Raw genomic sequence first — 72,089 nt, 5'->3', positions numbered from 1 at the left:
AGAACTTTGCCAATGTGGTACTCACTGGTACCTACAAAATCTATTCTTGGCACACTGTTTTTACTTTTCAAGACACGAGGCACTTAGTTTGCATATCAATACTATTAAATACTATGTTACTCATCACAAATCACTATCCTAAATGGTATGTTTCATAAATAAGCTTTGTTATAGGTTGAATATTAGAATGTTAGGGCTGGGGAAGCAGCACAGTGGTAGTGCACTGGATTTGCATTTGAGAGGTACCAAGTTTGATTCCTATCACCAACAATAATCAGAGTTGAGTGGTGCTCCAGTTTAAAAAAAAAAAAAAGGTTGCATTTAGAATTCTAATTTAAATGTTTATTCCTGAGCTGGGGAATACAACAGAAAGACTTTCATGCCAGGTTCCAAATTCAGTCTGCAGCATCATCATAAGCCAGAATAGAGCAGTTCTTGGGGGGGGGGGGTTAATTTCCATTTCTATGACTTATGAATTCCATTGTCTTTAAACTTTCTTATCAGTTTCATACAGATGAAATTGGGCACACTGAGGGTGGTATGGTGTGATCATAGACTCATTGGTTTTTATGCAAACCTGAGTATCAACAGCTCCTCAGAGGTTGCCTTTTATTTTAGAGAGGGAACTGCTCTCACTCCAGTTACCAGTCTTTTATTTTATACTTTAGATATTTATTTTATTTTTATTACTATTATTTGATAGGACAGAGAGAAAGTAAGAGGGAAGGAAAGAAAGAGAGAACAAAAGACCTGCAGCACTTGTGAAGCTTCCTCCCTGCAGGTGAGCACTGGGAACTTGAACCCAGGCTTACCCATGTATGCCACCACCTGGCCCCTTTATGACTATTTTACATGTATCTACTTATACTATGTATGAACAAAGTATTTGCCTAAAAACAGTAAAAAGGCAAGTTCCTAAAACCCTATGGAATCCAAGACTTTGGGTTGGGGCTTTTTAGATGATTTTCTACATATTTTACAGGAGAAAGGGTTCAATAAAAGAAAAGTAACTGGCTTTAGATCACAAGTGAGGCTAAGTTTGTGACTAAGTTTGTCTGGCTTTAATGTTACAGCTTGATGGTGCCTTCAGTTAAGTACTGTATTATCTTTTACAGTGTGACTACTGATGTGCAGTAGGGGATCCTCTTTTTTAAATTTTTTAATTATCTGTATTTTATTTATTGGATAGAGACAGCCAGAAATCAAGAGGGGAGGGAGTGATAGAGAGGGAGAGACAGAGAAACATCTGCAACACTGCTTCACCACTTGCAAAGCTTTCCCCCTGCAGGTGGGGACTGGGGGCTCAAACCCTGCTCCTTGAGCGTGGTAACATGTGGGCTCAACCAGATGTGCCACCACCCAGACCCCCAGGGTATCTTTACTGAAGGGTAGAGATCTAGTTGGGGCATTACTAGAACTTAAGAGTGTATCTTTTTACTTTTGCTCCTTCTCTAGAGTGTAAACTGGCCAACAACTATCCTGTCATATGTGGTTTCTTATTCCTGATTTTAAATTAAAAAAAAAAAAGTTTAAAAACAACAAAAACTCCTCTTTACCTGACCCTGAAACTTCTCAAATGCATCCAGCTCTTCTCGCTCTCCCAGAGGTTTCCCAATCTCTTCAGTGTTAACTGAGTCAGCCCTTCTCTAAAGTAACTTGCAATTCCCCATCCATCTTCCCAGGAAACTTTGAGCTGCCCCAAATTCCAGACCAGGGTGGAGCAGGCAAGCGACAGCCAGGCAAATGAACGAGTGAGCCAGCAGGATGGAGCAGCCTGCATCCCCCCGCCCACTTTGGGGGATCAGTCACCCACCAGGGACAGGAGAGTAGACTTACATGGGAGAGGAAGAGCACAGCGGTGGCAGATGCTTGCTAAAATCGGGGAGGGAGGTCGGGCGGTTATATTACCAAGAGCAAGGACCCTGGTTTGAGCCCCCGCTCCCGGCCTGCAGCGGGAACACTTCACGAGAGGTGAAGCTGGTCTGCATGTGTCTTTCTCTCCCTCTCTCTATCTCCCCTCCTCAGTTTCTCTCTGTCCTATACAATTAAAAAAAGGGGGGGGGGAGAATGGCCGCTGGGAGTGCCAGCAGATATAACCCCTAGTGACAATTTAAAAAATGATAAAAATAAAATAGTTTCATGAGTAATTCATTTTAAAAAAAGACCAAGGATTAGGAAGACAGACCTCGCCCTTGGAGAAGAAGAGAGGGTGTCTCACATTCCCAGGGACCATATCAGTCAGTCAGCTGTTCTTGAAAAGTCGCCGGCTACAGTACGCGGAAACTCACCTTCATCTTTTGCTGCTCCGGCTCCAGGGTGGACTGAGCTAAGCCCGCCAGGAACAGCGGGAAGAGACCGGAGACCCAGAACTGCTTGATCATGGTTCTTATTGGAGAGATCACTGTGAGTCTGAGGGCACAAGGGACTTAAATTTTGTTTTGAGTTTCTGACTGTAAGCAGTTTAGAGACAGTCCTCCAATTGCAGAGCTGCATTCACACCCCTCCCCACCACACCCCCATGACACCCCACCCCACTCTTATGTCTCTTTTCCTCTTCCATCCTTGTCTTCCTTTTTCACTCCACTTCAATCTCTAAATATCCACACCTCCAGCCCCCAGCACAATTATGTTTCTTGAACCAGTCTGGCAGGCTCAGAGCTTGCCAACCATCCTTACTGTCGACTTCAAGTGTTCCCTCTGGAGAAGGTGATACTTCTTTGCTCTTTGGATTCTGGGTACTATCTCTACCGCCTCCAGGTAACTGACAGTTTCTAAGTGTTGACTTTGCTTCCAAGAAATAAAACTACTGCAGAATCTGCCATTAAAACAAAATCAGGCAGCTCCTATGGAAAACAGTACAGAGATTTCTCAAAATATGATCCAACAACCTCACTCGTGGGTATCTATCTGAGAAACACAGAATCATTAATCCACAAAGATGTGTGCACTCACATCTTAGCTTCAACAGCCAAGGGATGGAAACAGCCATCAGTGAATGAGTTAGGATGTGGTGGTGGAGACGAGAGATTGTACCCATGTGTCAGCAACTGTACTGTAAGCCATTAACCTCTCAATAAAATGATTTTAAAAAGAAGAAAAAGGGAATCGGGCAGTAGCACAGCGGGTTAAGCGCTGCTTCACAGGCGGTGAAGCAGGTCTGCAGGTGTCTGTCTTTCTCTCCTCCTCTCTGTCTTCCCCCTCCTCTTTCCATTTCTCTCTGTCCTATCCAGCAACAGTGACATCAACAATAATAACTACAACAATAAAACAACAAGAGCAACAAAAAGGAATAAATAAAATATAAAAAAGAGAAAAATGGTGGTATATATACAAAATGGCATGCTATATAGCTATAAGGAGAGACAAAATTTTGTCATTTGCTGTAACATAGATGGCACTGGAGTGGGTCATGCTATGAGAAATATGTAAGGAAAAAGACAAATACCAGGTGATCTCACTCACAAGAAGGATATAAAGAAGAAAATGAGGGAACTGGCAAAGTCAAAAGCAAAAATTAAATTTCCACTACAGAACGGAATTTACCTAAAGGAGAGGGCAAGGGATTCAAAGTGGGTCTGTGATGTATGACTGTGGTGGAGAGATATTTGGCACTTTGATGGAAGTAGGCAGTAGTATAATAACATACATATTGAAAAGGGATGAAATTGTACTCCTACAATATCTACAGTCTTGTAAACAAGGTTATATCAATAAAAAGGGGAAACCTCACAAAACTCTGTCCACTATTGATTTCCCCCCAAAAAACAAAACATGTTACATTTTTTTGTAGAGATTTTTCAAGTAAATTACATGGCTTCTTTTATAAATGATAATTTCAAAACTCATGGTCAGACTATGATTTATATGCCAACTAAAGTTTGATGATTGTACTTTTCTATTAACCTCTTGTCCTGTTGCCTTAACTTTCATTCCTTAGTAAATAGAACACAATACTTTTTAATTATGAAGTTCAACTTTGGGGATACTGTGAGTCTCAGACACTTTGTCTATTAATCAGCTCTCTGGAAAAGGGCCAAATAATATAGGAGTGGCACAAATGATCAGTGCACATTTGCAGGTGGAAGTTATTTGGGAGAAAGCTACTTCAAATGGGGAAACCTTCCTGAGTCATAGTTTCATTCTGTGAATGGCTGTATTCATCCCTGTGCACTTACTCTCTCAACCTATTGATATTTGTTGTGATACCCTAATAAGATGCTAACCAATCCCACCTGCAGAAGAGTTGCTTCATAAGCGGTGCATCAGGCCTGCTGATGTCTATCTTTCTCTCTCCCTCTCTATCGTCCCCTCCCCTCTCAATTTCTCTGTCCTATCTATAAAATGAAAAAAAAAAATGGATACCAGGAGCAGTGGATTCATAGTGTTGTAGGCACTGAGCCCCAGAGATAACCCTGGTGGGAAAAAAAAAAAAAAAAAAAAACGCTAACCAACAAGTTGCTGGAAAGTATTTGGATAGAAACAGAAGCACAGAATTTCCACATGAGTATGTGCATGCACACAGTATTCTTTTCTACCTGCTTAAATCTGGCTTTAATAACTTCCTTGTTACTTGAAGTGATAACCTCTTCCCCTTTAGTTCTAGTCTCCTTTCTATTCAGTCCCCTCCACCTACGCAGTCTCTTCCAGGTTCACACAAAAGTTTTCTCTGCTCCTAGGACTGAAATCTGGATGGGATTGAATTATCATGAATGCTCTTGAAAAACAAGTTTTTGTTATCATATTTCTGAGTTTGTCTCAAAACTCTGGTCACTGATATCCCATGCAGCCAGGCAAATCCCCTAGGTATTTAGAGCAACCATGATTTTTGGCACAGACCCACATACATTCCAATTGTTCAGTCTCTCCTCTTTCTCAGTTCAAAACGTGGTGGAAGAGCTAGGAAATAGCTCATCTGGTAGAGTGCACACATTGTCATGCTCAAGACTCTAAGTTTAAGATGCCAGCAAACACAGTAATACCATGCAAAGGGGAAGCTTCACAAGTGCAGTGCTGTGGTACCTCTCTTTTTTTCCTTATCTGTCTACCTCCCACCCCCTAGCTAAAAAGAAAGAAAGGACAAAAGGAAGAGAAGAGAAGAGAAGAGAAGAGAAGAGAAGAGAAGAGAAGAGAAGGGAAGGGAAGGGAAGGGAAGGGAAAGGAAGAGAAGAGAAGAGAAGAGAAGAGAAGAGAAGAGAAGAGAAGAGAAGAGAAGAGAAGAGAAGAGAATCTACAGGAGCACTGGAATCATGAAGTCCTGGAGCCCTGTTAGAGACTGTTAAATTCAATTTTCCATATGTGTCACTGTCTAATTCCTTGACTCTAGAAAGTCAGTATCTCTTTACCTTAGTTCTCTTTTTTTATTTATAAAAAGGAAACACTGACAAAACCATAAAATAAAATGGGTACAACTCCACACAACTCCCACCACCAGAACCCTCCCCTGATAGCTTTCCTTTTCTTTATCCCTCTGGGAGTATGGACCCAAGGTCATTATGAGTTGCAGAAGGTAGAAGGTCAGGCTTCTGTAATTGCTTCCCCACTGAACATGGGAGTTGACAGCTTGATCCATACTCCCAGCCTGTCTCTCTCTTTCCCTTCTTTTAGTGGGGCAGGGGTCTGGAGAAGTGGGGCTCCAGGTCACATTGGTGGGGTCTTCTGCCCAGAGAAGTCTGGTTGGCATCATGGTAGCATCTGGAACCTGGTGGCTGAAAAAGAGTTAAGATATAAAGCAGGACAAATTGTTGACTAATCATGAACCTAAAGGCAAGAATATTCCAGATGAAGAGTTGGAGTCTCTGTTTTGCAGATAGCTAGTAGGCCTATTTTAGATATATTCCAAAGGGCTCATGACTATACTAGTTTTTTCCTGAGCCTGACATCTGATATGCAGGTGGACCCAAGTTGTCTGTACCTTAGTTTCCTAATCTGTAAATTTGGTATAATTATAGTGTCTTTCTCTTCAATATGCTGAGAGGATACTATATGATAATCTCTCAAGGAGTTATGTGCTGACTAATGCTCTCCAGAAAAGATAGGTCAATAAATGTCCCCTTCCAGTTCCTCAGAATATAAATTTACTTGTATATATGATAATTGCTGATGTTATCAGTTAAGATTACATCATGCTAAAGTAGGGTGGGTTCCTAATTCAATGACTACCTTGATTTTATGAGAGATTCTATATGATTGAGACAGGTTATAATTAGGCTGGGGCTGCCTAGTGTCCCCTGTGTCAAAGAACATCTAAAGCTACGTGAAATTGGAAGAGGTAATGAAATAACCTTCCTTCTAAGTTTCAGAGGGGGCATGGCTCTGGTGACTCCTTGATTTTCTACATCTAATCTCCTGAACTGTAAAATAATACATACCTATACTTCTTAGCTCTTAGTTTGTGACACTTTGTCTTTGCAGCCCTAGGAAGATTCATACTAATTAAGGGCTAGGTGGTGGTGCACCTGCTTAAGCATACATGTTACAACATGCAAGGACCCCAGGGTTCAAACCCCCAGCCCCCACCAGTAGGGAGAAAGCTTTGCAAGTGACGAAGCAGTGCTGCAGTTGACTATCTCTCTTCTCTATCTCCCTCTTCCCTCTCGATTTCTGGTTATCTCTATTCAATAATTAAAGGAAGAAAGAAAGGAAGGAAGGAAGAAAGAAAGAGAGAAAAAACTTAGTAGGAGCTATTTTATTTATTTTATTTTTATTTAATATTTATTTTCTATTAAAATGTTTATATTTATTTATTTATTCCCTTTTGTTGTCCTTGTTGTTTTATTGTTGTAGTTATTATTGATGTCATCATTGTTGGATAGGACAGAGAGAAATGGAGAGAGGAGGGGAAGACAGAGAGGGGGAGTGAAAGACAGACACCTGCAGACCTGCTTCACGGCCTTGAAGGGACTCCCCTGCAGGTGGGGAGCCAGGGGCTCAAACCGGGATCCTTCCATCCTTCTCCGGTCCTTGTGCTAGCCACCTGCGGTCCTTGTGCTAGCCACCTGCGCTTAACCCGCTGCGCTACCGCCCGACTCCCAGTAGGAGCTATTTTAATTAGCAGCCAGGTCCTTAAACTTTCCTTAGGGATTCTTGAAGGATAATAAAAGATCTGTATGGAAACAGTTTCCCCTAGGAAGAAGCTCCAACAGAAAGACGTCATCAAATTAGAAAGTCAAGGATCTGGACGGTACCAAATACCAGAAAGACGAAATCAGTTTTCAGAAGGAAAAAGGAAAATCCACAGGGCTGCAAATCAATGAAGCATTAACCAGGTAATCTGTCGGCTAGCAGAGAAAGTAACTAGATGCAAAGCCAGAATTGGAAACCAGGTCTTTCTGATTTTGTGTCTAGTGATCACTTATTATATTAAGTTCATTGAGGACCAAAACCCAGTTTGTTTTACACCATTAAAATCTCAGTGCCGGGAGTCGGGCGGTGGCGCAGTGGGTTAAGCGCACGTAGCGCAAAGCGCAGGGACCAGCATAAGAATCCCGGTTCGAGCCCCCGGCTCCCCACCTGCAGGGGAGTCGCTTCACAGGCGGTGAAGCAGGTCTGCAGATGTCTATCATTCTCTCCCCTCTCTCTCTGTCTTCCCCTCCTCTCTCCATTTCTCTCTGTCCTATCCAACAATAAAGCAACGTCAACAATGGCAATAATAACTGCAACGAGGCTGCAACAACTAGGGCAACAAAAAGGGGGAAAAAAAAAAAAGGCCTCCAGGAGCGGTGGATTCATGGTGCAGGCTCCGAGCCCAACAATAACCCTGGAGGGGAAAAAAAAAAAAAAAAATCTCAGTGCCTTGCCCTGTGTCTGACACACACATATCAATATCTGTTGTGTTATTCAACAAACATGTTCATGCTGCCATCACTCTTCATTTTTAGATCTTCCTATTAATCTTTCTCTATCACTTTCTCTGATTCCAACCTGCCTAGAAGCAAAAGGTCTTCGGCAATTAGCACTGATGTATCACAAGCAAATAATTAATGATTCATTCTTGGAAATGGTGTTCAGACCACTAAAGGCAAAAGTGGCATTAAAACTCAGACAGAGGGAGTCGGGCTGTAGCGCAGGTGGCTCAAAGCACAAGGATCGGCATAAGGATCCCGGTTCGAACCCGGCTCCCTTCCTGAAGGGGAGTCGCTTCACAGGCGGTTGAAGCAGGTCTGCAGGTGTCTATCTTTCTCTCCTCCTCTCTGTCTTCCCCTCCTCTCTCCATTTCTCTCTGTCCTATCCAACAACGACAACAACAATAATAACTACAACAATAAAACAACAAGGGCAACAAAAGGGAATAAATAAATAAAATAAATATTTAAAAAAAAACAAACTCAGAGCCATTACTGTTTGCTCAAAATTTTTGCCCTTATTTGGATTTGACTTTGTGACAGTTCTAAGAATATGAGTTTACATTCAGTAAAAGAGGGTTCTAGAAAACTTAGTTTATGAATGTGAAGAACCTAGCCAATAGGAAGCTTCACATACAGCAAAAGAGTGGATGCTTAGCAAATAAATACTTCATTTCCTCATCTGGGAAATAGCAAGGTATTCACACCACAAGGGTCTGATTCATCCATCTCCTAGAGAGAAGATGTTAATGTGAATTAACATCCAGTAGATGTTAATGTGAATGGGTTACATATTAGAAAAGGTGATAGAAAGGGACCATGAAGACTCAGTCTACTCTCAAGTGAGTCTTTCAACTATACCAATACTTGATTCTATTGTTAACTAGCATTATAATATTAGTGGAAGTCCCTCACATATCTCTAACTAAAACTGAAAAGTCCAGTGAGGACTCCAAATTTTCTACAGTGGAAGGGCTTGTCGGAAACAATGTTTCTAAGTGTTAGAAAAATTGCACAATAAACACAGTAAAAAAAAATAATAAAATAAAAAAATAAAAATAAAAAAGAGTCATACTGGTAATGTTTCACTTCAGAACTAAGAACTGAATTTTCTCTGCTTTCCCTTAGGGTTCTTCTGCTATATGATTTCTACCTCCACAATCAACACAAAATTCTTTCATTCTCAAATTTCTTCGATCAGAATAGAAATATGGAGTTAGCAAGAGAATCCACTTGGATAGTGCACTGGCTCTGCTATATGTATAACTCAATGTTGAGTGAGTCCCCACTGCACTGAAGGAAAACTTGGAGCTGTGGTGTCTTTCTTTCAATCTCTATTTCTATCCATCTAGAAAAAAAAAAATTGGCCTGGTGTGGAGAAGCCCCAGAGATGACCAGGGATGCAGAGGTCACATAGCCTCCTAAACTGAATATGGGCCCCAGATCAGATTAAATCGATGTGGTTTACAAACAACAATATTTATACATCTTTCCCATATTAGCTACTCTCTTCCCTGCCAACTTTCTGGTCCTTTTTCCAGCCATGATATCATCTCCTCAGACAATAACTAGGATCCACCTGCATATCAGATCTCAGGCTCGAGGGAAAAAAAAAAAACACTAGTATAGCCACAGGCCCTTTGGAATATAACTAAAATATGCCTACTAGCTATCTAAAAAATGGAGGGACCCCACCCCAACTCTTTATCTGCACTACTCCAGCCTTTAGATTCATGATTAGTCAACAACTTGTTTGGCTTTATATGTTAACTCTCTTTTCAGCCACCAGGTTCCAGATGCTACCATGATGCCAACCAGACTTCCCTGGGCAGACAACCCCACCAATGTGTCCTGGAGCTCTGCTTCCCCAGAACCCCGTCCCACTAGGGAAAAAGAGAGGCAGATTGGGAGTATGGATCGACCTGTCAACACCCCTGTTCATCGGGGAAGCAATTACAGAAGCCAGACCTTCCACCCTCTACACCCCACAATGACCTTGGGTCCATACTCCCAGAGGGTTAAAGAATAGGAAAGTTATCAAGGGAGGGGATGGGATACAGAGTTCCAGTGGTAGGAATTATGTGGAGTTGTAACCCTCTTATCCTATGGTTTTGTCAATGTTTCTGTTTTATAAATAAAAATTTTTTTTAAAGAAGAGAAAGAAAAAGGAAAAATGACTCTCCACCACATTCATCCTCTTTTTTTGTTTGTTTGTTAGTTTGTTTGTTTATTAATGAGAGGGATAGGAGGAGAAAGAACCAGACGTCACTCTGGCACATGTGCTGCCAGGGATTGAACTCAGGACCTCACACTTGATAATCCAGTGTTTTATCCACTGTACCACCTCACAGACCACTTTTTTTTGTCTTTAGTGAATTATTTATCAGGTTTATAAGAAAAGTCATAGTGGACTTGGGGAGATGGCATAATTGTTATGTGAAAGACTTTGTGGTCAAGCCCCAGTCCCACCATAAGCCAGAGCTGTGCAATTCTCTGATATCTTTCTCTCCCTCTCTCTCTCTTTTTCTGTATGTGTGTAATTCTGTGTATATCTTTCTTATTAAAATAAATAATAAATAAAATATTAGGGGAAAGTTATGGTGTGTTTTTCTATTTTTCTATACAAATTTTCACTATGACTTTTCCAACAAACCAATAATTATCGATTTTTGTAATATTTATTTATTCATTTTCCCTTTTTGTTGCCCTTGTTGTTTTATTGTTGTGGTTATTGTTGTTGTTGTTGTTGTTATTAATGTCTTCGTTGTTGGATAGGACAGAGAGAAATGGAGAGAGGAGGGGGAGACAAAGGGGAAGAGAAGGATAGACACCTGAAGATCTGCTTCACCGCTTGTGAAGTGACTCCTCTGCAGGTGGGGAGCCAGGGGCTTGAACCGGGATCCTCACGCTGGTCCTTGTGCTTTGAGCCACCTGCACTTAACCACTGTGCTACCACCTGACTACCAATTATCAATTTATTTTATCAGAGCACTGCTTAGTTCAAGTTTATGGGAGTGCCTGGGACTGAATCTGGCACTTTGGAGCCTAAGGCATGAAAGTCATTTACATAATCATTACGCTATTTCTCCAACCCACTTTCACAGACAGAGACCAGATCACTACTCAGCTGGTTTGTAGTTGTGAGGAGGATTGAACCTGGAAATTTGGAGCCTCAGGCATGAAAGCCCTTTTGATAACCATTATGCAGTCATCCCCGCCCTTACAGATATTTTTAAAATTTCTTATTATAATGGAAATTTCCAAACAAGCATATACAAAACTAGAGAAAATAGAATAGTGAATCTGTTTCTGTTGTCCAGATTTAAGTTTTTCCTTTTTATATATTTATTTATTTATTCCCTTTTGTTGCCCTTGTTTTTTTTTTATTATTGTAGTTATTATTGTTGTTATTGACGTCATTGTTGTTGGATAGGACAGAGAAAAATGGAGAGAGGAGGGAAGACAGAGAGAGTGAGAGAAAGAGAGACACTTGCAGACCTGCTTGACCGCTTGTGAATCAACTCCCCTGCAGGTGGGGAGCCGGGGCTTGAACCGGTATCCTTATGCCAGTACTTCTGCTTTGAGCCACCAGCACTTAAACTGCTGCACTACCTCCCAACTTTCAAGTTTTTTTCTTCTTAATGCAGTAACGGGAAATGTACTCGGAACGTCATGCTTGCATAATACTGATGCGCGGTCTACTAGGTCCAACTTTTTCACTTTCCAATAGCAATAGAATAGATACACGGAGAAGAAAGACACCATAGCACAGCTCTATCAGTTTTACTCTTTGGCCAAGGAAGTAGCACAGCAACAAAGCACACACCTTATATATGTTAGATCCCCAGCACCACATAAAAATAAGGCAGAAATATAGAACACTGTATTTAAATATGTTTCTCTTTCTCTCCCTCTCTCTCTCCTCCTCTCTCTCTCACTTTTTTTTTTTCAAAGAACAATTTTACCATAGAGCTAAGATATGAGGATACACTATTCTATACAATAAGATACTGACAGTTTTAAAATCCTTTTGAGGGATTAAATCAGGAAATTTAATTACTAAAAAGTATCTTCATATAATCTAGAATTCATATCCAAAGTTTTTTTACAATGTAATTATCTACCTTATACCTTCTCCCAGGCCTCTACTTTGTAGTTTAAGACCTCACCTTACATTTAGTTGTTATGTCTCCTTAATTCAGAATAGCCCTTTAACTTTCCTTTGTCATTTGTGAGCTTGACATTTTGCTTATAGATAGTTTGGTTTTCAAGTAGAATGTCCCTCCATTTGGGTTTGACTGATGTTTCCTCACCATCAAATTCAGATTATGTAACTTTGACAGAAAAACCACAGAAAGAATATTGTATTCTTTTCAAAGCACATACTGACCTGGTCTGATTATGAAAGGTATTACTCCTAATCACCTAGTGTACTTTTAAAGGTACATGATGACCTGGAGATGGTGCCAGGTCCACCTTCTTAATAACTAAAGGGTTTCAGGGAGGAAAACCTCAATTTCCCAAAGCCTCACTGTCCTACAGGTGGGGAGTGTGGGGTGGGGGCTGGGGACAGGAGTGGGCAGCTTCTCTGCTGAATGTGGATGTAGATACACATGCCACATTACAGACAGCACTGGCAGAAGTCAGAGGAAACATGAGATAACTCAAATGCCACAATGACACTCGAAGAAGAATTTTATATTTTTATTTATCTAATATTTTATTAATTTTTAATTTTTAGATGAAAACAAAGCAATTGAGGAAGGGAGTAGGGAGAGAGAGAGAGAGAGAGAGAGGAATAGAGAGAGGTGGATCTGTATTTTACCACTTACGAAGCTTCCCCCCTGCAAGTGGAAACCAGGGGCTTAAACCCAGGCCCTGTAATGTGTACATGCAACCAGGTGGGCCACCACCCAGCCCCCTATTTATTTTTTAAATATTTATTTATTTATGTATTCCCTTTTGTTGCCCTTGTTGTTTTGTTGTTGTTGTTATTGATGTCATTGTTGTTGGATAGTTCAGAGAGAAATGGAAAGAGGAAGGGAAGATAGAGAGGGGGAGAGAAAGACACCTGCAAACCTACTTCACCACTTCTCCCTTGCAGACTGGGAAGCCGGGGGTGGAGGGGCGGGAATCTAACCGGGATCAAACTGTATTTATTGATTATTTATGAGAGACATATAAAGCAAGAAAAACCAGAGCACTGCTTAGTGCTTATGGCTTATGGTGGTGCTAAGGTTTTTTGGGAACTCAGAGCCTCAGGCATGAAAGGAAAATTTTTTATTTCAATATTGTTTTAATTTCCTTTTTTTTTTTCTTAGAGATTTTACTTATTCATTAATGAGAAAGATAGGAGAAAGGAAGAAGCAGACATCACTCTGGTACATGTGCTGCTGGGGACTGAATTCAGAACACTGCTCTAACATGTGTAGATACAAGGGTTCTAACCTAGCTCCTCATAGATGCAAGCCCTGAGGTCTTTTGATGAGCCACCTCTCTAGTCTCCAATTTGAGAATATTGAGGATTAAAATTATTTACCTAGGAAACTAAAAAAAAAAGGTATCCATCTATTTCGGTTTCTTTATTTCATACATGGAAAAACAGAGGCCAAGAAGGTGGAGTGACTTACCCTTCTAATCTTCCTGAAAATCAAAACTCTGTCACTGTAGCCACAAAGTTAAATTTGGGTCAACATTAAAAACTAGAAAAGCTTGGCATTTGATTCTTAGTGTCAAAGATTCAATACCAGGTTCTAGTCTGGTAGGTCCATGTAGCACCACAGCTGTCTCAAGACTAACTCTACCTACTTGCCCACTTCTTAAACCATGACCCATAGATGGAAAGGTCAATAGGAACAAATGAGTCCAGGAGAAATTTGGTCCAAGAGATAAAATGGGAGAAAATAGGGAAGAAATAAGGCAGTGACAAAGGGAGAGAGGAGATAAATAGAGAAAACAAAAGAAGTATGAAGAACAAAACAATTAAGAGAATTAGCATCCTTTTGGCTATATACCAGACACACTGAGAAAGATTTTCTTCTTTGGCGCCAGGCTATGATCCAGCTAGGTTGAGCACAGACCTCCCATGTGGGAGGACCCAGGTTCAAGTCCCAGTCCCCATATGCAGGAGACTGAGGGAAAGATTTATGAACTATTAAACAGTGTTATACATATCTCTTTTTCTCCCACTCTTCCCTCTCTGCTTCCCTATGTCTCTGTTAAATAAAAAAGAAAGAAAAACAAAGGTAAGAATTGCCACTGGAAGCACTGAATTTTTCAGGTAGGTACCAAACCCCAGTAATACCCTAGAAGCAAAAAAAGAAAAAAGAAAAAAAAAAGACTTTCTCATTTAAAAATAACCGTAAGGTTATATATGGGTCCTGAAATTGGTGCAACCTGGAATGTTCCTACTTGTGACCACAGAATGCAAACTCAGACCTACAGGGATGCAGTGGTTACATAGGCTCCTATGCTGAATATGGGCCCAGGTCAAATCGATGGGATTTACAGTCAACAATATTTATACAATTTTCCCATATTGGGGAGCTACTCTCTTCCCTGTTCTAGCTTTCTAGCCCTTTTTCCAGCCATGACATCATCTCCCTAGACAATAACGTGGGTCCATCTGCATATCAGATGTTAGGTTCAGGCAAAAGCTAGTAAAGTCATAGGTCCTTTGGAATATACCTAGAATAGTCCTACTAGCTTTTTCCAAAATGGATACCCCAAATCTTCATCTGCAATATTCTTGTCTTTAGGTTCATGATTAGTCAACAGTTTTTTCTGCTTTATATCTTAACTCTTTTTCAATCACCAGGTTCCAGATGCTACCATGATGCCAATCAGACTTCCCTGGGCAGACAACCCCACCAATGAGACCTGGAGCCCTGCTTTCCCAGAGGTCTGCCCCACTACAGAAAGAAAGACAGGCTGGGAGTATGAATCAATCTGCAAATGCCCATCTTCAGTAGAGAAGCAATTACACAAGCCAAACCTTCTACCTTCTGCACCCCATAATGATCTTGGATCCATACTCCCAGGGGAGAGGATGAGATACGGAGTTCTGGTGGTGGGAATTGTACCCCTCTTACTCTATGTCTTGTCAGTGTTTCCATTTTATAAATAAAAAATAATTTTTAAAAATAACCAGTGGTCTGGGAGGTGGCGCAGTGGATATAAAGTCTTGGGCTCTCAATCTATGAGGTTCCAAGTTCAATCCCCAGCAGCACATGTACCAGAGTGGTGTCTGGTTCTTTCTCTCTCTACTCCTATTCCTCTCATTAATAAATATAAAGTATTTAAAAATAACCATAAGGTTAATAAATAATCCATTTTATAGATAGATGTAAGAATGTAGAACGAAAATAGATAATGTCCCAAAGGTACAGACCTAGTAATATGTCTGAGACACACACTTGAGTTAAAACTTAACTTGATCCCAGGTTAACTAGGAATACCAAAGAAGACCACTTGGGACTGCAACAAGACAGGACTAACTTCAGGAGCCCACCAAATTACCGGTGAGTGCAAACACATGTGGCTTGTGTACAGAGAGGAACCTAGGGAGAGATTAAGTGACTGCTAACAGTCTGGCAATTTACCAGCTGAGACACCACCTCCAGTCTGTTTGACCAACAAGGGGACAACTGAAGGGAGGAGAGAACTCCCCTGAGACTCACGAAATGCAACTGTGAGTCTCCATTGCTACTGCAGAATCTGAAGCAGTGTCAGGGAGGCCCTGGGCTGACACCAGGGGACAGAGAACTAACCAGGAAACTCAGGAGAAGATCTACACCTCGTTGGCCTAGCAGTGGGGCTGTGAAAGTCTCTTTGCATAACCACTGAATTATCTCTGCCCCACCCTGCTTTATCTCTGGTCAGGAGTCAGTGATTAAGCTAAGAAGCCTACTTAAAATTTAAAAGCCCTCAGGCTCCCATAGCCTACAGGGAAGAAAAAGAAAAAAAAAAAAAAAGAGGCTTTTAAACCACTGATCTCCAACTCAGGGAATAAAATATTGTTGAAACAACTGTCAACTTCCACAACTGTGAAGCCCTTAATTACCTTACTTAGACACAAGTCAATCCAGGCAAGAGTGATCAGTAATTTGAAAAGTACAGAGAGAGGGAACTCATAACATAATATATAAAATGGGTAAACCAACAAGAAGAAATATTGGAGAAATGAACCAGGACAAGAGTTCAGCTAAAAGCCCCCCAAAGGGTGAAGCACAAAATAGCGAGTTCAACATCCAAACATTAGCTAAGGAAATAATCACAGGAGTGAGTAAAGAGTTTGAAAGAATTGTAATCAGAAATACAGGAACAACAAATGAGACTCTGGAAGAAAACACTAATTATCTCAAGGTTATTAGAGAGCTGAAAGCTGAAATTGCTGAGTTAAGAACACAACTGAACAAGCTAAAACAGTATCAGAACAGGTTAACAAAATAGATGAACTCCAGAAAACAATACAGGGGAGAGAGAATAAAATAAATGAGGCTGAAGACAGAATTAGCAAGATCAAGGAAAATAAGAAACAACTAAAAAATAAGAGATCTCAAAAAGAGATTAAGAGATACTGAAAACAACAACAGAGACCTATGGGATGACTTCAAAAGAAATAATATACGCATTATTGGCTTACCAGAGAAAGAAAGGAATGAAGGGGAAGAAAGCATTCTTCAGGACATAATAGCTGAGAACCTCTCTAGTCTATACAACATTAAAGACATATAGGTTCAAGAAGCCCAGAGGGTCCAAAACAAAATTAACCCAGACTTAAAGACATCATATTTAGAATGGGAAAGAATAAAGATAAAGAAAGGATCCTGAAGGCTGCAAGAGAAAAACAAAGAGTCACCTACAGAGGAAAACCAAATAAGATTAGCAGCAGACTTCTCCACACAAACACTACAGGCCAGAAGATAATGGCAAGATATCGAGTGCTCAATGAGAAAACCTTTCAACCAAGACTACTGTATCTTGCTAGACTGTCATTCAGACTAGATGGAGGCATAAAATAAGCAACAGTTGAAAGAATCAACTATCACTAAGCCTGCCTTGAAAGAAGTTTTGAAAGTTCTCCTATAAACAGTCAGACCACCATAAATAGGCCATCTATCAGAACACTTTAAAACTCTACAGAATGGCATTAAGATATCTTCAGTCTTTGATGTCAATAAATGTCAATGGCCTGAATTCATCTACTAAAAGGCACAGAGTGAACGGTCGACTTCCGGAGGCGGAGCTACGAGCAGCAGATCGCTTTCTCTCCTCTCCTCTCCTCTCCTGGATCAACCAGGAATACCAAAGGAGAACACCCGGACCGAAACAAGACAGGACTAGAATGACCACAGAAACCCAGTAAATCACCCGTGAGTACAAACACGTGTGGCTGGTGACAGAGAGGAGAGAGGGGCCTAAGGAGAGATTAAGTGACTGCTAACAGTTCGACAGTTTGTCAGTGGAGACACCACCTCCAGTCTGCTCCACCAACAAGGGGACAGCTGAAGGGAGGAAAGGACTCCCCAGAGACTCACCAAGTACAACTCTGAGTCTCCATTGCTACTACCCTCAGAATCTGGAGCAGCAACAGGGAGGGACACCAGGGCACAGAGATCTAACCGGGAAACTCAGGAGAAGACCTATACCTCGGTGGCATAGCTGAAGGGCTGTGAAAGTCTCTTTGCATAACCACTGGATTATCTCTGCCACACCCTGCTTTATCTCTTGGTCAGGAGTCAGTGATTAAGCCAAGAAGCCTATTGATAGTTTAAAAGCCCTCAGGCTACCATAGCCTACAGGGGAAAAAAAAAAAAGGCTTTTACACCACTGAACTCCAACTCAGGGATTGAAAAAACTGTTAACTTATATAAAATGGTTAAAACAACAAGAAAAAATAATGGAGACTCGAACCAGGACAAGAGTCCAGCTAAAAGTCCTCCAGAGGGTGAAGCACAAAACAACGAGTTCAACATCCAAACATTAGCCAAGGAAATAATAACAGGAGTGAGTAAAGAATTTGAAAAAATTGTAATCAGAACTGCAGGAACAACAAATGAGAATATGGAAGAAAATTCTAATAATCTCATAGTTATTAGAGAGCTGAAAGCTGAAATTGCTGAGCTAAGAAGGCAACTAGCTGAACAAGCTAAAACAGTATCAGAGCAGGGCAACAAAATAGATGAACTCCAGAAAGCAGTAGAGGGCAGAGAGAATAGAATCAATGAGGCTGAAGACAGAATTAGCAAGATTGAGGATGAATTAGAGACAACTAAAAAAGAAGTAAGAGATCTCAAAAAGAGATTAAGAGATGCTGAAAACAACAACAGAGTCCTATGGGATGACTTCAAAAGAAACAATATACGCATTATTGGCTTACCAGAGGAAGAAAGAGAAGGGGAGGAAGAAAGCGTTCTCCAGGCCATAATAGCTGAAAATTTCTCTAGTCTAGACAACACCAAAGACATAAAGATTCAAGAAGCCCAGAGGGTCCCAAACAGAATTAACCCAGACCTAAAGACACCAAGACATGTCATACTTAGATTGGAAAGGAATAAGGATAAAGAAAGGATCCTCAAGGCTGCAAGAGAAAAACAAAGAGTCACCTACAAAGGAAAACCCATAAGATTAGCAGCAGACTTCTCCATACAAACACTACAGGCCAGAAGAGAATGGCAAGATATCTATCGAGTGCTCAATGAGAAAGGCTTTCAGCCAAGAATACTATATCCTGCTAGATTGTCATTCAGACTAGATGGAAGCATCAAAACCTTCTCAGACAAGCAACAGTTAAAGGAAGCAACCATCACCAAGCCTGCCTTGAAAGAAGTTCTGAAAGGTTTCCTATAAACAACCAGACCACCACAAATAGAACATATATCAAAACACTCTAAAACTCTACAAGAATGGCGTTAAAATATCTTCAATCTTTGATATCAATAAATGTGAATGGCCTGAATTCACCTATTAAAAGACACAGAGTAGGAAGATGGATCAGAAAACACAACCCAACAATATGTTGTCTACAGGAAACTCACCTAACTCAACAAGACAAACACAGACTTAAAGTGAAAGGATGGAAAACTATCATTCAAGCCAATGGCCCACCAAAAAGGGCAGGAACAGCTATTCTCATATCTGACATGATAGACTTTAAAATAGATAAGATTTAAAAAGATAGGAATGGACACTACTTAATGCTCAGAGGATCAGTCAATCAAGAGGACTTAACAATTATTAACATCTATGCACCCAATGAGAAGCCATCTAAATACATCAAACTTCTACTGAAAGAGCTACAGCAATATATTAACAGTAACACAATCATAGTAGGGGACTTCAACACCCCACTCTCTCAACTTGACAGATCATCCAGGAAGAAAATCAGTAAAGACATAAGGGAGCTAAATGAAGAGATAGATAAACTAGAACTATTGGACATTTTCAGAGTCATTCATCCCAAGAAACTGGAATACACATTTTACTCAAATCCACATGGATCATTCTCAAGGATAGACCATATGTTAGGCCACAAAGACAGCATCAGCCTATTCAAGAGCACTGAAATCATCCCAAGCATCTTCTCAGACCACAGTGGAATTAAACTAACACTTAACAATCAACAAAAGATTAGTAACAGTACCAAAATGTGGAAGCTCAACAGTACACTTCTTAACAACTTCTGGGTCAAAGAGGAAATCAAGGAAGAAATCAAAATGTTTCGAGAGTTCAATGAAAATGAAGACACAAGCTATCAAAATATTTGGGACACAGCTAAGGCAGTACTGAGAGGGAAGTTCATAGCTATACAAGCACACATTAGGAAACAAGAAAAGGCACAAATAAACAGCCTGATTGCACATCTTAAAGACCTAGAAGAAGAACAACAAAGGAACCCTAAAGCAACCAGAAGGACAGAAATTACTAAAGTTAGGGCAGAAATAAATAACATTGAGAATAGGAAAACCATACAAAAGATCAATGAAAGTAAATGTTGGTTCTTCGAAAGAGTAAACAAAATCGACAAACCTTTAGCCAGACTTACAAAACAAAAAAGGGAGAAGACCCAAATAAATCGGATAGTAAATGAAAGAGGAGATATCACAACAGACACTGCAGAAATTCAACATATCATGCGAGGCTTCTATGAACAACTATATGCCACCAAGTTAGAGAACCTGGAAGAAATGAATGATTTCCTAGATACCTACCAACTTCCAAAACTAAGTAAAGAGGAAGTGGATAACATGAACAGGCCCATCACAGCTAATGAAATTGAAACAGTTATCAAAAATCTTCCCAAAAATAAAAGTCCTGGACCAGATGGTTTTACAAATGAATTCTACAAAACTTTCAAAGAAGAACTAATACCTCTACTTTTAAAAGTCTTCCAGAAGATTGAAGACACTGGAATACTCCCTGCCAGCTTCTATGAAGCCAACATCACCCTGATACCAAAAGCAGACAGGGACACAACCAAAAAAGAAAACTACAGACCAATATCTCTGATGAACATAGATGCGAAAATATTGAACAAAATTCTAGCCAACCGGATACAGCAGTATATCAAAAAGATTGTTCATCATGACCAAGTGGGGTTTATCCCAGGCATGCAAGGTTGGTTTAATATACGTAAATCAATCAATGTGATCCACCACATCAACAAAAGCAAGACCAAAAACTACATGGTCATATCAATAGATGCAGAGAAAGCCTTTGACAAAATCCAACATCCCTTTATGATCAAAACACTACAAAAAATAGGAATAGATGGAAAATTCCTGAAGATAGTGGAGTCTATATATAGCAAACCTACAGCCAACATCATACTCAATGGTGAAAAACTGGAAGCATTTCCCCTCAGATCAGGTACTAGACAGGGCTGCCCACTATCACCATTACTATTCAACATAGTGTTGGAAGTTCTTGCCATAGCAATCAGGCAGGAGCAAGGAATTCAAGGGATACAGATTGGAAGAGAAGCAGTCAAACTCTCTCTATTTGCAGATGACATGATAGTATACATGGAAAAACCTAAGGAATCTAGCAAGAAGCTTTTGGAAATCATCAGGCAATACAGTAATGTATCAGGCTATAAAATTAACATTCAAAAGTCAGTGGCATTCCTCTATGCAAACACTAAGTTAGAAGAAATTGAAATCCAGAAATCAGTTCCTTTTTCTATAGCAACAAAAACAATAAAATATCTAGGAATAAACCTAACCAAAGAAGTGAAAGACTTGTATACTGAAAATTATGAGTCACTACTCAAAGAAATTGAAAAAGACACAAAGAAGTGGAAAGATATTCCATGCTCATGGGTTGGAAGAATTAACATCATCAAAATGAATATATTACCCAGAGCCATCTACAAATTTAATGCTATCCCCATCAAGATCCCAAGCACATTTTTTAGGATAATAGAACAAATGCTACAAATGTTTATCTGGAACCAGAAAAGACCTAGAATTGCCAAAACAATCTTGAGAAAAAAGAACAGAACCGGAGGCATCACACTGCCAGATCTCAAACTATATTATAGGGCCATTGTCATCAAAACTGCTTGGTACTGGAACATGAACAGACACACTGACCAGTGGAATAGAATTGAGAGCCCAGAAATGAGGCCCCACACCTATGGACATCTAATCTTTGACAAAGGCACCCAGACTATTCAATGGGGAAAGCAGAGTCTCTTCAACAAATGGTGTTGGAAACAATGGGTTGAAACATGCAGAAGAATGAAGCTGAATCACTGTATTTCACCAAATACAAAAGTAAATTCCAAGTGGATCAAGGACTTGGATGTTAGACCAGAAACTATCAGATACTTAGAGGAAAATATTGGAAGAACTTTTTTCCGCATAAATTTTAAAGACATTTTCAATGAAACGAATCCAATTACAAGGAAGACTAAGGCAAGTATAAACCTATGGGACTACATCAAATTAAAAAGCTTCTTCACAGCAAAAGAAACCACTACCCAAATCAAGAGACCCCTCACAGAATGGGAGAAGATCTTTACATGCCATACATCAGATAAGAGTTTAATAACCAACATATATAAAGAGCTTACCAGACTCAACAACAAGACAACAAATAACCCCATACAAAAATGGGGGGAGGAATTGGACAGAATATTCACCACAGAAGAGATCCAAAAGGCCGAGAAACACATGAAAAAATGCTCCAAGTCTCTGATTGTCAGAGAAATGCAAATCAAGACAACAATGAGATATCACTTCACTCCTGTGAGAATGTCACACATCAGAAAAGGTAACAGCAGCAAATGCTGGAGAAGGTGTGGGGTCAAAGGAACCCTCCTGCACTGCTGGTGGGAATGTAAATTGGTCCAACCTCTGTGGAGAACAGTCTGGAGAACTCTCAGAAGGCTAGAAATGGACCTACCCTATGACCCTGCAATTCCCCTCCTGGGGATATATCCTAAGGAATCCAACACATCCATCCAAAAAGATCTGTGTACACATATGTTCTTGGCAGCACAATTTGTAATAGCCAAAACCTGGAAGCAACCCAGGTGTCCAACAACAGATGAGTGGCTGAGCAAGTTGTGGTATATATACACAATGGAATACTACTCAGCTGTAAAAAATGGTGACTTTACCGTTTTCAGCCGATCTTGGATGGACCTTGAAAAAATCATGTTGAGTGAAATAAGTCAGAAACAGAAGGATGAATATGGGATGATCTCACTCTCAGGCCGAAGTTGAAAAACAAGATTAGAAAAGAAAACACAAGTCGAACCTGAAATGGAATTGGAGTATTACACCAAAGTAAAAGACTCTGGGGTGGGTGGGTGGGTGGGGAGAATACAGGTCCATGAAAAATGATGAATGAAATAGTGGGGGTTGTATTGCTAAATGGGAATCTGGGGAATGTTATGCATGTAAAAAAAAAAAAAAAAAAAAAAGAAGAAGTAGAAACGCAAAGCAGAAATTGACTGAGTTTGGAGTATGGCACCAAAGTAAGAAAGCAGAAGTATACTAGAGTTTGCAGTGAGTACCTCCCTAATACTTCCTCTCCACTTTTCCAAGCTTTGGGGTCCATGATTGCTCAACAATTTGTTTGGCTTTGTATGTTAACTCTCTTTTCAGTCACCAGGTTCCAGGTGTCATCAGGATGCCGGCCAGACTTCCCTGGATTGAAGACACCACCAATGTGTCCTGGAGCTCAGCTTCCCCAGAGACCCATCCTACTAGGGAAAGAGAGAGGCAGCCTGGGAGTATGGACCGACCAGTCAACGCCCATGTTCAGCGAGGAAGCAATTACAGAAGCCAGACCTTCTACCTTCTGCAACCCTCAATGACCCTGGGTCCATGCTCCCAGAGAGATAGAGAATGGGAAAGCTATCAGGGGAGGGGGTGGGTTATGGAGATTGGGTGGCGGGAATTCTGTGGAGTTGTACCCCTCCTACCCTATGGTTTTGTTAATTAATCCTTTCTTTAATAAAAAAAAAAAAAAGGAAAAAAAAATAAAAAAAATAAAAGGCACAGAGTAGGAAGATGGATCAGAAAACAAAACAATATGCTCTCTACAGGAAACCTGCCTAATTCAAGAAGACAAACACAAATTCAAAGTGAAAGGATAGAAAACTATCATACAGGCCAATGACCCACAAAAAAGTGCAGGAACAGCTGTTCTCATATCTGACATGATAGACTTTAAAATAAATAAAATTTAAAAAGATAGGGATGGACACTACTTAATGCTCAGTGGATCAGTCAGTCAAGAGGACTTAACAATTATTACCATCTATGGACCCAATGAGGAGCCATCTAAACACATCATGCATCTACCAAAGAGCTATAGCAATATATTAACAGCAACACAGTAATAGTAGGGGACTTCAGCACCCCACCCACTCAACTTGACATATCATCCAGGCAGAAATCAATAAAAACAGGGTGGAGCTAAATGAGGAGATACTATTGGACATTTTCAGAGTCATTCAGCCCATGAAACTGGAATACATATTTAACTCAAGTCCACATGGGTATCCTTGTGAATACAAGGATAGACCATATGTTAGGCCACAAAGACAGCATCAGCAAATTCAAGAGCATTGAAATCATCCCAAGCATCTTCTCAGACCACAGTGGAATTAAACTAACACTTAACAATCAACAAAATATTAGTAATAGTCCCAAAATGTGGAAGCTCAACAGTACACTACTTAACAACTACTGGGTAAAAGAGGAAATAAAGGAAGAAGTCAAAATGTTTCCAGAGTTCAATGAAAATGAAGATACATGCTATCAAAATATTTGGGACACAGCTAAAGCAGTACTGAGAGGGAAGTTCATAGCCATACAAACACACATTAGGAAATAAGACAAAGCACAAATAAACAGCCTGATTGCACATCTTAATGACCTAGAAAAAGAAGAACAAGGGAATCCTAAAGCAACCAGAAGGACAGAAATCACTAGTTACGGCACAAATCAGTAACATTGAAAATAAGAAAACTATACAATAGAACAATGAAAGTAAATGTTAGTTCTTCTAAAGAGTGAACAAAATTGACAAACCTTTAGCCAGACTAACAAAACAAAAAACGGAGAAGACCCAAATAAATAGGATAATAAATTAAAGAGGAGATATCACAACAGACACTGCAGAAATTCAACATATCATGCGAGGCTTCTATGAACAACTATATGCCACCAAGCTAGAGAACCTGGAAGAAATGGATACCTACCAACTTCCAAAACTAAGTAAAGAGGAACTAGATAGCATGAACAGGCCCATCACAGCTAATGAAATTTAAACAGTTATCAAAAATCTTCCCAAAAATAAAAATTCTGGACCAGATGGTTTTACAAATGAATTCTACAAAACCTTCAAAGAAGAACTAATGCCTCTACTTTTAAATGTCTTCCAGAAGATTGAAGACAATGGAATACTCCCTTCCAATTTCTATGAAGGCAACATCACTTTGATACCAAAAGCAGAGAGGGACACAACTAAAAAAGAAAACTACAGACCAATATCTCTGATGAACATAGATGCTAAAATATTGAACAAAATTCTAGCCAACCAGATATAGCAGTATATTAAAAAGATTGTTCATCATAACCAAGTGGGGTTTATCCCAGGCATGCAAGGTTGGTTTAATATATACAAATCAATCAATGTGGACCACCACATCAACAAAAGCAAGACCAAAAACCACATGGTCATGTCAATAGATGCAGAGAAAGCCTTTGACAAAATACAACATCCTTTTATGATCAAAACAATACAAATAAATGGGAATAGATGGAAAATTCCTGAAGATAGTGGAGTCTATCTATAGCAAACCTACAGCCAATATCATACTCAATGGTGAAAACTGGAAGCATTTCCCCTCAGACCAGGTACTAGACAGGGCTGCCAACTATCACCATTACTATTCAACATAGTGCTGGAAGTTCTTGCAATAGCCATCAGTCAGGAGCAAGGAATTAAAGGCATACAGATTGGAAGAGAAGAAGTCAAACTCTCTCTATTTGCAGATGACATGATAGAATACATATAAAAACCTAAGGAAACCATCAAGAATATTTTGGATATCATCAGACAATACAGTAAGGTGTCAGGCTATAAAATTAACATTCAAAAGTCAGTATTGGCATTCCTCTATACAAACACTAAGTTAGAAGTTGAAATCCAGATCAATTCCTTTTACTATAGCAACAAAAATAATAAAATATCTAGGAGTAAACCTAACCAAAGAAGTGAAAGACTTATACACTGAAAATTATGAGTCACTACTCAAGGAAATTGAAAAAGACACAAAGAAGTAGAAAGATATTCCATGTTCATGGGTTGGAAGAATTAACATCATCAAAATTAATATACTACCCAGAGTCATATATAAATTTAATGCTATCCCCATCAAGATACCAACCACATTTTTTAGGAGACTAGAACAAATGCTACAAATGTTTATCTGGAACCAGAAAAGACCTAGAATTGCCAAAACAATCTTGAGAAAAAAGAACAGAACCGGAGGCATCACACTCCCAGATCTCAAATTACATTATAGGGCTGTTGTCATCAAAACTCCTTGGTACTGGAACATGAATAGACACACTGATCAATGGAATAGAATTGATAGCGCAGAAGTAAGCCCCAACACCTGTGGACATCTAATCTTTGATAAAGGTGCCCAGAATATTAAATGGAGAAATCAGAGTCTCTTCAACAAATGGTGTTGGAACAAATGGGTTGAAACATGCAGAAGAATGAAACTGAACCACTGTATTTTTTTTTAAAAAAAAAATTTTAATTTTCTTTTGTTGCCTTTGTTGTAGTTGTCATTGATGTCATCATTGTTGGATAGGACAGAGAGAAATGGAGAGAGGAGGGGAAGACAGAGAGGGGAAGAGAAAGACAGACACCTGCAGATCTGCAGATCGCCTGTGAAGCGACTCCCCTGTAGGTGGGGAGCCAGGGCTTGAACGGGATCCTTACGCCCATCCTTTGTGCCATGTGCACTTAACCAGCTGCGCTACCGCCCGGCTCCCCTGAACTACTATATTTCACCAAATACAAAAGTCAATTCCAAGTGGATCAAGGATCTGGATGTTAGACCACAAACTATCAAATACATAGAGAAAAATATTGGCAGAACTCTCTTCCACATAAATTTTAAAGACACCTTCAATGAAACAAATCCAATTACAAAGAAGACTAAGGCAAGCATAAACCTATGGGACTACATCAAATTAAAAAGCTTCTACACAGCAAAAGAAACCACTACCCAAACCAAGAGGCCCCTCACAGAACAGGAGAAGATCTTTATATGCCATACATCAGACAAGAGGCTAATAACCAAAATATATAAAGAGCTTGCCAAACTCAACAACAAGAAAACAAATAACCCCATCCAAAAATGGGCAGAGGACATGGACAGAATAGTCACGACAGAAGAGATCCAAAAGGCTGAGAAACACATGAAAAAATGCTCTAAGTCTTTGATTGTCAGAGAAATGCAAATAAAGACAGCAAGAAAATACCACTTCACTCCTGTGAGAATGTCATACATCAGAAAAGGTAACAGCAGCAAATGTTGGAGAGGGTGTGGGGTCAAAGGAACCCTCCTGCACTGCTGGTGGGAATGTCAATTGGTCCAACCTCTGTGGAGAACAGTCTGGAGAACTCTCAGGAGGCTAGAAATGGACCTACCCCATGATCCTATAATTCCTCTCCTGGGGATATAGCCTAAGGAACCCAACACACCCATCCAAAAAGATCTGTGTACTCATATGTTCTTAGCAGCACAATTTGTAATAGCCAAAACCTGGAAGTAACCTAGGTGTCCAACAACAGATGAGTGGCTGAGCAGGCTGTGGTCTATATACACAATGGAATAGTACTCAGCTATAAAAGATGGTGACGTAGGGAGTCAGGCAGTGGTGCCACGGGTTAAGTGCACATGGAGTAAAGCACAAGTACTGACTTAAGAATCCGGGTTGGAGCCCCTGGCTCCCCACCTGCAGGGGAGTCACTTCACAAGTGGTGAATTAGGCCTGCAGGTGTGTATCTTTCTCTCCCCCTCCTCTCTCCATTTCTCTCTGTCCTATTCAACAACAATGACATCAATAACAACAACAATAATAACCACAACAATGTTAAACAACAAGGGCAACAAAAGGGAAAATAAATAAATAAATATTAAAAATAATTTAAAATTTGGTGACTTCATCGTTTTCAGCCAATCTTGAATGGATCTTGAAAATTCATGTTAAGTGAAATAAGTCAGAAGCAGAAGGATGAATATGGGATGATCTCACTCTCAGGCAGAAGTTGAAAAACAAGATCAGAAGAGAAAACACATTAGAACCTGAACTGGAATTGGTGTATTGCACCAAAGTAAAAGACACTGGGGTGGGTGGGTGGGTAGAACACAGATCCAAGAAGAAAGACAGAGGACCTAGTGGGAGTTGTACTGTTATATGGAAAACTGGGAAATGTTATGCATGTACAAACTATTGTATTTACTGTTGAATGTAAAACATTAATTCCCCAATAAAGAAATTTTAATAAATAAATAAATAAATAAAACTTACTTGATCCAAAATCCGAGCTGTAGTAGCTTAATAATGGCCCCAAAGAGATCAGGATTAATCCCTAGAACCTTTAAATGTTATTTTGTATGGCATAGATTTGCAACTGAGATTAAGTATTTTAAGATGAAGGGATTACCCTGGATCATCTAAACAAATCCTAAATGCAATCACATGTGTCCTTATAAGAGGATAGCAGGGGAAGATTGTACTAAAACCGGATATTTATGACAAAGGTATCCAGAGTCTAGAGTAATCCCAGAAGGGAGGTCATGAACCCTCCTTTCAGTTTTCTGTACCATGTGTTTTATTTCCTTCTGAGTGCTAACCAGAAATATCTACCATTCATAGAAACATTGTTTAGATATTTGTTACAGGAGTACCCCACTTCTGAGTACTAATATATATATTGGGCTTTTTTCTCTGCTATAATAAGTTACCCCAAACTTTATGATGTAAAATAATACAACTCAGTTCTCTCACAGTTCTGACAGCCAGAATCCCAAATCAATCTCACTGCACCAAACCAAAGTACAGAAAATCTACTTCTTTTTTTTAAATTATTTTTTTAGATATTTATTTATTTATCCCCTTTGTTGCTCTTGTTGTTTTTATTATTGTAGTTACTATTGTTGTTGCTATTGATGTCATCATTGTTGAATTGGATAGAGAGAAATGGAGAGAGGAGGGGAATACAGAGAGGGGGAGAGAAAGATGGGCACCTGCAGACCTGCTTCACCGCCTGTGAAACGGCTTCCCTGCAGGTAGGGAGCCAGGGGTTCGAACCGGGATCCTTATGCCGGTCCTTGCACTTTGTGCCACCTGCGCTTAACCCACTGTGCTACCGCCTGACTCCCAGAAAATCCACTTTTTGTCTCCTCACCTAAGTTCTGGTACTGCCCACTTTCCTGGGCATGTGACTATATCACTCCAAATTTTGCATCTATGGACATATTTCTTTTTCTTCTGTCTATAGTCTTAGTCCTCTCCTAAAACATTTAAGAACTAACAAGATGGTTATGAACTATAAGATCTGGAGAAATATAAACTACATAATAATAGTTTTTGTTTTTTCCTCATGAAGATCTGGATAAAGTTGAATTTCTGATTTGAAGTTCTCTTTTACCTAAGGGACATCTGTAATTTCTTGGATATAAATTTGGTACTCAACATTCACTTCAATCTTTTCAAAATATTTTATTTATTGAGGTAGAATCAGAGCCTCACTCCAGCACATGTGATGCTGGAAATTGAAATGAGAACATCATGCTTGTAAATCTAGTGCTCTAGCCATTAAGCCACCTGCAAGAGATCTCACTTCAATTATGATACCAACTCCCAGAGTTAGCACCAACTTTACAGTTGAAGGACATAACCTGAGAGAGAGAGAGAGAGACATCCCCATGAGACTGCCTCCAGTTTGGGAACTAGATGTCATTGTCAAAGGTAGGGAAGCAGGTACATGTACTTCTGACTGACCAGTTATAAGGAGACACTTCTCACAATCCCCTTCTCATTTCAAAAATTCATTAGAAGATTTTACAGAACTCGGTCAAGTACTTTACTTACATTTACCAGTTTATTATACAGGAACAGTAAAATGGAAATGAATAGTAGTCCTCCCTTAGATATGTCACCTTGGCATGTTAATTATTTCATGCTGAAATTAATAAAGACTGCAGTTTTACAACATTTGCCAATTCCATAACTACCTAGAAGTTAAATTAGGGTTCGGCCCAGAAATGGGGTTATCATCAGAACTAACCTTATCTAAATACAGGGTAAAACCTAGGAAAAGTTAACATGTGATTTTTTTTAGAATTTATTATTATTTGTTTGTTATTTTTAATTTTTTATTTTACTTATTATTAGATGGAGACAGAGAGCAAATGAGAGGGAGAGGTAAAGAGAGAGAAAGAGACAGAGAGACACCTGCAGCCCTTCACCACTCATGAAGCAGGGGGGACCAGGGGCTTGAACCCAGGTTCTTGTGCACTGTAATGTGTGCACTTAACCAGGTGCACCACCACCTGGCCCCGAAAGTTAGCATATGTAGAGTCATTTTTAGAATGGTATGGGAGAGCCATTTCAGTGGCTATCTTCTTTACAATGGGTCACAAATCTTTGAACTGGATATTAAGACTGTGGGAGAACTATAATGATTATCAATGGGGATGGGGATGGGTACACAGACCTTTGGTGATGGGAGTGGTGAGACAGAAAAAAGACTACACTGTAAACCATTAACCACTCAGTAAAATAAAATAAAATAAAGTTGAGCTTGTAAATATAATTAAATAGACAACATGATAAATATGCTATACTGCTAGAGTGAAATGCAGATATATAATCGTGTGTAGCATTTACTTGTTTATTTATTTTGATACAATGTGAAGGAGGACAGCAAGAGAGAAAGTGATGGATAAAGAGATAGAAATCAAGAGAGACACCTGGAACATTGCTTCACCACTCATGAAGCATCCCTGCTGCAGGTAGTGGGGGAAAAAAAGAAGGGAGGACTAAATAAATTGTATTGTGAACAAAAGGGGTCAGATCACCATAGGAGGTTGGGGGAGATCTTTGAATTGGGCCAGAAGTAATTGCTTTAAGAAATCTTCAGGGAATCGGGCAGTAGTACAGCGGGTTAAGCGCACATGTCGCAAAGTGCAAGGATCCGAATAAGGATCCCAGTTCCCCACCTGCAGGGGAGTCGCTTCACAAGCAGTGAAGCAGGTCTGTAGGTGTCTATCTTTCTCTCTTCCTCTCTGTCTTCCCCTCCCCTCTCCATTTCTCTGTGTCCTATCCAACAATGACAACAATAATAACTATAAAACAAGGGCAACAAAAGGGAATAAATATATATATATTTTTTTTTTTTAGAAAAAGAAACATTAAAAAAAATAAAGAAATCATCATGGGGCTGGGTGGTAGCACACCTGGTTGAGAGCACATGTTACAGTGTGCAAGGACACAGGTTCAAGTCCCTGATCCCCACCTGCGGAAGAAAGCTTCACAAGCAGTTAAACAGTGTTGCAGGTATCTTTCTGTCTCTCTCCCTCAGTGTCTCCCCCTCCCATCTTGATTTCTCTCTGTCTCTATCTTATAAATAAATAAAATTTTTAGGAAGAAAAAGAAATTATCAAGTAAGCTGGAGAGATAGCATAATGAATTTGTAAAAGATTTTCATGGATTAATCGCTGAGGTCTCAAGTTCAATCACCTATATCACCATAGCCGAAAGCTGAGCAGTGCTCCACAGAAAGAAAGAAAGAAAGAAACCCTCAATTTTACTCATAAGTATAGTATAGAGAATTAAAGTTAATTTATTAACTTGCAAAAACACAAGGAAAAATAGTAGTTGATCTGTTTCTAAGATTTTGGTGAGAACTATGATGGTTAAATTTGGGGGGTGGGGTGGGGAGGGGGAAGGAACACACAGAACTTTGTGGTAGCTGCAGTATGTACACATACTTCTGTCATTATATATAGTCAAAGCTGTAGACAGAGAGACAGAGAGAGTGAAGGTGACCACAGTACCAAAGTTTCCTTGAATGCAATAGGTGCCATGTTCAAACCTGGATCATGCACACGGCAAAGTAGCACAATATTCAAGTGAGCCATTTTGTCAGTCCATTCTAGCACTCGTGTAAGCCCATTGTGAAATCACTATTAAAAATTAAATAAATAATAACTAGAGAAGACACCATCAAGTAGTGATGAAGTAGGTGCTTCAGCTGGTATGACCTTGGATGTTCATATATGATGCCTTAGTTTCATCCTCTAACACTGAATATGTTGGAGTGATGCTCTGGCCTTCTCTTTCTCACACACAAAATAAATAAACTATAATTATATATTTTAGCTATAGCACTACAGGTGGGGAATGGAAGCTTGAACCTGGGTCCTTGCACATCATAACTTATGAGCTCTACCAGATGTGCCACCACCTGGTACCAACTTCCTTTTTTTTTTAAGGGTAAACTTAATCCCATAGATATATTTTCCCAATGTCTTACAGCCTTATTGGGTGATGATGATGGTTTTCATGCTAAATATGTGAGAAATTTATTCTTTCCTTAGGAATAACAAGGCCCCGAGGTATAGAGTAGAAATTTTTCAAGTGGGAACATCTAGTAATGCAATCTTGCTAACTCACTCTGGAGACCAAGCTAGGTATACAACAAAATCTTCCACAAACTTGCATAAAATGTCCAGGGAGGCAAGGAACTGGTTTTGAATAGTTCTAAACTTCTGTGGTTATATTTGAACACAGAGTTCTTTCTCCCATGCCCACCCCTGAACATTAAGACAGGAGTAATAGATGAGAATAGTTCATGAGGTACAAATCCTTCCTCTCTCACCTTCCCATCCTAATTGTGAAAAAGCAGTTCTTCCTGGAGTAGATTAGAGAAGGAGAAAATCTTGATGTTAGTGACAGATCTTCAAAATACTGTGGCAGGGCCAAATAACTCAATGAAAACTCAAGGTCACAGTCAATCTAGATCAGATACAAATCCTAAGCTTTATCATGTTTGGGAAAGAAGATTAGTTTCATATGAAGTAAAATTAAGTGCAGAAGGAAAGTGAGCTCTCTAGAATTTACCTCCATCACCAAATATACTTATTATGGGGAACTGACTCTTAAGTAAGAGAAAAGTGATTAGAAATAAGCCCGAGCTCTTAGATTAGGTCTACACTACTATGAGGCTTTGCCCAAGTCACTTCCACTTTTTTTCCTGTCCTCCTCCTTTTTATTGAAAATGCAAGTAAGTAATGGCATTCCTACTTACATAACTGACTGTGAAAGCTCAATTAAATGATTGATTTGAAGGTTTGTGAAGTATAAGTTTCCTATAAACTTTACAGCCAACAATATTTATACCCTTTTCCCATATTAGGGAGCTACTCTCTTCCCTGATCCAGCTTTCTGGTCCTTTTTTACAGCCATGACATCATCTCCCCAGACAATAACTTGGATCCACCTTCATATCAGATTTCAGGCTCAAGGGAAAAAAGAAAAAGGAAAAAAAAAAAAAAACTAATATAGCCATAGGCCCTTTGGAATATAACTAAAATATGCCTACTGGATATCTACAAAATGGACGACCCCCCCCCCCCAACTCTTCATCTGCACTATTCATGATTGGTCAACAATTTGTTTGGCTTTGTATGTTAACTCTTTTCAGCCAACAGGTTCCAGATGCTAGCATGCTGCCAACCAGACTTCCCTAGACAGACAACCCCACCAATATGTCCTGTAGCTCTGTTTCCCCAGAACCCCTCCCCACTAGGCAAAGAGAGAGGCAGACTGGGAGTACAGCTCGACCTGCCAATGCCCATGTTCAGAGAGGAAGCAATTATAGAAGCCAGACCTTCCACCTTCAGTATCCCACAATGACCTTGGGTCCATACTCCCATAGGGTTAAAGAATAGGAAAGCTATCAGGATAGGAGATGTAATATGGAGATCTGGTGGTGGGAATTGTGTGGAGTTGTACCCCTCTTATCCTATGGCTTTGTCAATGTTTCCTTTTTATAAATAAAAAAAATTAAAAAAGAAAAAAGTTTCCTATAAACATAATAATATTACTTTTTTTTAAAGACTTTCTTTTTTTTTTTTAATATTTATTTTATTTATTTCCTTTTGTTGCCCTTGTTGTTTTATTGTTGTAGTTATTATTGTTGTTGTCGTTGTTGGATAGGACAGAGAGAAATGGAGAGAGGAGGGGAAGACAGAGAGGAGGAGAGAAAGATAGACACCTGCAGACCTGCTTCACCGCCTGTGAAGCGACTCCCCTGCAGGTGGGGAGCCGGGAGTTCGAACCGGGATCCTTATGCTGGTCCTTGTGCTTTGCGCCACCTGCGCTTAACCCGCTGGGCTACAGCCCGACTCCCAATAATATTACTTTTAAATGACAGAGCTAGAAGTACATATTCTGGCATACACTTGCAATGCAGAATAGGGAAAAATCTTAGAGTTATGAAATAGGGATCTTAGGTGTCAAGGTACACATTATTCAGGAAAATATTCAAGTAAGACAAATAGTGGACAAAAAATATCAGATTTTGGTGTCAGAAGTTATGATTCATTCTGGAGGTAGAGAGGTAGACTGTTTCTCAGCAATAATTGAATTACCTTCCTTTATAACCCAATATACTATCATTTAGGACATTGAACTGAGTCAGTTTGATGTGTTTTCTGGTCTCTGTACTGGTGATCCTAAAGCCTAGGTTTTAGTAAAAATTGTTGGGGACTGTCGCTGAGGTGAAGGGCCTCTTTCTTCCCTGTGAGTGGACAACTACAAGGAAATCTCTGGACTGCTGACACTACTTATCAACTAGGCAGTCTCATGAGTTTACATCTTAAGTAGTTTTGTAACCCCCTGTGAACTATATTTTATGTATGCTTAAAGTGTTGTACTGTAGACTACTCTAAATAAAGTCACATACATATGTTCTCTTGGAAAACATACTAAACAGATAACTTTGGGTAAAACTTTTTTTAAAAAAATCTAAGCATCATTCTTTTTATCTGTTGAATTAACAATGGATGTTCGCTTTGGATCAGGATCTGTGCTAAGAGTTTAAATGAATTACTTCTTTTATTTTTTTAAATTAGCCCTGTGAAGTGCATGATTATTTTTTTCAGCTCTACAAATGAGAACCAGAAACACAGAAGATAATTTACCCAAGTCCACACAGCTTGGGAAGTATAAAGAAATTGAAGTACATTATAGTTGAAACTTGATACTTTAATCCCTTTAAACTGTAATAGACAGGAGGAGGACAAGAGAGTTAGCATCTGTGGTCAGGGAGGTGCCATAAAGCAGGAAATTTGTGTGGCTACCTGAGGAGCCTTGGGAGCTTTGTAGAGGTAAATATCATTATTTTGAACTCCTCCCCATATATTAAGAGACCTCTGAGAAAAGATCAGAAATCTGAGGTAACAAAAAAACTTCTGTTTTTCAAGATAATTCATCAATGCCCAGATTCCTCCAGTAGCAAGAATTAAGTCCTTCTCAGATTTTAGTTTCAGGAAGATCAAGGCAGCTTTTGTATAAACCTGATACATGCAGAGCTGGCGGTGGGGACTGGTTGTTAGATTTAGCTAACACTACCTTAACAATCATCTAGCAAGTTTTATCAGTTGTTTTGTTGCAGCCTTAGGAAGACTGCCAACTTTCCAGTCTGTTTTTGATAGCCAAGGCCTAATGTATGCATAATTTTGCCACTCCCAGCTACTTTTTCAGAAAGACACACAACACCAGAGGTCCGCCCACCCAATACAGCATTCTCATATACTGATGACTTGAGCCTACATAGTAAGTTATTCCTCCGACCTGCTATTCCTCCTCTTTGAGAGAGAAAAATGGGAATGTTTGGGAACCAAAAAGTATTAGTAGGGCAAGGGAGATATAGTAAAAATCGAAAGAGTTATGTGATCTGAAGAGAAACCAGAGTATAACAAAGGAGATATAGTATAACGGTTATATTTTCATGCTTGAGGCAGCAAAGGTCCCACATCATTATAAGCCAAAGCTAAGCTTAAATTTAAGCCTAAAGTTAAATATTAATACAATAAGAGCATCATTGCACAGTCTAAAGCTAATTAAATATCACACCATATCCAAATATTTCATTAACCCTTTGAGGTCCAAAATATGAGTGATTAATTTTTTTTTCTTTTTGATAGAGACAGAGTTGAAAAGGACCACAATACTAAAGTTTCCTTCAATGTGGTTGGGTTGCACACATGGCAAAGCAGCACACTATTCATGTAAGTTATCCCTCTAAACCTAACTTTTTAATAATATTTTATAATATGCCAGCAGCCTAAACATCTACTAACTCATTTTTTAAGTAATTACAAGTATTGAGAATTTTACAAAAACCTTAATTATCTTAAGTTAACTGAGGTTCTTTTCCACATTTTCCCCTCATAGAGTTTAAGCATAAGTGGGTCTTCTATTATAATGACCTTATCTTTCAAATCCACTTTTTTCCAAATAAAATCCCTATATAAACAGGACTAATTTATGTGACAATGTTAGATATCAAAACACCTTTATTAAATAATAAATAAGGGAGAGATATGAGAGATCTGTAGCACAAGTCATAACTGTGAAATTTCTTTTGAAACTTCTTTCCGGCTGCATTTGTTGTCTTTTCAGCCTTGATCTATCTCTTGAGTACTTCCTTTTGTTATACCTTCTGAATTCCTGAACTCCAGTCTGCCAGCAGTTCTTCCAGAGTAGTTCTTTTCTTTTCTTTCTTGATAATTTGTGAACAGTAGAAGACAGCTAGATTATCATCAATGGTTCCAACCTGGAAAGACTTGGGGAAGCCATCCTTATCATTTTTCTTGTGAAATCTTTTTAGGTCCATGCTAGCTCATATCTTCAATGCTTTTAAATATTTTTTCAGTTCATCTGCCAGTTCTGGAACTTCCATACCAAATCAGTTATCACCTCCTTTTTCTTTTAATTTTTTCTTCTTTTTTTTTCTGAAGTTGACACTTTAATTCACAATATTGTGAGATATAGCAGTTTTCTTCTTCTTCTTCTTCTCCTCCTCCTCCTCCTTTTCCTCCTTCTCCTCCATTTCCTCCTTCTCCTTCTCCTCCTCCTCTCCCTCTCCTTCTTCTCCTCCCCTTCTCCTTGTCCTCCTCCTCTCCTTCTCCTTCTTCAAAATTAGGTATAATGGTACCTTTCCACAAAAGTTCATTTTTCTTCTCCTTGATTTGTATTAGAGTTCTTTTATTAAAGTATAGTATGTCTGCATTGAAATTAATGTATAAATTACCCAATAGCTTGATACTCAGACCTGGGTCTAGGCTGCTGCTTGTCAATTTTAAAAGTTTAGATATTGTGCAACTTATTGGGTTATCTCCATCACTAAATTCACCATCTCTTTGGCATTGTCTGGTGGTTCTTCATTTTCACCCTCTCTATTCTCTTTTTCTTCCTCAATGCCAATCTCACTTGCCTTGTCTACCTTATCCAAATAAAAATTGTTATCAACAGTCAATTCAGGATATTTCTTCATTTTCTGGAAGCAACATAATGGACCCCTTTGTGAGCCCCTATAAGACCTTGCCCTCAGTGTGGATCAACAATGGTAGGGACTGTTGCATTCTCCAAAGGAAGGTTGAGCAACGTACTCTACCATGCAAGAAAGATGGCTCATGAAATTAGTGCAGCCTGGTATGTTCCTAGCCATGACCACAGAATGCAAGTGCATACCTACAGGGATGCAGAGGTTCCACAGGCACCTATGCTGAATGTAGGCCCCACATCAAATCAATGGGGTTTACAGAAATATCTGAATGTGCTAAGTCAGCATCAGAAATAGCTTTCTCTTATAATTATTGGCTTGGAGCTATTAAGGACTTAGCAACAACAATTTCAGTTCTCGTAGTTATTATTGTGGTAGTCACAATTCTGGAAATGCCTGAACAATGTAATTCTACTTCAAAGATGGTTTCTTCAATACTAAACTCACTTATGCAGTTTTTTTTCCCTCACCCTTTCCTAACACTATACACTACATACAACTAAGATTTTTCCTTCTGTTTACTCTTAAAATGGTAACCTAGAGCTCAGACACAGAACAACATGCTAAAATTGCTTCAGAGATTTCTCCACCAATGGCGTGGCCTTTTTGTGCTCTTTAAAGAGCCTTTATTCTACTCTTCCCCTTTGCAGTTTGAGACATTCTAGAGGGTGGGCTTTGTTTCCTAGTGGTTTGAGTCTGTGATTCAAGAATACTTTGGTAATCAGATTGAGATTCCTTCACATCTTTTTGAATCTACATGATTTCTTTTAATAGTAAAATTCTTCTGCCCAGAGCCTTTGGCCAACATAAATTGGATTTTCGTTGGAAGCCCCTTGGTGATGTGATAACCACCACTTTCCTTTCTTGAGCAGTTGTTTGTTTGGTTTTTAATTATCTTTATTTATTGGATAGAGACAGCCAGAAATCAAGAGGGAAGGGGGTGATAGAGAGGGAGAGAGACGGAGAGACACCTGCAGCACTGCTTCACTACTTGAAAAGCTTTCCCCCTGCAGGTGGGGACTGGGAGCTTGAACCCAGGTCCTTGAGCATTGTAATATATGCGCTCAACCAGGTGCGCCACCACCCAGCCCCTGTTTGTTTTTGTTTTTGTTTTTGTTTTCACCTCCAAAAAGTTAATACTTTGATGAAGAATATATACATTTTCTCAAGAATACAAAAAATAGAGTACTAATCACATTATATCAGTGGGAAGAGGGAAGGGGAGTTTAAACTGGGAATCAAAATGTATGAATAATAAATAATACAAGACTAGGGAGTTAAAAGGACAAATAATGATAAAATTAGGAGAATGATTAACACCAACCTTAGCATTTGAAATCCAAAAGTTAAAGGTGTATTGTACACCAAGGACAGAAAGTCTTGGTCAGTTCTCCATAATAATAATGGAGATGAAATATGTTATTTATGTGAGAAGCTCAGCAATTGATACAGCTCCAGTTCTGCACCATGTATCAAGTTCTTCCAAATTATAGCCAAAGCTATCGAGCAGTTATTGAGAACTGTTGCTAAGTGGGTGGGAGTTCTTTAGCCCATTGATAAGTCAAACATTTTCTTCTTAGAAGGAATAATATCTCATTTTCGTTATTTTTCTTGACCCCTGGGGCTGCCAGGGGATTGAGTGGATTATTGCAATTTCCTGTAAATGGGTAAGTATTTCAAAATAAAAAGTTTTCCAGAGGTTTTATACTTTCAAAAAAAAAAAATCAAATTGAGGATGTCAGATTATGCTCCAGGAAGTTGGCAAACCATCTGTAGTTCCTGCTCCCCCACTTAATGTGTAACAACTTCCTATACCAGAACAACTGGTACCAGCATTCCTTTTAACCTTGGCCAATCTGATAAATGCAAAATGCAAAATGCAAAATTTTTCTTGTTTGTATCTCTTTGGGTTTTGCTGAGTGAGAACATTTTATGCTACTGTAGATGCCATTTGGCTTACTGTCTAGTGCTTATTTTTCTGTCGGGTTGTTTTTTGTTGTTTTTTTCCTGACTGACTTCTAAACACCTGGAAACATTTGTATACTGAATGTATTAATGTACTTTATTTACATACAATTGTGAATAATTTACCCCACTCAGCATCAGTTTCTTCTTGCAATGAATCTTTGGTGGTCCATCCTTTGCTATTTTTAAACTTAGATGGTGAAAACAATGGTGCTGGATACAACATTTGGAATGTCTATGTCATCCCTTTTATATTGACTTTATTGCAATGTCTGCAAGGCTGCATCTGCACCCAGACACTTATATATAATCAGTGAAAACACTTAATAGTTTTCAAGACCCCTGAAGAAATTTATGTCACTTTACCATAATTCTGATAGAATTTATGAATTCTCATCATATCTGAGTGTTGAGTGTTCTTGGGGGTGTGTGTAGGTGAGGATGTGGTTTGAATTCTAGTCTTCTGGCCCCACTCATGCCCTAAATAGCCTTGCTTTCCTCTGATTGGCCTGCACAGTCTTGAGCTAGTCCCTGCCAAGGTATCAAAAGGCTATCAAAGTGCCCAAGACCTCAACTTCTCGGACTAGTGATCTTTAAATACTAAACATGACTGTGTATTTAAAGGCCTCTTATCTTTTTCCTCTTCTCATAGCTAGCTTCGTAAGGGCAAGTCCAAAGCCTGAGAAGATGAAGGTGAGTGACTCAGAGAATGGGCAGGGTTAAAATATGGTTAATCGTTAAGCCAGTTCCTAGATCATTCCCTCCAGTCCTTCTTGCAGACCTAATAACCTCTTTATGGATTCCCTCACATCTTTATTTGTTTGTTTCTTCTCCTGGAGTGTTCTCTTATAAATGGGAATTCCTTGGTTTGAATATAGGTGGCATAAAAAGAATTTCTTTTCTCCTCTCCTTCTCCAAGTGAAGATCACCTTGATAGCCCATTAATCACCTCAGCATCTGTGCCAGTGCTGGTCTAAGGCATGAGACAATGGTGGGCATCAGAGTCAGAAGGAAATAGAGTTAGAAGGAGAGGGTGAACTGAGGTGTTTCAGATGAGAAACTCAAGGAGGAGGACACTAATGTGGAAGCTGTTAGGTTAGATAAAGTTGAAGAGAACACATCACATTACAAAAAATAAGCAGGCATCTCAAATAGGATGAAAAAGAAATTGGGAGCTTAGAATTCTAATTTCAGATCTATTCCTAGTTCACAGTTCAATCACTCTATTGATAAAATTGTGTATGGAAGCAGGATGGGGAATCATGAAGTCAGAGATCAGTAAGCTCTCATTCACACTGTGAGTTAACATTTTTTTGCCTTGAATATGTCACTCCATCTTTTCAACCTCTGCTTTCTCATTATAAACTTGTGGGTAATAGTATCTACATTAGGAGAGAGTAAAAGCACAGCTGACCTTGAACAACTTTGGTTTGAATTGTGCTTTTTTCTTTATGTATGAATGTTTCTGTTTGAGATTCCATATTCACAGATTCATGCATGTATTTGGTTGAACTGAAGCATGTGGATGGAACCCACCCACAAAGTGCTTACTGACTGTAATGGACTTGAATATCTGCTGATTGTGATACCTACTCAGGCTTCTGAAGTAGCTATGAATCTCATGAATAAAGATATTTCTTGGGTGGAGGTAGATAATATCATGGTAATGCAATGAGACTCTTAGGCCTGAGGCTCCAAAGTCCCAGGCTCAACCTCCCTCACCACCATAAACCAGAGCTGAGCAGTGCTCTGGTAAAACAACTAAATTTAAAAAAAAATTAAAATATATAAATAAATAGCTATACTTTAAAAAAAAATCTTAATCTGAACTAAATCTTAGTGAAAAGGAGTCTTCAAGTTCAGAGCCTCTCTAAATCCTGCATCCTGGTAGCAAACATAATTTTTCTGTAATTTTGATTGCTGTAGCTGGGAAGCTGGAGCGGGTGGGAGAAGAAAAGGCAAGTTTAAGAAACTGGAATCTTGTGGTCCGGGAGGTGGTGCAGTGGTAAAGCATTGAGCTCTCAAGCATGAGGTCCCGAGTTCAATCCCCTGCAGCACATGTACCAGAGTGATGTCTGGTTCTTTCTCTCCTCCTTTCTCATTAATAAATAAAAATAAATTTAAAATGAAAGAAAATGGAATCTTGAAGATAAATATAATTTCATGTAGTACTCTCTTTATACACATATCAGCTTATATATGTATATGCTTTTAGGAAAATTAGTATTATTATCCTACATATAGAAAGTACCTTTCTTCTCAACAGTGAACACTGAATAGCCACAATCTGCTGTGCCAATGTCAAAATCTGTGGGTTTATAAATTTAGAAAAAGTTTCGTTTGGCTTTGTATTACTTTCTTCTGCTTTGGGCAGGGGCAGAGGATGCTGTACTAAAATTCTTCTTAATCCATTGTATTTCCAGAAGGTCTACTTTAATCCTAGATTAAATCTGAATCTCGCTTGTTAAAATTATGTGTGTTTCATCAATAACAACAACAATAATAACTATAACAATAAAACAACAAGGGCAACAAAAGGGAATAAATAAATATTTCAAAAAATATACAAATAAATCTAAAGGGACTCAGGCAGTAGCGCAGCAGGTTAAGCACAGGCGGTGCAAAGTGCAAGGACCAGCATAAGGATACTGGTTGGAGCACAAGTGGTGAAGCAGGTCTGTAAGTGTCTCTCTTTCTCTCCCCCTGTCTGTTTTACCCTTCTCTCTCCATTTCTCTCTGTCCTATCCAACAACAACATCAATAACAACAACAATAATAACTATAACAATAAAACAAGGGCAACAAAAGGGAATAAATAAATAAATATTTCAAAAAATAATACAAATAAATAAACCTAACACATAATATATAAAACATCACTATGAAAAAATTATGTATGTCTATCTCTTCTTTCCCTGATCAATTTTGTCTCTTTTTCTCACTGGATGATTGGGCATGTATTTTTTTTATAAATATTTATTTAGTTAGTTCCTTTTTGTTGCCCTTGTTGTTTTTATCATTGTAATTATTAGTGTTGTTGATGTTGTCATTTTTGGATAGGACAGAGAGAAATAGAGAGAGGAGGGGAAGACAGAGAGGGGGGGAGAAAGATAGACACCTGCAGACCTGCTTCACTGCCTGTGAAGTGACTCCCCTACAGGTGGGAAGCCGGGGGCTGGAACCAGGATCATTAGGCCGGTCCTTGAGCTTTGCACCATGTGTGCTTAACCTGCTGCGCTACCGCCCGACTCCCATAATTGTTTTTTTTTTTTTTGTACTCCGAAGAATCCATTGGTAATTTTTAGCAATTTCATTACTCTATGGAAAAAGATTAGGATTGCTGAAGAGCACTGCTGACACAATACATCCAGATATTTCATGGACATTTCATGGGATGAATAGAGACAGAGGACAGATAAGACAAGATGTGCCTTATAAAGAAAAATTAAAATTTCAAGTACAACTTATTTGTTACATATGCAAACATGTTCATAGTTTATAAGAAACATGGTAGAGTGAGTTGATGATGAAGGCAGTTATTAGACATTTAGAACTTAGTGGAATGAGGGTGGAGATAAAATAAATTGAATGCTGTCAGTTGTCAGTGAGCTACTTGCACATGGACCATGAGTGCTCCATCTCCTTTCATGGAAATTGCAAAAGTTGAAAGTTTCATGGTATTGCCTTGTAAGACCATCATATAGTAAGAGAGTGACATGAGAGAGAAAACTATTTGAAACATGACTAACATTAGATTCTGAAAATTCCTTGAGGATCTGATAGAAATCCCAAGTAAATGAAACAAAAACAAGAACTTCCAAGGTCTACACAGAAATTCAACAATAGAGCTAGATTCTGATTCCCAGATCGGAGATCTTTCCATTCCACTGTGCTGGTAATGGAATAAAAGTTGTTGAAATGTCTAGTTACAGCAGTATGTCTAGTTACAGCAGTAACTAGATAATCCTGAAACATAGACACAATAAAAAAAAAAAACTTCCATTCACAGACAAGATGCTTTCTGTCAGGTAGCCTCATTTACATGAATACATGAAGGGCAGTATGTTTTTCTCTCTTACTTTCAACTCTCTTACTTCCAACTTTCCTCTGCTCTTTTGCATTCAGCCAAGCATTGCCTGGCATCTTGCCTCTCTGCCAGGATAATAGAAAGAACAAGTTGACTATTATTCAAAAAAGACACTATTTTTCAAGCTTTAAGACCTCAGTTTCAGTCTTGTCATTGATATCTTAGACAACTCTTGCTTTAATTACTAGGTCTCAGTTAATATATGCATTGTTATTTGGATATTTTAAAAGATCATAAAGATAGCAGGAATTGTTACTAATTTTTTAAGTGCAGCCTTTTTTTTTGTAATATTTATTTATTCCCTTTTGTTGCCCTTATTGTTATTGATGTCATCATTGTTAGATAGCACAGAGAGAAATGGAGAGAGGAGGGGAAGACAGAGGGGGAGAGAAACACCTGCAGACCTGCTTCACCGCTTGTGAAGTGACTCCCCTACAGGTGGGGAGCCGGGGGCTCTAACCGGGTTCCTTAAGCAGGTCCTTATGCTTCGAAAGATGTGCACTTAACCTGCTGCACTACCGCCAGACTTCCGTTACTAATTATTTTTCTCTTGCTCCTCTAGATGGATTGCTACAAAGATATTAAAGGTTCTATCTATGACTATGATGCCCTGACTCTCAATGGAAAGGAACGCATTCAGTTCAAGCAGTACGCCAGCAAGCATGTCCTTTTTGTCAATGTGGCTACCTACTGTGGTCTGACAACTCAATATCTTGGTAAGAGTTCACTTCCAAGTCTTGAGATTATATTTGCTAGCTGAGTATGTCCTGAGTCTCATCTGGGATTATATTCTAACTATGTACCTGAAAAATACTTATGGTCATGAGACTTTATTCTCTTATATTTAAAAGTAAAAAAAATCTGGTGAGCCTGTTTTGGGGAAACAGTTTTATTAGAGCACAACCATGCCTATTCATTCACATTATCTGTGACTGACTTTATGCTACAAGACAGAGTTAAGTAGTTGTAGGATTCATCATGACAGAGCATCAGATAGGTAAAATCTGAAATATTTACTGTTTGGATTTTTATTATTAGAAAGTACTTGCTGACCCTTTCTCAATACTTTGTCTATGTTTTGCTCCTAAGATTTCTGAGAGAATTTTTAGATAGCTGATAACTAGGATCCTTTTTGAAGAGTTAAATCTCCTTGGTAAATACAGAAGAAAAGATTGGTGATTTTGAGACTTTTCCAGGGTTTATAGGTAACTTACAAAGATAGAGAAAAGAAGGCAAGTGGTCTGGGTGGTGATGCAGTGGATAAAGCATTAGATTCTCACCCATGAGGTCCCAGGCTCGATCCCCAGCAGCACATGTACCAGAGTGATATCTGGTTCTTTCTCTCCTCCTATCTCTCTCATGAATAAATAAATTCTTTTTTAAAAAAAAGAAGGCAATGGGTTGCAAAACCAGAGTTGCATTTGATTAGAGTGAGTATTGCAGAGGAGGCAAATACCCCTCCTCCAATCTCAACTCATCATTTTACTGTTGTTTTCTTTCTTTCCGTATATTTTCCAGGGAAGAATTGTATCATACTCATCTTCCTGGACTTGAGGTTTTAAGGCCAGTGAATAGTGAGCATAATGGATTATAGCAGAAACAAATACACTTCTTAAATTTGACCAATAAGAGCTTATTTGTTTAATTATGTTGCATTTTGAAGAGAGAGAGAGAGAGACTAAGTGAATACCTTGTATCTACTTTCAACACTGCCACTAATTGGATTTTCCCATCTAGAAGTTTTTCCTTCTCTAGATCTCTGTTTTCTCCTCTGAAAAATGGACATTTCCTAGGAAGTCCATCTTTCTCTACATAAGTCAAGGTCTCTAGTTAGGCCACCATATTATCCCTTCTCTATCCACAGAACTGAATGCACTACAGGAGGAGTTGAAGCCATTAGGCCTAGTTGTGTTGGGCTTTCCCTGCAACCAGTTTGGAAATCAAGAACCAGGAGAGAACTCAGAGATCCTTCCAGGATTGAAGTAAGTGACTGAGCCCTATAGTAATGCCAATCTACCACTTCTCCAGACACCCATTCATACAGGTGAAGTCCTGGTGTGTGGGTGGGTGGTGTGAATTGGCTCAGTGGCATCTACAAATAAGTTTTAACTTTGGCTTCTTCTGATGTGAATCTGAAAATTCCTAGTATCTCTCTCCTCTCCTTGAGTATTAGATCTATATGAACTCTGGCAAACCAAGAACACAGAAATTGTGAAAATAGTACAAGGGACAAAAATAGGTTCTAGAACAGAGAAAAATTAAATGAATCATGGAGCCCAAAGGAAAACAATGAAACAAAAATATCTTGTGGTCCGGGAGGTGGCACAGTGATAAAGCTTTGGAATCTCAAGCATGAGGTCCTGATTTTTTTCCCCAGCAGCACATGTGCCAGAGTGATGTCTGGTTCGTTCTCTCTCCTTCTATCTTTCCCATAAATAAAAAAGAAAAAGAAAAAAGAAACAAAAATCTTATTCTCTGTCTACTATATCTCCGCCCCTTTCTGCCCTTTCCCCTGATCTCAAATTTCGGTGCCTGTCATAAATTCCTCTCTTGTTCTGTGGAGCTTCCTTGGAACATTATGATTCATTGCAGGTATGTTCGTCCAGGCAGAGGATATGTACCTAATTTCCAGCTTTTTGAGAAAGGGGATGTGAATGGTGAAAATGAACAAAAAGTCTTCACCTTCTTGAAGGTGAGTGAAGTAATGACATAGCCCCTTTTTGGCTGATATTCCCAGCACGGAGTTGCTATAGAAATGGGCCCAAGGACTCATTTATGCTATGGAATTGGACTCTTTGACAGATCTCCAGGTTAGATTAATGATGTGGTTTAATCTGTTACTATCTATGAAGCTCTGATTTTGTATTGGAAAGGATTGTATACAGAAGTTTTATTGAAATCACCTTCATTTGCTCATTAACATTCATTAATTTATTCATTCAAGATGCATTTATAAGGGAATATGATAAATAATAAGAATATAAGATGAGTAAGGCATACTCCCTGATTCTTGGTAAGTCTATAGTAGGAAGGAGACACAGATATCAGTAGATATAATGTTATTATAAATGATAATGTAAAAGCACCTTTTGTAAAACATTGACTTTTAGAGCTAAAGAATGTCAGCGCAGGGCAGGAGTAGATAGTATAATGGTTATGCAAAGAGATTCTCTTGCCTGACACTCCACAGTTCCAAGTTCAGTCCCTTGCATCCACCATAAGCCAGAGTTCTGGTTAGAGCAAAAAGGTCCCTGAGGATTACCAGAGTGAATTGTTTAAAAATACTGGACTAATGCTAAGACGGGCCCATCTTGAATTTTTATATATCTTTAATAGATAAAAGAATATAGTGCAGTGTAGGGAGTTGGGCGGTCGTGCAGTGGGTTAAGCACACTGTGGCACAAAGCACAAGAATGATCGTAAAGATCCCGGTTCGAGCCCCCAGCTCCCCACCTGCAGAGGAGTCCCTTCACAGGCAGTGAAGCAGGTGAAGCAGGTCTCTCCCCCTCTCTGTCTTCCCTCCTCTCTCTATTTCTCCCTACTGTACTATCTAACCATGGCATCAATAACTACAACAGTAAAACAAGGACAACAAAAGGGATTAAATAAATATAAAAAAAAAACTAAGGCAGTGTAATGAAAGTTGCATACATAACTGGTTTATAGGGCTGCCTTTTATTACATGATTCATACTTATGCATATCTGATTTATTCTTACAATAATATTTTCTTTTTTTACACTATTTTCTAAATTAAGTTGTATTTTTTACTTTTGTAAATATTTGGTAAAATCAAATGTTCCTAGACCTATGTTGTTTCTCAAAGATATTTTTGAATTTTTACTGATCTACAGAGGCTTAAAATTTGGGAGACCACATTCTAACATTAATCTAGACCATTCACTCTGCAAAAAGGGGAACTAAAAGCTAGATCAGTGGCATCTTACTAGATCAACTTTATCTAGTGATAAGATGATAGGGAGAAACAGAAAGAGGAAATAGGCTTTTGCTGTATTATCCACAGCATTCTTAGTGCTGACAAGAAGCATGATTGCAAGTCAGAATTTATTAAGAATCACAAGATAGCAAAATCAGTAGAAATAGAAGGGGATGGGTGAAATTTTCTTGAAACATCCAAGAGCAGAAATGATATTGTTCTTTCTCTTATTAATGTCTCTTGCTTTAGCATTCCTGTCCTCACCCCTCTCAGTTGCTGGGTTCACTTAAAAACATATCCTGGGAACCTGTAAAGGTTCATGACATCCGCTGGAATTTTGAGAAGTTCCTGGTGGGACCTGACGGTGTTCCTGTCATGCGTTGGTACCATCAAACTGCAGTCAATACAGTCAAATCAGATATTTTGACTTACATGAAGCAGTTCAAAACTAAATAAGAAGGCTGAGCTAATGGCAAGAGTCAGCCTACTTCTTACTTGAAGACCTCTTCAAAAAAGAATCTATCTCCTCACTACAGTGTGATCCTAAATGACTTCCACTCGATTAAATGACCTCTCTGCTATCAAAGTTTCCACTTTCTATCAAGCTGATTTATATTCAGAAAGTCACTGCTGTTTCTCCTTACAAGTGTATGTGGGTAAAAAACAAGAGTGGAAATCCTAAGATCTCCGCTATGTCTTTAACAATTCATATTCATCAAAGGAAAAAGCATTTTTCCATGAGAATGATTCAGTTGGCCACAATAACATAAAGAAGAATACCCCTAGACATTCTGATTCCCCTTCCTCTTAACAGTAAAGATGTGGAAATAGCAATGAAGTGGTAGCCATATCATCTGGGTTCCACATAACAGTTTTCTCCATTAAGAAAATACATATTGCCAGCTTCTAACTTTTCATATCAGTCTTCACCCCACCAGGATCCCTCACCCTTTAGCTAATCTGTCATTTTCCTTTAGAAGCCCTAAGCAGAGTGGGTACCCTAAACAGAGTGGCATTTCCATGTCTGTACTTTGGAACAAAAACTTTCTTTTTTTAATTTTTTTAATATTTATTTGTTTATTCCTTTTTGTTGTCCTTGTTGTTTTATTGTTGTAGTTATTATTGTTGTCCTTGTTGCTGAATAGGACAGAGAGAAATGGAGAGAGGAGGGGAGGAAAGAGAGGGGTAGAGAAAGATAAGACAACTGCAGACCTGCTTTACCATCTGTGAAGTAACTCCCCTGAAGGTGGGGAGCCAGGGGCTCCAGCCGGGATCCTTATGCTGGTCCTTGCACTTTGTGCCACCTGCACTTAATCCACTGCGCTACCACCAGACTCAACAATAACCACAGACAACAACAATAACCACAACAATAAAACAACAAGGGCAACCAAAGGGAATAAATATAAATATATAAAATAAATATAAATATATAAAATAAATATATTATATTATATTATATATCTTCATACAAAAGATCCTGAAGTGGAAACTGTACACATTGAATTCCCCTGAGCATGTGACTTTATACCATTTCCAAATCACTATTTTTTAAATTATTTTTTTATTCCCTTTTGTTGCCCTTGTTGTTTTATTGTTGTGGTTATTGTTGTTGTTGTTGATGTCATTGTTGGATAGGACAGAGAGAAATGGAGAGAGGAGGGGAAGACAAAGAGGGGGACAGGAAGACACCTGCAGACCTGCTTCACCGCTTGTGAAACGAGCCCCTGGGGGCTCAAACAAGGATTCTTACCCCAGTCTTTGTGCTTTGTGCCACGTGTGTTTAAACCGCTGCACTACCACCAGACCCTCCTAAATCTTGTTTTTAAAAGTTTTAAGAGTTCTGTCAATCTCCAGTATTTTTTTTTTTCTTCAAATCACTTTCTTGGAGAAGATAATGATGTATATACTACAGTTGTTGACACATAGACACAATTTCTCATCTTTCAGTGATAGTTGTCTGCAAAATTCTCCCCCCTTTGGTTTTCCACCATCACACACCAGGATCCCAGGACCCTCTCCATTTCTTCTCATGACTTCTTCTTCTTTAAGACTTTTGTCTATTTATTAGTGAGAAAGATAGGCAGAGAAAGGGCCAGGCATCACTCTGGTAGATGTGCTGCCAGGGATCAAACCTAGGACCTCATGTCTGAGAGTCCAATGCTTTATCCACTGCACCACCTCCTGGACTATGGCACAATCCCTCTTCCCTCCAATCTCCAACTGAGCCGTTAATCCTTCCAACTTTAATGCATACTTCTAGTCAATAGCAACTTTGGAGGTAACAATTCCGTTGGTAACAACCACTTATATAAGTCATGCAAATTTAATCAACGTTTATTATGTTTTCTACTACGTTGGTTCAAAATATAGCAAGGTATATCCAAATAGAAACTTAATCACGTGGTCCAGAAGGTGGCAGTGGCTAAGGCACTAGACTCTCAAGCATGAGGTCCTGAGTTCAATCTCTGGCAGCACATGTACCAGAGTGATGTCTGGTTCTTTCTCTCTCTCCCCTATCTTTCTCATAAATAAATAAAATCTTTAAAAAAAAAAAAAAGAAACTTAACCAGATAGCTAGTGGCTATCAGATACTATGGCTAAACAGTATTTATCTTATTGTCTTTTATAAATGTGATCCTTCACCTACTGATCCACCACACTCCACAGGCATTCACAGCGAACTATAGTAAAAAAAATTAATTTACAAATCTATGGAATCTTTTCATCTAAATAAAGCTTGTCTTTAAAACTTTAAGGTTTCCTTTAAGCCTTTTTGTAAATTCAGGGTATTTACATATCTCTGAGATTTCTCACAGATATGATTACAGAATTACAGTTGAGTAATGTTTTTAATATCCTGAGATACTATTTCTTTGGATATGTAATCTTAAGTAAATATCATAATTAGGTAAAGAAAAAAATTCCCAGTGTTATTTCACAGTTTTAGTTTCATATTTCCCCCTTAGCCTTTTTTTTTTACTTTAAGTGATCAGTTTCTTGTTAGAATAGAGAAAACAAAGGGGATGTTAAACAATACAGCTTTCTTCTGTCAAAGATAATATTACAGGTATTTACTGCTAGAGTGAGTATATCTCTTCCTTGTTCCTTTCTGCTGTAAAAGTATTTTAGAATACATACACGAATTGTAGTTTGTGTTATGGGAGTGCCATAAGGGAATCACGATTGTAAAATCAAGAATTATTCTAAATATTGACACTGGAATAAAGCTTCTCAAGGCAGATACTTTGAAACTATTACTGGCTACTTCAAATAACATGAGGTATGCCTAGAATGTACTATATCAACTTTTAAAATTAATAACTGTTTACTAGAAACACCTGAACTCTAAATGAGATCAACTAGCTCAACCAGCATTCTAGTGATGAATATAAATCCTTTGTTACAAACTGCTTCCTGCTTCTGCATTCCTTGCAATTCCCTTCTCATCCCTATGTCTGTTCCCTCTATTCTATCTCCGTCTATTACTCTATTTCTTCTTTAATAATACATAGATAAAATGATAGACAGTCAGTGGGCAAACACAGACACACAATAGATGTAACAGATCCTTTCTGGTCATAAAAGGAAAAACTCAGCTGAGTTGATATTGTTGAAAGTCCAATAAATTCATATTCCATCTCCCCCCTCAAACTCAGAGGTGGTCTCAAGAAAGACTGCGCCAGGTGGCAGCACCGACTTGAATTACTGACAGGTTTCCTAGCACTCCTCAACTGTATCACGTCTTCCTTTCGAGAGAGGGCGACATTTCAGTGGTTTGAAAAGGGGAAATCTCTCAAGGGAGACATTTTCTATAAGCATTTAATTTTACAGTCAAATTACCAACTGCTCACAGTGGTTTAGTGGGCGATGGTCGTCGCAGGGTAAAAAGACCTCATTGTCCCAGCTGTGCTTGGAAGGCGAACCGAGCTATCAAATTCATTCCTTGCTGCCCTTACTCCCTCCTGAGGAGTCTCCAAACAGCCCTGGTCTGGGGCTCCTACCCCTAGTGAAAAAAAAGTGACATTCCACACCCGCGCCAGCCAGCAGAACCGAGAGCAGAAGAACTGAGAATGCTCAACCTTCCTTACCAGTAATGACTGTAAAGAACTAACTATAAACTCTCTTTTACACAGTGCTAGGTTGCTGTAAATCCTAGCAATGGTGAGTGGGATTAACAATGCTTGAAAAATGAAACACAACCACGAAGGGATTCGAACCCTCAATCTTCTGATCCGAAGTCAGACGCCTTATCCATTAGGCCACGTGGTCCCATACTCCTTATCTTAGGGAAAATACTCTAAGTGCTAGGGATCCTGGCCAATTGGTTTAATTTATACATTTTTTTATTCTAATTTTTCACAAAATGACTTTATATTTCTTTACTAACCTCATTTCAAAGGTAGTGTCCTCAACGCTCACAGAAACTAGATGACTTTATCAGTAACCCACTAAGGCAAAACGAGAATTCCGATCTCCAAACTCTTGCACTTCTTTCTGAACAAAATTTCATACTTGGGTTCTGATGACTTTCAGTAGTTGCATGAATTCGTAAAGAAATGAATTGGAATCACCGTTATAATCTTGGCTACAAACAGTCGTTTACTTTCAGAATAAAGACAAGGTCAGAATTGAGACGCTCTGGGAATAAATGAACACCATATGGACTACAGCCACCCCAGCTGTGACCCTCTGGGCTCATCCTCCCCAATCACTTTGACCAAGATTGAAGGGAAGCGCTTTGGCAGGCAGGCCTGGAAGTCCTCCAGTGAAAACTTTGATATATATATCAGACACGATAAATGCCCTTTTGTGAATTCCTTGGTTATAGTGGGCTATGTAGCTCACAGAGAAAAAGAGTCATACTTTATTACAGAAAATAGGAGTCAGAAAGATTTCATAGGTGGTCTGGGAGGTGGATAAAGCACTGGTTTCTAAACCATGAAATCCTGAGTTCAATCCCCAGTAGCACATGTACCAGTGTGATATCTGGTTCTTTCTCACGAATAAATAAATTTTTTTAAAAAAAAAGAAAGAAAGAGTTCATAGTAGAAGAGTAATTTCCTGTTCCTTTCCTACAGACACCTCTTCAGGCTTCTCACTAGTGTAGCTGTCTGAAACAGAGCCTCTTGCTGAGAATATGGTGCAGTTGGTGATAGCAACAGGGGGTCAGATCAAAGACTGTTCAGTGGGGTGTCCTTCCCATTATTGTGAACACTTGGTCCTTGTTGAATTGGCTTCCTCTGCACAACCTGGGACACATATACTCGACCTGCCAGCCACCCCCTCCTCACCCCAGTCATCCACCAATCCTTACACTAAGCCCCACCCCCTTTACACAGTACTACCTGAAAAAAAAAATAGTATTTTCTCAAAGCTCTTCTGGATGAGTCACTTGAAGAAATTCTGTCTGTCTTGTCCTCCTAAAAAGTACAGTTTACCTTTTCTGTGAGTCAGCCTGGGTCAAAGTATTTCCGCCATTAGTCTAACCTTCAGAACATACAAGAACGAAACTTAGAAAAGTAAAAGATGAGAAATGGTTAAGGAGGAAGAAAAGGAGGGGGGAGTAGAATATATCCAGAAGATGGATCATAATGTGCAGATGAGAAAATAACATAACTAATTTCATTTGAAATTTTAAACGAGGCAGCAAACTTTGCACACAATAGAGTAATCAAAAAAAATTCCCATTTAAAGAAAAAAATTCAAGTCCAGATATTTTCATCTGGAAGTTTTGTAAAATATTCTAGGGAGAATAATTTATTTTGGGGGAGAATAACTTCTAGTGGAACAGGAATAGAGAGTATAATTTCCATCTCATTTTGTAAACTCAACTTTACTGTAATACCAAGACAAGACTGAAAAAAGAAAATCTTATTTCAATATCACTTATGAACATAAACACCAATATAATTTTAAAAGCAAACTTAACCCATTAATATTTTAAAATCATGACTAAACCAGATTTATACAAAACATAGAATGTATCTATAGCTTTATTCATAAATACCCAAACTTGGAAGCAATATGGTTGTTCTTCAGATAGGAGAAATGTTTATATATACTGTGGTACATCCAGATATGGAAGGTTATCTAGTGTTAAAAAGAAATGAGCTGGGGCTGGGTAGTGGCACACCTGTTTGAGTGCACATCTTACAACACTCAAGGACCCAGGTTCGAGTCTCCAGTTCCCACCTGCAAGAGGAAAGCTCCATGAGTGGTGAAGCAGTGCTGCAGGTGTTTCTCTGTCTCTATCCCACCCTTCCCTCTTGATTTCTGGCTGTCACTATCCAATAAATAAATAAAGATAATGAAAAAATAGAAAAAAAAAAAGATATGAGCTATTAAGCCAGAGAGAGATAAGAAGCAATCTTTCTTCCTTCCTTTTTTTTTTTCTCGCTCTCTCTTTCTTTCTCTTTTTATTTTTCCTTCTTTCTCTTAAAAATAGAATGCTTCGGATGGGGGGAGATAGTATAATGGTGCAAACCAACTCTCATACCTAAAGCTCCCAGGTCCCAGGTTCAGTCCCCCACACCACCATAAGCCAGAGCTGAGTAGTGCTCTGGAAAAAATAAATAAATAAATAGAATGCTTCACAAATTTGCATGACATCCTTGCACAGGGGCCATGCTAAACTTCTCTGTAGACTTTCAACTTTAGTATATGTGCTGCCCAAGCCAAGACAGGAATCTTAAACGCATATCACTAAATTAAAACAGTCAAATCTCGAAATGTTTGATTCAAACTATATGACATTCTGGAAAAAAGAAAAACTATGCCAAGGCGTTTGTTTCATCGAATTTGAATATATACTCTTATGATAGACTGTCACTTCCATGTATTTACGCTGCTTTGTTCATTAAAAAAAAAAATCATTTGTTGATTAGAGTGAAAGAAGGAGGTATATTGCACCAAAGTGAAAGACTCGGGTGGGTGGGGGGAGAGTACAAGTGCAAAAAGATGACAGAGGACCTAGTGGAAAACTGAGAAATGTTATGCATGTACAAACTATTGTATTTACTGCCGAATGTAAACATTAATCCCCCAGTAAAGAAATTAAAAATTAAAAAAAAGAAAAAGAAAGAAAGAGGGAGAGAATCAGAACATGACTCTGGCACTTCCACTCATGCTTGAGGGTCTAACATCTCAATTACTGCATTACCTTCCAGCTCACCATTTAGTGCATTTTTTAAACCATAGATATTATAAACAAAGCATATAGAATTTCTCACCACCAGAGAAACTAAACACCCTAGTATTTATTATGTTGTATTCCATTCCATTCTCTTTTTCTTTCTCTCTTTTTTTGTTTTTGTCATCACTGAGGTTTCACCATTACAAGTCAACTTTTTCGGTTAGAAAGAAAGAAAGAGAGAGAGGAAAATACACCATACCACCAAATCTTCCTCCTGTAATGTGAGGTCTGAGAACAAACCTAGGTGTCAAGTACATGGCAAAGCAGGTACCCTCCCAAGCTTATCTTCTCAGCCTCTGTTATATTCTAACATAAATGTATAAATACTGTCATTAATGGCATAGAGAAGATTGTCATAATTTTTGTCCTCAAGCATTTGTGTTCTTATTTGGCATCATTTTCTCGGGCTTTCTTCTAAAAACATCAGAGACTGATAAAGTGTCTTTTATATCATACCATCACAAATGCTGCTAAGACAGTAGTTGGGAATACCAAAGTATTATTCCCTCTCCTAAACCACAACATGGTACAAGTTAGACAATAGGGGAGGCTAGCAGAATTGAAATGTTCCAATATTCTTCACTAATTCAACAGTGTCATAAGGCTGCCCTATTTACCGTGTTCCAAGCATGGGCAATATTATCAATTTTAATATAGAAGGAAAATAACTAATTTTTCTTTTGGTCATATCCCATTTTAGATTTAATAGAAGTGCGTAACAGTCAAGTGTCACATGATGATATTTAGGTCAACTGCATATATGCAATAGTCCCTCTAGTATATCCTGGGTATGAAATGGACTATACTATCAACATTTGTGTAAGTACATTCTATGACCTTCTCACAATGGCAGAATCACCAAAGAAGGTATTTCTCAGTACATATCAGGGTCACTAAGTGATCAAGACTATATTTGGACATGGGTCAATAAAGTAACTGTCAGCAAATCAATTTCTAAGAGATTTTATCTTTCATTTATAAATACATTTACTAGTTAGCATCAATAGTGATTCAAACTTTACAGGATAGGTTACAATACATTGGAAATTCCTATTGTCCAAATTATGCCTTTCCCTTTAAACTGATCACAACCAAAGCTTTGTGGATTGACAAACGGTAATAAGATTATTCTTTTCACTAGAGTATTTTATTTTCTTCCATTTAAATATTTTAGCTACTAGAATAAGATAATGACAGGTTTCTGTTTTTTTTTTTTTTTTTTCATATTTGACTGTAGATTCTGGCTTACAGGCTAGAAACTGTGTCTCCCATAAAATAAACTAGCAAAGGAAAAAAATCTTGGAACTTCAATGGAAAAAACTATAACAGGAATTCTTAGCTATGGATACTGCAGCGGAAAATAAATCCAGTATTATAGTTTATTCAAATTGTATTAAATAGGGAATTAAGATGTCTCCCACACTCCATACCTTTTTAGTACATGTTAAGTATATGTGCATCCATAAACAATTTTATGTTGCTACATGTACAGAAAAGAAATCATACAGGAGTAATTATTCTGAATTGCTCTTTTTTATCACCATTATATTGAGAAATTATGTTGTTACAATAATATTGTTAGTGCTATTTTAAAAGTTTACTTAAAAACAGCTCTGCAGACTACCATTCATTATCTTGGTCTCTGGGCAGTGTGGAGATCTGTTAAAAGGAGAGGCAGAGAGGGAGAGGGAGGAAGAGAGGAAAGGATTGGGATAAGAGGGGAGAGGAGGAGAAAGGCAGATGGAGAGGCGACGGAGATGGACTCTTTCTTTGGACAAGACCCTATGCAGAGAAGCCATTTTTCTCTCATCAATACGAAAGCACTAGAAGTATCCCCCAAACACCCCCACTTCTAATAATCAGTCACTGGTTCACGAGTTCTGCAAGGGTCATAAAACTGCAGCTGCAGGAAAACTTTCAAAATAGAATCCTTGTTCTTAACGTGAACAGATTTGAAACGCAGCTATCAGAGGCTGGATTTCCGCGCCCTACTTTCCCTGCAGGGTCTGAATTTGGAGGAGCTGAGACGCTACACAAGCCCCTCCAGGCACACCACTAATTTCAAGGAGTTCGAGGGAATTCATTTTTTCTCAAATCCGCGCAGTCTGCTTGGCCAGTGGACCGGAAAAAGAAAGTTGCAGGGGCTTGATTTATAGAATTCTGCCTTTCTGTGGACCAAGAGCAGATGCTGTGAAACTGTAACAAACACAATGTCTTCATCCCCTTCTTTAAGATTAAAGCATTCATTAATAAAAAGGGAAAAGACTTTCCTATACAAGGCCCCACTGGGATTCGAACCCAGGATCTCCTGTTTACAAGACAGGCGCTTTAACCAACTAAGCCATGGAGCCAACTAGGTACTGGGTACTGAAATATGTCTTTTAATTCTTTGTTTTTCTTTTCCCTAATTCTGAGATATATTTATAAAAATTTCTTTTTTCCTTTCATTAACCCACAAGCAGCTTGACCTCATTTCAATGGATAACCAAAGGGCTTATCAGTATGCTGCTATCATCCTCTATTTTACATTCAACTCCAAAATAAAGTTAATTTGTGTACGCTGACTTGGATACTGAAACAATGGAACCAAGACTGGAACTTTTTTTTTCCCCACCAGCATTTCATTTATTTTTATTTATTTATTCTCTCATTTTTCATTTGCCATTAATATTGATGTACAAGAATCTAAGATTACAGTGTATAGCTGCACACCACAACCACCACCAAAGTTCTGTGTCCCCACCTTCCCACCTCTCAAAGATAACCACCATAGGTCTCACAAGTCTTAAGAAACAGTTTGCTTGTCTCTTCTTTGCTTATTTGTTTGGTTTTTGTTTTTTGAATGTTCATTTGTATCAGTTCTACGTACCAGAGTGATGTCTGGTTCTTTCTCTCTCTCTCCTCCTATCTTTTTCATTAATAAATAAATAAAATCTTTTAAAAAAAAATTTTTTTTGAGTGGTCTGGGAGATGGCATAGTTGATAAAGCATTGGACTCTCAAGCATAAAGTTCTGAGTTCAATCAACGGCAGCACATGTACCAGACTGATGTCCATCTAGTAGTTGTTTTTCATTTCTTATATTGGTAAGCATAATCATCTCAAGTGGAATTCCTTTTCTAATACAAATTTAATTACATTGTTAATGCAGCATTTTGCATGGAGCAAAGGATCCCAAGATTCATAGTGGTTCATAATAGTAAAGTTATATTTCCTGTTCATGCTATGTATCCATCACAATTCTATACTTTTTAAAAATTTTTATTTTATTTATTTTCCCTTTTGTTGCCCTTGTTGTCCTTTGATTGTTGTTATAGTTATTATTGTTGTTGTTAATGCTGTCGTTGTTGGAGAGGACAGAGAGAAATGGAGAGAGGAGGGGAAGACAGAGAGGGGGAGAGAAAGACACCTGCAGACCTGCAAATATTTATCTGTCTTTATTTTTATTTTATTTGTTAATGAGGAAGATAGGAGGAGAGAAATAGCTAGACATCACTCTGGTACATATGCTACCAGGAACTGAACTCAGGATCTCATGCTTCAGAAGTCCAATGTTTTATCCACTGTGCCACCTCCCAGACCACATAAATATTTATCTTTTTATTTATTTACTTACTTTTTCTTTTTTTACCAGAACTCTGCTCAGCTCTGGCCTTTAGGGGATTGGGGGGGTTGGGGAATTGAACCAAGGACTTCAGAGTCTCAAGCATGAAAGTCTGTCTGCATAACTATTATGCTTTCTTCCATACCTGCAAATACTTTTCAATAATTATAGCCCAGTATAACTACCATCCAATGCTGTCTTTCACTTGTAAAATTCAGAATTTGTCATATATATATATATATATATATATATATATATATATACCCACCTCCTCACTATCTATGTTGAAAAATACTTAAATTGAGGTGGCATAGTGGCAAAAATGTTGGATCTGCAAGTATGAGGTTCTGAGTTTGATCCTCTAGAGTGATAGTCTGTTTTCTCTTTCTTTTTTAAAAAAGAAAAATGCTGATTTTTATAGGGTTTAAATTTGTAGTTTGGAAAATATTGTCATCAGTTTTGTAAAAGTAAACTAAGGTTATCTGTGAGCACTGTAGAAATTCAGTCAATAGGGCTGGGTGGTGGCTCACCTGGTTGAGCGCACATGTTACAAAGAGCAAGACCCTGGGTTCAAGCTCCCAGTCCCCACCTACAAGAGGAAAGCTTTGTGAGTCATGAAGCAAAGTTGCAGGTGTCTCTCTGTCTCTCCCTTTCTATCACATCCTTCCCTCTAGATTTCTAGCTACCCAATAAAAAATAAATAAAGATAATAAAAAAAAAGAAATTCAGTCAATATTATCTAATGTGTCTGTGTGTTTGGGATAAGGAATAGAAGAATGAATGAGAAACAGAATCATCTGAGATCTTGATAAGCCAGTACCTTGTTTGTGACCAGTAATTGTCACAGATAGAGTAGTAGCCTTTGTTTCTTGTCCTGGCCTTATAGCACTGACTAATCTTGTTTTTGATCTTTCATGTCTATTAGAAAAAAAGACCAAAAATGGAGCCATCACATTTCAAATTATAGTAAAAGGCTGTTATAATAAAAACTGTCTGGTACTGGAACAAAAATAAATACACACACCAGTGGAAAGAATTGAGAGCCTAGAAGTAAGTGAGCCCCCATGTCTATGGACAATTAATTTTTTACAAAGGGGGCCCTAAACATTAAATGTAGAAAGGAGATTTTTCAATAAATGGTGTTAGTAAGATTGGGTTGAAACATGCAGAAGCAGAATGAAACAAGATAAAAAATATTGACAGAGTATTCTATGATGTTTGTTCTGGAAATGTCTTTGAAGAAGCAAGTCCAGCAGCAAGGAAAACAGAAAACAAAACAAACAAACAAACAAAGTCAAACAATGGGACTACATTAACTGAAAACTTTTGCACAGCAAACAGAACCATCACCAGAACAGAAAGCACCCTACCAAGTTGGGGAAGATCTTACATGCCATACATCAGACAAAGGGTTAACAATAAATATACATAAAGAACTCACAAAACTCAACAGTAACAACAAAAATCTCATTTATGAATGGGGAGAGGACATAAACAAAAAGGTCACTTTTTGTTTTATATTATCTCTATTATTATTTTAATGTCACCATAGTTATTGCTGGGGATCGAGTCAGTACTATAAATCCACTGCTCTTGGCGGACAACTTTTTTCCCCAGTTTTCCTTTTTCTATTTTATTTGACAGGACAGAGAGAAGTAGAGAGAGGAGAGGGAGATAGGAAGGAAGAGAGAAAGATAGATACCTGTAAAATGGTTTCACCACTGGTGAAGCCTGCATTTGGGAAGTGGGGGCTGGACTCTGAGTCCTTGAGCATGGTAATTTGTGTGCTCAACTGGGCGCTCCACCATCTGGCTCCAGGGTCAACTTTATTGAAATATAATTTACGTGAAGTAACATTCAAGATTATATATTTTGATGCATTTTGAAAAATACATACAATCAGGGCAGGAGTAGATAGTATAAAATTAATGCAATGAGGCTCCAAGGTCCCAGGTTCACTCCTCTGCACCACCTTAAGCGAGAGCTTAACAGTGCTCTGGTAAAAAAAAAAAAAAAAAAAGAAGGAGGAGGAGAGGAAGAAGGAGGAGGAGGAGGAGGAGGAGAGGAAGAAGAAGAAGAAGAAGAAGAAGAAGAAGAAGAAGAAGAAGAGGAAGAAGAAGAAGAAGAAGGGGAAGAAGAAGAAGAAGAAGAGGGAGAAAGGAAGGAAGAAAAGAAAAAATTAATTACCACAATCAAGAGACAGAACATTTCATCATATCCCACCCCTCTAAATTCTGTCAGTGACATCTTATTTTCACTACTGTTCTATTTGTTAACTGAAATAAAGTACATACAGTGGACAGTTGACGTTTTTCCTATTTGAACTGTTATAAGCATGATGTTTTAAATATTCAAACACGTGACTCCTCCACATACTTCACATATACAGTGTAAGACTTCATAACATACACATTTTCAGTTCCTCACTAGACAATGTCAATTTGTTTCCCAAAATGATTGTATCAACACACCCATAAAAATCAGTGTAATGGTTATGCAGAGACTCTCATGCCTGAGGCTCCAAAGTCCTAGGTTCAGTTCCCCACACCACAATAAGCCAGAGCTGAGCAGTGCTCTGGTTAAAAAAAAAAAAAATTAAAAATAAATAAATAAAATAAAATTAATTAATTAATTTAAAAAATCAGTATAGGAGGCTTTGGTTGATCCATGTTCTTGTCAACACTTTAGATATTCTGATTCAGGGCTGTCTAGTGAGTATAAAACAATATTTCACTACACTTAAATTATACATTGGCAAAATTATAAATGATTTTGTGTTTTTTTTTTTTTTTTTTTACAAACTAGCTGACTAAAGAGCAGGAAAGAGCCAGATATCATTATGGTGTATGTGATAGCTGGAACCCAAGCTGTAGCAACAAAACACACATGGAGGTACTGGGGATTGAACCCAGGGCCTCATGCATGCTAAGCATGCGCTCTACCACTGAGCTATACCCCCTATGAAGTGTTGACTTGTATGTATGTTGACTACTTAGTTTATCTCTTCTTTGATGTGTTGATTTTTTTTTTTTAATTGTCTTTCATTGCTTACAGCAATTTATATTTGAGATAGTACTCTTTTGGATAATAATGTATTGCAAATATACACTCTCATTTTTGTTTAGTGATGTTACATTTTGTAGTGTCTTATCATAAACAGAAGATAATAATTCAATATAACTAGGTTTCCTTTCTTGTGGTTTGTATTTTTGCATTAAAGGAAATCACTTTATTCTTAAGTTCAAAAATGGATTCAATCATCCATATTCTCCTCCTCATAATTTATAGCTTTGCTTTTCACATTTAAGGCTTAATTATACTTAGAATTTTATCCAAGTGGGTAATGAATATTTACTCTTCACCACCGAACAAAAACAGTTCTGGTGTATCAAGCCTCTATCTATCCATAGGATTGTTTGGGGGTTTTCTATTCTACTCTGTGCCTGTCTTAATCACTATGGCTTTAAAGTAAAATTTTGTGGTGAGAATAAACATGCTTTCTCGTCTATTTTCTTTTCTTTTACTAAAGATGCTCTTTGTTGTTTATAAACTCAGATATTTTTAATATTTATTGATTTATTTGATAGGATAGAAAAAAATTAAAAGGGAAGGAGAAGGCAAAAGAGGAGAGAGAAAGAGAGACACCTGTATGGAGGAAACTTTACTTGAACCAGGCACATGGTAATGTGTGTACTCAACCAGGTGTGCCACCGCCCACCCCCTGTCATATGTTTTCTAAGTATTCCTTTCATTAGCAAGTCTGACCCTTTACTGTTATATATTCAGTTCACAAATAGTTGTAACTCTGTATTAATGTATTCAATATACTGTACACTGACACCTTCATAATATTAACTCTTCCAAATATATTCCTCTTCTTTCATCCTTACTACCATTTCCCAATCTCATGCTATTGTCGCTGGTCAATTTTAGAGGAAAGTAGTTTCTTATAAACTAGGCCCTGTCTAACACTGGCCTGCTAAATCCAGTTCTAGTAAAGAATTCTGTTCAGTGAAGTTTGGGTAAGAATCCTGAGAAGCCAGTTTTTGGAGAATTTTCACACTTCCCTTGATACCCAATGAAGTTCTCCTTCCTCTACTCTTGGTATTTAATCAAGCTCCTTCTAGTGATTTTTCATGCAATGAATCTTTTATATGACCATCGGGGAGAGGTGGAGAAAATTCCCAACTGCTTTAGTTGTATTCTGAGTTGAGTTCAATCCTCTCCCCTACTGAATAATTTTAGTTTTTCTTGCCTGCTTAACATCACCTAATATAAGTTTTTTTTCTTGAGAGTTCTCTCAAAGAATGTATAAATAGAGCCTGCAAAAAACTTCTTTGTAAGGAAATTAACATAATTCAAGATTTGAAGATGTAATCAGCTATATAGAAAGGTATGTTCCGGGCAGAAAACCAAATCAAGTAATGTTAGCTAATTATCAGAACACTGCTCAGTGCTAGTTTATGGTGTAATGGAGATTGAACCTGAAATCTGGAACCTCTGACATAAGACTTTCTTTTCATATCCATTTATGCCATATCCCCTTACTCAAAAGCAGACTTAAAAATCTGTCCAATAGATGAAAGATATGGTTGAAACAATTAAAGCCAGTAGCAACTTTGGATGTAATATGTGAATATCTCAGCCAGATACAAAGCTTTAAAGGCAAGATAAGCATCTGGGTGTTTTATTAAATTACAAATTCCAGAGTGTAATTTCTTTTTTTAAAAAGATATTTATTTATTCCCTTTTGTTGCCCTTGTTGTTTTATTGTTGTAGTTATTATTGTTGTCGTCGTTGCTGGATAGAACAGAGAGAAATGGAGAGAGGAGGGGAAGACAGAGGGGGGAGAGAAAGACACCTGCAGACCTGCTTCACCGCCTGTGAAGCAACTCCCCCTACAGGTGGGGAGCCAGGGCTCGAACTGGAATCTTTATGCCAGTCCTTGCACTTTGCGCCATGTGCGCTTAACCTGCTGTGCTACAGCCCGACTCCCCCAGAGTGTAATTTCTAAGATCATAATTTAATAAATCAAAAGTAAGGCCCAGAATTCCCCATTTACAACAAACACTTGAAGGCCAGAGACCACACTTCAAATGTTGTTCTGAGTTTATTTATATTTATTTATTTTGTCACTACTTCTGTCACCAAAGGTCTGTGTCTCCACCTCCACCCCCATAGATAACCACTATAGTTCTCCCACAGTCTTACATATAACTTGATTTTTTTTACATTCATATATTCAATTCTCTATATCCTGCATGAGTGAAAACATTCTGTAGTTGTCCTTCACTGACTAACTTGCTTAATCTCCAATCCCATAATCTCCAATCTTGCATAATCTCCAATCCCATCCATTGCAATGTCACTTTTATCTACTAAATTAATAGAGAATCTGATGCTAATATACTATGTTAGAGAAGGTGAGGGGAACAAAAAACTTTACTCATTTCATTACTGATTGGAAGTATCTCTGGATAGCAATTTGGATATATCTGTAAAAATTCCAATGCATATTACTTGGACACAGCAAGCTCATTTTTAGATTTTTTTTTTTTTTTTACCAGAGCACTTCTCAGCTCTGGCTTATGGTGGTGTGGGGAACTGAAACTGGGACTTCAGGCATGAGAGTCTCTTTGTATAACCATTATGCTATCTACCCCTGCCCTAGCTAATTTTTTTTAAATACAGACATATTCAAAAATTGTATATATTAAATAATTCGTTGTTGCATAGCTTATAAGAGCAAAAAGGGGTGGGAAGTTAAATATACCTAAAAAGGATCACTAAATTATAAAATAATTATATCCAAATAATATGGAATATCATGAATCCTTGGATGAAAAATAAAATATTCCCACCTGCAGGGGGAGTCGCTTCACAGGCGGTTGAAGCAGGTCTGTAGGTGTCTATCTTTCTTCCTCCTCTCTGTCTTCCCCTCCCTCTCTCCATTTCTCTCTGTCCTATCCAACAATGACAACAACAATAATAACTACAACAATAAAACAACAAGGGCAACAAAAGGGAATAAATAAAAATAAATATAAAAAAATTTTTAAAAGAAAGTTTAAAAAAAAGAAAAAGAAAAAGAAGCTATTATATTTTTCCATGTTGTGAAAAGTTTTCCAAAATACAATGATCAAGAGAGTGGGACAAATGCAAACCTCAGTATGTTGTTTCAGGATTGTTTTTATTCTTGTATTTGTCTTGAGATTATATACATATATGTGAGTACATATGTTTAATTTATGTAATGTATTCATGTATGTTTAATATGATACTGAAAGAAAATAGTAACAGTGAGGAGGGTGGGAGGTGCTCCTGGCTGAGTGCACACATTACAAAGCTCAAGGACTGGGTTTGAGCCCTTGATACTGACTTGCAACCTTCATGAGAGGTGAAGCAGTGCTATAGGTGTCTACTCTCCCTTCTCACTCAATTTCTCTCTGTCTCTATCAAAAACCAAACAAATAAATAAATAAGAGTGTGGGGGATGTAATTCAGTGGTTGAGGAATAAGGATGGTATAAGATTTTGCTGCATACCTTTTTATACTTTTAGAATGATGTGAATATGATATAGATTTGTATGTGGTATGATTAAGATCTGTCACATTACACAATAGTGAGCTGTTTGGCTCTAACTAGAAATGTTTGTATGGGTGTTTCCAGTTGCCATATCTCTAAACAAAATACACTATCCTCTTCAAAGTCAGAGAACGGTTTAAAGAAATGGCTAAGCATAGGAGGAGAGACACTTTGGATTAGACAACACAGTGAAAACGCAGTATAGCTGAAATTAGTCTGAAAATAAGTGTTGTGAAACAAAATATAAAAACTTGTGCGTGGTCCGGGAGGTGGTGCAGTGGATAAAGCATTGGATTCTCTACCAAGAGGTCCTGACTTCAATCCCCGGCAGCATATGTGCCAGAGTGATGTCTGGTTCTTTCTCTCTCTGTCTGTGTTTCTCATGAATAAATAAACAAATTCTTTAAAATATATATACATATATATTGTGCATAGCTCTATGAACGACTTTTATCACTTGTATTAGCTTTTAAGACAATTGTTTCCCACATTCCTTAATAGCTCTGTAAAAGTAAAACCAAGTCCTCATGCATATGCTGGAAGGGAATATGTATCCAGTCCTCAAACAGACTGAGAGTAACAGATATTATAGTTCTTAAACTTGAGGTGCTCTACTCCAAATGGCTTAAAGGATTTTTTGACAGAAGATTCAGGAGGATTTGAGAGCGATGTCCAGGAGTTCAAGAAAACCTTTCGACGAGGGTGGGATTCGAACCCACGCGTGCAGAGCACAATGGATTAGCAGTCCATCGCCTTAACCACTCGGCCACCTCGTCAGCTATAGAAAATCTTTGATAATCTTTATCCATGTAACTCATTTGGTAGCACTATGAATTCTGGTAAGGTTTTCATAATCAGGTATGTTTCAATATATTTCATAGCAGCCACAAAATTGACAAATGACATTTAGAGTGCTTCAGTTACTTCGTGCACATAAAACGATCAGATTAAAAAATAAGTGCATCTTTACTGATGAATCAGTGGTTTTGCCTCTGTACTATGCATTCAAGAAAGAGTCTGAATTTCCTATCTCCTGGGATTCTTGTTTTCTAGATATTACCAGGAGCAGCGAGAGGTAGATTTGGGATTCCCTTATACATATTTATTTCTGGCTATACCAGATTAATAGAACACACTTTCATTGCACTCTTGAAGTTAACCTTTCTCTGGGACCTGGCATTGAATTGTCAGTGTATCTTGCTTTCTGGTACTCAATGTTTGGTTTTTTTTTACTTAGAAATCTAGATTTATTTTATTGATCTATTCAAGAATAATTACAGTGTTTTACAACATTTCAAATGCTAATTAACTCCCCCCCCATTCCTGCGGGAAGTACTAGGAGAATTTTCTCTTCAAAATGAAAACGTGAGAGATCTTGGAGGCAGAATAATTTCTCATTCTGTTACTTTCTTTTGTGCAATCTGTCTCAAAGTGAGAAAATTTATATTCATATTTTCTTAGTAGTTTATTAAACCTTTGAAGATAAAATACTAATAAATTATAAATGTAGTACAGTGAGCATGGTGTGGGGGTGTAGCTCAGTGGTAGAGCGCGTGCTTAGCATGCACGAGGCCCCGGGTTCAATCCCTGGCACCTCCAGTTTTCATGAGTGGTTTGTATCTTCTTTAAACCCAGTATTTCATCTCACTCAATTTCTTGCCTATCTCTACAGCTTTTCTGATTCCCAATTTTTGTCCCAAGAGCACCAGAGACGTTCGGGGTGCTATGTAGTAAGAAAGTCTGCAAGTTAGCATTTAGTTGCCGTGTTAAAAACAAGAAAACAGAGGAAGTAACAGACTCTAAGTGTCATTCACTTTCTTTTGACTTTTTTGCCCCCTCTCTCTATATCATTTTTGGGGGGAGTTAATGGTTTACATTATGGTTGTTGATTCACGGGTACAACTTCTCATCTCCCGGCAACAGGTGTCTATAGAACACTCTCACCTCCACCATCACGCACCAGGACCCCAATGCCCTCTCCATTCCCTTCCCTTCCTCTCTTTTACCAGAGTTCTTTGTTTTGGTGCAGTCCTTTTAAATTTTGAAGAGTTTTTATAGCAAAGAGAAAATTGAAAATGGAGTAACAATACAATAAGAAAAAAATAAATACTGATTTCTTCCTTCTGAACTTCTGTTCGGGTGGCCAAACACATTTTACATTTTCTGAAATCACTAGATATGGAAGAAATGGGTCTAGTTATAACTTAGGGGTTATCCATGCACAAGGAACAAAAAGATACTGTTTGTGACAACACACTATGCTCTCCAAACCTAAACTGTGAATGTTTGATTGAACGCCCATAAATGGGGAAAGAGCCATTGACAGATGAGTGAATAAAGAAGTTATCAGACTATCAGACTACTCGATGGACTATTATTTCACAATTTTAAAAGATGGTACTGTGTCCTGGACAAAATGGTAAAACTGAAGGTGATTGTGTTTATTGATTAAGTAAAGAGATGAAAGACAACTACTGGATGGTTTCACTCCTATATGAAATCTCATATATGGAATATAGAGAATTGAAACACGTGAAGGGAGAAAGGAGAAAAGAAGGGAGTATAGTAATTTAAAAATTAAAGGACATAGCGGCAGTGCGGCTGGGAGCGGGTTTAAACAATCAAAGCTTTATTACAGCAGCACACTATCCAAGTGAGTTATTTCACCGGCACACCTGTAATCTTAAAAACTTGTAAACCATTATTAAATCAGTAATAAAAGATGCTTTTAAAAAGTTATATGAGGAGACAAAACACAACATACTAAGTGGGCAATAAGTTGTGAGTTTTGTGGTTTTTTTTTTTTAATCTGTGTAAGACTTAAGTAAGATTGGGATTTGAAAAACCAGAATACTATATTTGTAAGTGGTTTTATTTAAAAATTTCCATTTTATTTTAGAAATTGTCTATCCGTGATTAATTTTGAAGTCAAGTATTAGTTGTATCTCAATATAACCATGAGTCAGGAAACAGTTATAAAAACGTACTTCAGAAGTAAATGCTTGAAGCAGTGGATTTAATATTAGCATTAAAGAAGATTTAAAACTGGGTAGTGGAATCTCCGACTCCGGATTAAAAGAAGTCCTCACCTCAGAAAACACCCAGGCCCCGCTGGGACTCGAACCCAGGATCTCCTGTTTACGAGACAGGCGCTTTAGCCAACTAAGCCACAGAGCCACCTGTCCAAAAGCTGCAACTTCTTTCTTAATCAAATCGTTTTCATTTTGGAGAAAATATTAAAGTTGTTACACAAGGTCTTCTCAAAAGATCAGCCTTAATAGACAAGCTCCAACCATCACCTCGAAAATGCATTTGAACAAAAGAGTATAAATGTGTGGTAATTGCAGAAGAAGGGACCTTTCTGAGTAAAACCAGTTCTAACATTTCACTCCATTGTAAATAGACATTTATAATCAGTAAATGGTTGTAGTAAAAGTGGAGTAAAATGTCCCGCCCCCCCCCCCCGCCCGCAAAGTAGATCAGTTAAGTTTCAACAAGTCAATGGCAGTCCTTGCAATTAGATAACACACTTGCTTTCGTCACACACACTTGCTTTTCAAAAGCAAACAAAACAGAACGATCCAAAACAGCGAACATTTTCAAATCTCCCCCTAATGGCATACTTTTTGAGGAGGTCAAGGAGACAGCTTATCAGAGTCTATTAACGGTTCTCTGTCTGTCTGTCTATATTATTCTCATTTAACGATTTTATGAATTCATAACCCTCTCACGAGTCTTTCTTTGCCTTATAGCCTTTGTTCCAAGGGCGTTGGGGCAGATGTGCAAAGGAAACCATAAATTATGGTTGGGAAGTCTTCACCCAGGGGAAAATTCTTCACTAACTGTTCCTGCTTAATTTTGGTGCTCCAAGAGGACACTCTTTAGTATTTCTATTTTGGACACTCAATTTGTAGACATTGATAAATATTAACTGATATAAAATCATAAAATTAAGAATCCATTCCTAAACTATTAATATTGCATCCTTTTTGCTGAGTGAAACAAACAGGTGAAAGACAACTACCAGCTGGTTTCATTCATGTATGGAATATAGAAAACTAAAGCAAATAAATTTGCAAAAAGAAAAAACAAAAAGTAACCAAACTGATTCTCAGAGGTTGTGAGAATTATGGTGGTTCATTGAATGGAGTTGGTGGTAGGTGAGCTGATTTATACCATACCATATATGAGTGTGAAACTGTTGAGCTGAAATCTTATAATTTTGTAAACCACTGTAGAATCACTAATAATGATTTCTTAAAACCTATGTACTCCATGCTTGTTTTCTGCCTTGAAACAGATTGATGCTGAAAGGCAGGAAAAAGAACCCACCAAAAAGCAAGTGTCACTACTTATTAACTCAGTTTCTGACTTCCTCTTCCTCTCTCTTTTATTTGTTTATTATCATCATCATGTTTGTTTGTTTGTTTGTTTGTTTTAACCAGAACACTGCTTAGCTTTGGTTTATGGTGCTGCAGGGGATTGAACCTGGGACTTCAGAGCCTTAGGCATGATAGTCTCTTTGCATACAATTTACATACCCTCACCAGCCTTCCCCTCTCTCTCTCTCTCTCTCTCTGTCTTTTTCTTTCATTCCTTCTTCTGGCTTCTTAAAAGGCAAGAAAGAGGGTTGGGAGAGATACCATAATGGGAGACTCTCAAGCCTGAGGTTCCAAGGTCAATCCCCTACAACCGCCTCTGGTTTAATTAATTAATTAATTAATAATTGACAAATTAATGTTTTAAAAAAGGCAGTAAAGAGAAGTTTGAGAGATAGCCCAGTGAGCAGGGTGCTGAATTTGGGAGCATAAGGTTCCTGAGTTTGATCCCCATGTTGCATGTGCCAGAGTGATGCTCTAATTCTCTCTTCCTCTCTCTACTAAAAAAAAAAAAAAAAAAAAAAAATCTTATGGACCTGGAAATTCTTTGAATTCTGAAGTCATTTTTTTTTAATTCTTTTTTTTTTTAAATGTTTTTTTTTAATATTTTATTTTATTTATTTATTCCCTTTTGTTGCCCTTGTTGTTTTATTGTTGTAGTTATTATTGTTGTTGTCGTCGTTGTTGGATAGGACAGAGAGAAATGGAGAGAGGAGGGGAAGACAGAGAGGAGGAGAGATAGACACCTGCAGACCTGCTTCACCGCCTGTGAAGCGACTCCCCTGCAGGTGGGGAGCCGGGGTTCGAACCGGGATCCTTATGCCAGTCCTTGTGCTTTGCGCCACCTGCGCTTAACCCGCTGCACTACAGCCCGACTCCCTTTAATTCTTTTCTTGAGTCAAACGTTTTGGCATTGCCATTTCCTACCCCCATCAGAATGGTTTTTTTTTGCACTGAATGCAAGCTTATTTTCTAGCTAACCAGAATAGTCACATTTTTTTCTTTTTTTATATATTTATTTTATTTTTATTCCCTTTTGTTGCCCTTGTTGAGAATAGTCACATTTTTAATATGTCTTAGAAAATTCCTATCATTAGAAATATATCAGTACTTTATTTACAGCTACTGTATATTTACTTTGAAAACATAATTCCCCAATACTTTCATTTCTGAGGTTCTGAAGTATCAAATTCAGTCCCCCAGCACCACAATAATCCACAGCTAAGCAGCCTACTTATAAAACAATTATTATTATTATTATTAATTAATTAAAGGACTTACTTAAAGGGAAAACAATTCACCAAGTCATAATGACCCGCAAACTATGGTACTGAATTCTAATTAGCTGAATTGCTTATGATCAGCACTGCATACATTTTTTAACATTTTTAATCCACAATATACAATCAGAATGATAACATTTATTGTGAAGTATTGTTTTTTTATTGTCCAAAAGGAGAGATTATTAAGTATCTATTATGTATCAGAAAATGAAGTGAATTCTATGAACAATTAGGTTTCATATAGTCATAAATAATAGAAAATAAATGAGGCATTTTAATGATGTAGACATGAATTTTAAAAGTACAAGGTAATAATAAACATAGTCTAATAGTAGTTGGTAATCTGGTGTCTTACACAGTAGTTTGTACAAGGCCCAGTTCAATGTATTTATTTTCTTTCTTTCTTCCTTTTTTTCTCTCTTTCTTTTTTAATGAGTGCTCTGGTTTATGATGGTATGTGGGATTGAACCTGGGACCTGGGATTCTCAAGCATGAGAATCGGTTTGCATAACCATTTTTCTATTCCTCCCACGCTTATTGTTTTTTCTTTGTTAAATTTTTGTTAGAAAAAGACTTGACACTCTAATTTTACAATCAGTACCTGAACATATCTTCAATACTTTCAAATTAATTCAAGACATATTATCTCTGTTATTATTGGGTGAGGAATGTTTTTAGGAAGTGAGACCAGGGTCTCATACATTCAAGGCATAGCTGGCCTAGTCCATAATATTTAACCAAAAATAGAAATTTCTGCCAAGTGGAATGATAAATCTGACCTAAATCCAGTAGGAGGAATGTCTACAAAGGTTCTTGGTGCAATTATTGTGAGAGTAGAAAGAAGCAGAATCAGTGAGACCCAGCCCAGTGAGGTCTTCCAGAAATAGGCTTGCACTCAAGTGTTTAAGGTAAGGGACATATAAATAAACTAAAAGAATAAATAACAGGTGAAACTTTGGGCCCATATGATGCAAAGGTGCTTAACTAATATTATAAGAGAGATAACGGGCATAGATGTATAGGGATTTTTCATAATTGCAATTACTTCTGATTATCCTCAGTAACTGAGTTTCTTCTCTTGAGAATAGGATAATTCAACACAACACAAGATAATAAGTATTCATAGTTGAAATCCACCACCCCCACCAAATTCATATGTTGAAATTCTTACCCCCAGAACTCAGAATGTGGCCTTATCTAGGAAAAAGGTAATCTCTGTTATAATTAGTTAAAATGAAGTCCATCCTCAGGTAAGTCAGATGTTCTGATATACTATGACTGGTATTTGTGCTAAAAAAAAAAAGGGGGGGGGAAGGGGGCTGTGATTTGGAGACAGATACGTGCACAAGTACAATGTATTTATTATGAAGATGCAAGAGAAGAAGGTGGTTTTAGAATGGAAAGGAAATTGTAACAATAGTAGTTAGACAGAAGTTGAAGAATAAAAGGATAAAGTAGTGATAATGGGGTGAAGGGTCATAGAAGGGGCTAAAAAGAGCACAAAGCACACTGGAGTCTGAGAAAGTATTTTATGGGTAGAGAGGTAAAGGAACTGGGAAAGTAAATGAATGAGATTTGAAATTAAGGTGGATTGGCAACTTTAAAACGGTGGAAAAATGAGTACAAAGTGAATTCCCAGGATAAGGTACTTTGAAGGAGCATTCCAAAATTAGAGGTATGTTCATATCAGCACAATGTGTAATAGCCAAAACCTGGAAGCAACCTAGCGAAGGAAGATGTGTTGAATTTCTAGAAGGAATAGACGTTCAACAAAATATATAAAAGACTAGCCTCATCAATGGGATAAAAGGACTAAGTTTAGAAAAAGAGGTGATCTATTTTCAGAGAGAATTAGCGTATGTAGTTTTAGAATCAGCAAGGCAAATTGGGAGATTACAAAACAGATCCGCATCCTAGGGATCAAATCCACTGGCAAAATGCACTAAGGAAAACACATCTCTATCGAAATGCTTCTATTTTAGACAGTTGTGTTTGATTTCAGATAGAACTGCCGGGTTTGGAGAAGCTAAATGTATCCAATAATGTCACAGCATTAAGCCTGGGAAAAAGTAACGTTCTTAACAGAGAGA

At 38.1% G+C, this 72,089-nt stretch overlaps 2 protein-coding genes and 7 non-coding genes across 9 annotated transcripts in view; 2 read left to right on the top strand and 7 right to left on the bottom strand.

Annotated features, from left to right (window-relative positions):
• GPX6 (glutathione peroxidase 6) overlaps positions 1 to 2,441 on the bottom strand; it is an 8,178-nt gene extending 5,737 nt beyond the window's left edge. The window contains exon 1 of the mRNA XM_007536410.2: positions 2,289 to 2,441. Coding sequence (XP_007536472.2) covers positions 2,289 to 2,381 — 93 coding nt within the window. The 5' untranslated portion in view covers positions 2,382 to 2,441. The remainder of the gene's footprint in view (positions 1 to 2,288) is intronic.
• A 33,163-nt stretch (positions 2,442 to 35,604) lies between these two features.
• On the top strand, positions 35,605 to 47,504 carry GPX5 (glutathione peroxidase 5). Its single transcript, XM_060190882.1, has 5 exons — positions 35,605 to 35,688; positions 43,580 to 43,733; positions 44,882 to 44,999; positions 45,610 to 45,709; positions 47,203 to 47,504. The coding sequence occupies exons 1-5, from the start codon at positions 35,665 to 35,667 to the stop codon at positions 47,407 to 47,409; spliced, it is 603 nt and encodes a 200-aa protein (XP_060046865.1). The 5' UTR covers positions 35,605 to 35,664; the 3' UTR covers positions 47,410 to 47,504.
• A 3,648-nt stretch (positions 47,505 to 51,152) lies between these two features.
• On the bottom strand, positions 51,153 to 51,225 carry TRNAR-UCG (transfer RNA arginine (anticodon UCG)). Its single transcript has one exon. It is a non-coding gene; the product is annotated as a tRNA-Arg (tRNA).
• A 2,305-nt stretch (positions 51,226 to 53,530) lies between these two features.
• Positions 53,531 to 53,637, bottom strand: LOC132538433 (U6 spliceosomal RNA). Its single transcript, XR_009549800.1, has one exon. It is a non-coding gene; the product is annotated as a U6 spliceosomal RNA (small nuclear RNA).
• A 2,788-nt stretch (positions 53,638 to 56,425) lies between these two features.
• On the bottom strand, positions 56,426 to 56,499 carry TRNAT-UGU (transfer RNA threonine (anticodon UGU)). Its single transcript has one exon. It is a non-coding gene; the product is annotated as a tRNA-Thr (tRNA).
• A 4,139-nt stretch (positions 56,500 to 60,638) lies between these two features.
• On the bottom strand, positions 60,639 to 60,710 carry TRNAA-AGC (transfer RNA alanine (anticodon AGC)). The gene has a single exon. It is a non-coding gene; the product is annotated as a tRNA-Ala (tRNA).
• A 4,321-nt stretch (positions 60,711 to 65,031) lies between these two features.
• Positions 65,032 to 65,113, bottom strand: TRNAS-GCU (transfer RNA serine (anticodon GCU)). Its single transcript has one exon. It is a non-coding gene; the product is annotated as a tRNA-Ser (tRNA).
• Positions 65,114 to 65,864: 751 nt separating this feature from the next.
• On the top strand, positions 65,865 to 65,936 carry TRNAA-AGC (transfer RNA alanine (anticodon AGC)). The gene has a single exon. It is a non-coding gene; the product is annotated as a tRNA-Ala (tRNA).
• Positions 65,937 to 67,440: 1,504 nt separating this feature from the next.
• TRNAT-CGU (transfer RNA threonine (anticodon CGU)) lies at positions 67,441 to 67,514 on the bottom strand. The gene has a single exon. It is a non-coding gene; the product is annotated as a tRNA-Thr (tRNA).
• Between the last annotated feature and the right edge of the window lie 4,575 nt (positions 67,515 to 72,089).

This window comes from Erinaceus europaeus, chromosome 4 (genome assembly GCF_950295315.1).
Source record: "Erinaceus europaeus chromosome 4, mEriEur2.1, whole genome shotgun sequence".
Taxonomy (NCBI): domain Eukaryota; kingdom Metazoa; phylum Chordata; class Mammalia; order Eulipotyphla; family Erinaceidae; genus Erinaceus; species Erinaceus europaeus.
Note: the sequence above shows the minus strand (reverse complement) of the source record. Positions and strands in the feature narration are given on the sequence as shown.

Coding starts and splice junctions, on each gene's coding strand:
- GPX5 (XM_060190882.1), top strand. CDS start 35,665: ATGGCAAAGCAGCACACTATTCAT. Junction 35,689..43,579: donor CAAAGCAGCACACTATTCAT/GTAAGTTATCCC, acceptor TTGCTCCTCTAG/ATGGATTGCTACAAAGATAT. Junction 43,734..44,881: donor TCTGACAACTCAATATCTTG/GTAAGAGTTCAC, acceptor CTCTATCCACAG/AACTGAATGCACTACAGGAG.